The sequence below is a fragment of the Miniopterus natalensis genome, chromosome 12, assembly GCF_054644295.1.
Source record: "Miniopterus natalensis isolate mMinNat1 chromosome 12, mMinNat1.hap1, whole genome shotgun sequence".
Classification (NCBI taxonomy): Eukaryota; Metazoa; Chordata; class Mammalia; order Chiroptera; family Miniopteridae; genus Miniopterus; species Miniopterus natalensis.
In genome coordinates this window covers 3,404,282-3,468,225 of record NC_142092.1, presented here as the reverse complement: position 1 = coordinate 3,468,225, position 63,944 = coordinate 3,404,282, and the positions used below count along the sequence as shown (strand labels likewise).

The window sequence follows — 63,944 nt, the reverse complement described above, 5'->3', positions numbered from 1 at the left end:
CCTCAGCAAGCATAACAGGCTTCGGTCAGCCTGAACATGCAGCCACCTCCATTCATCCTGCCACGTCCTCAGGTCTCAGCACTGCTCCGGGCACTGTCACCAGAGGGAGCGGACCATGCAAGGAGGCCCAGCCAGGTGTGGGCTGCTCCTGAAGGGTCAGAGCTTCTCACTATGACACCCCGTGGCCCCAGGACTGACTGGTCCTGGGTCACTCTGGGAGGGAGAGAGGCTAAACCTGGTCCTGCCCACCTGGGACTGGCCAGCTGTGAATCTCTCGGCCCAGGATGGGGGGAGCCAGGCACTGGCCCCTATGGCAATGTGGAACAGCTGTTTACTTCAGGCCTGTCAGGATCAGACACCATGAAGCGTTTGTCTCGTTACTCCTGGGGAGGCTGGGGCCACCCCCGGGAAAGGTTTTCCATACTGGTTTTGGCCCATAGTTACCTTCCATGCCTAACATAGGCCCGTCCTCTATTCTCCTGGTTACCATCCTTTAGAAAATTCTAGGTGGAACCAAGAGATTGAGGAGTGTGTGTGTTAGTACATGGGTGGGCCTGCATGTGCGCATTCAATGTGTGCATGAGCATGTGCATGTGTATGCATTCATGCATGTGTGTGCGCACGTGCCCTCACAATGCAGGCCGGGCTGGCCCAGAGCCCGCAAAGTGCCAATGACGAGTTTGGTGGCACCAGGAACCCAGTAAGGAAAGCCTGGAGTCACCATAAAAATAAATCAAAATAAGGTATTCATTATATATTTGGTATGTAAATATTTAGTAAACAGTTCTTATTTAATTTATATTTAATACAGGGTGGGCAAAAGTAGGTTTACAGTCGTTCATATGGAAAATAATACAATAACTAATAAAAAATAATACGAGAATAAACTCTGTTTCTTGTACTCACAGCTGTACCCCCCAGCCCCACCCTATATATATATAGTAACCCTTACTATATATAGTAAGGGTTAATTCTAAGTGTCTGTACACCAGGCAGGTTGAGCCAGCCTCTCTGGAGGAGGCCACGCTTCCAGGCTGCAGGCGTCAGCAGGTCTGAAGCACCTCATGCTGAGCAGTGAGTTGTTCTGGTTCCTCCCACCGGCACAGGAACCTGGACCGTGTCCTCGCAGCCACCGGTTATTTTTTCTCCAGAGTCAGATCCACATGCAGGGCCAGCAGGAGTGGCTGCAGAACTGAGACTGCTGGGTGGCTAAAGCCCCGATTCGTGTTTCTATGAAGCATCAAACACTTATTGCAAAAAAATTAGTTGTGTCTAGCTTGGGGGGGACGAGGCACTTTTGCCCTTTACACTCCTGGGTGGCACTGGAAAAATTTCCCATCGATGCGACAGCCACCTGCATATTTTTTAACTCAGCAAATAAATGCTTGGAATTAAAGTATTTCTGCCATCTTTCTACATGCCACAAGAAAAGTCACACTGCTCAAATCTCAGCTAAAGACACCTTTCCTTTGCTGATGTTTTGAGCAACAAAAAATCTCAACCAAGGGTGAAGACCCCTGGGACTGGGTTACCCAGTGACACCTGCACAGTCGTGGCCACCTCTCTGGATAGAGAGTACCTTCCAGGGCAGGACTTGGAGCTGAATCTGGAAATGTTGCCTTTCTCTGAGAGACAGTTGGGTGTTAGTTTAAGTAAAAAGGCCAAGATTTGGGTGATGAAATAAAGCCACCTACAAAAAGTACGTGAAACCTAACAAGTGCTTAGAAAACAGAGGATTCCCTTTTTTCCTAATTTCTGTTGTCTATGCATTTTCCACCACAATAGCATGAGAAAAAGGACTTGTTGCCAGTAGCCCACCACTGTCTCCTTTTCGGCAGAAGTCATTTTCCCAGTGATGACTGCTGCCTCTCCTGCCCAGCCACTCTGCTCCAATCAGTGCCCCCAAGTGGCTGTACTGCTTTCCTCATTATTTTAAAGGCTGCATGTATTTTTGTGCATTAGCCCTTCAGGAACAAGTGTGAATTCCGAGACACAGCGGCATTTCCCCAGACCACAGGCCTCTGCTTTTATTTGCAGATTTTCTAAGCATTGTAAAGGCCGTGTGGGGATGTTTGGAGCCTTGAGCCTGAAGCGTCAGGACACAGGCATCATGGAATTGGGGTGTAGGCCATCTGCCACACCACCTGTCCCTCCCTGAGAAAACATCAGAAATGTGGGGTGAGACAAGATGGTGGCGCAGGTAACTGCCATACCCGTGACCTTCCACAACCACATCAAAACTACAAATAAAGCACAGAACCACCATCCCTCAGAACCTCCTGAAATCTAGCTGAACAGAAGCCCCACAACCAGGGAGCTGAGGAAGCACCGAGAGTGGTAGGAGGGGCGGAGACACCCCCGGTGCCGCATTTTAAACCCAGGATGGACACCTCAGCCGAGGAAGTTTCCCAGAGGAGCAAGGGATCCCAGCACCACATCAGGCCCCCAGACCAGGACTCTAGGGCTGGGAAGAGAAGTCCCCACAACTTCTGGCTGTGAAAGACAGCAGGGATTGTGGCTGAGTGACGTGGAGGCTGCAGGAGCCCCAGGCAGCTCCTCCTAAAAGGCCTGCACATGGACTCACTCAGACGCGCTCCCTCTGAGCTCCAGTGCTGGGCAGCAGTTTGAAAAGAACCTGGAACATTTGGGGAGGAACTAACTTGCTTGGAATCAGAGAAAAAGCTGGAGGGGCAGCTTTCTCCCATGCAGAAGAGCTGGCGGAGGCCATTGCTCCTTTGACAAGCTCTCCCCCCACAGAGCTGGCAGGCAGGAGCTTCTCTGAATCTCCATCAACATGACTTACACCTTTCGCCTCTGGCGAATCCTGGAGACACCCCCCCCCCCCCATTTGCAAGCTTAACCAAGCCATTTCCAGTGGCTTTTCTATGCAAGTGACCTCTCTAGCCTCAGGCTTAGGACTTTCCTAAAGTCTCTCAAACAAGCAGCAGCTGGTCTCAGCATGCCCCATACTTCTTGATAAGTGGCCCCAGGCCTGGCACTAATGGCAGCCTACATTGGTTCATAGCTTGGCCCCTCCTGGACACCTCCAAGTCCAACACAAGTAGCAGCCAACTATGGTTTGCTGTGTAGCTCATGCTGGGTGGCCCTGGGCAAGGCACAGACAGAGACTGACTTTTCACCTCCTAGAGACAGAGCACATGGTGGTCAGACTTGACCACACTGGATTGCAACCCTACCACATCCACAAGTGACACACTCAAGGGGTGTACTTGGTGAACACCAAAGATCGACTGAAGTAAATCCTGCTCCATAGCTGTGTCTCCAGCACAGCAGCTCTTTGGCTGTAGTTGCAGCTGGTCCTCACAGTCAATTGGCCTGGGGATCAATTCCTCTCAGTGAATGCCAACAGCATGCAAGGCTCAACTACAACAGGACAGTGCACACAGCCCACATAGGGGAGCACCTAGAAGGCCCAGCTCAGGTGACTGGGGAGGCTGAGCCACTGGACCCTACAGGACACCTACTACACAAAGCTACTCTACCAATTCCAGGAGACATAGCAGCTCTACCTAATACAGAGAAACAAACACCTGGAAGCAGCCAAAATGTGGAGGCCAAGGAACATGTCACAAAGGAAAGAACAGAAGAGATCTCCAGAAAAGGAACTAAATGAAATAGAGCCAAGCAAGCTACTAGATACAGAGTTCAGAATAATGGTTATAAGGATGCTCAAGGATCTTAGTAAGACTATTAAGGAAACTAGTGAGATCATCAATGACATAATACAGAACCAATCAGAAATGAAGGCTACATGAACTGAAATGAAGAATAATTTACAGGGAATCAACAGTAGAGTAGAGGACGCTGAGAATCAAATCAGCAATTTGGAACATGAGGAAGCAAAAAACACCAACCAGAAGAGCAAAAAGAAAAAAAAAAATCCAGAAATATGAAGATAGTGTAAGGAGTCTCTGGGACAACTTCAAGTGGCCCAACATTTGCATTAGAGGGATACCAGAAGGAGAAGAAAGGGAGAAAGAAATTGAAAACCTATCTGAAAAAATTATGACAGAAAACTTCCCCTACCTGGTGAAAGAAATAGGCTTACAAGTCCAGGAAGCACAGAGAGTCCCAAACAAGAAGAACCCAGAGAGGCCCACAGAAGGACACATCATAATTAAAATGCCAAAGGTTAAAGACAAAGAGAATCTTAAAAGGAGCAAGAGAAAAGCAGTTAATTACCTACAAGGGAGCACTCATATGACTGTCAGCTGATTTCTCAACAGAAACTGCAGGCCAGAGGGAGTGGCAAGAAACATTCAAAGTGATGAAAAGCCAGAACCTACAACCAAGATTGCTCTACCCAGCAAAGCTAACATTTAGAACTGAAGGTCAGATAAAGAGCTTCACATATAAGAAAATGCTAAAGGAGTTCACCACCACCAGACCAGTATTACATGAAATGTTGAAGGTCTTCTTTAAGAAGAAGCTAATGAACAAAAGAATCTGATGAACTAAATAGATCCAGAGACATTGATGCATGCAACAGACAGTCCTGTCTCAGAGAGAAGAGGGAAGGGGGGTGGAGCATGGGAAGAGATTAACCAGAGAAGTTATATGCATATATGCATAACCCATGGACACAGTCAATAATGGGGTGAAGGGCTGGGGAAGGGGTGGGAGCAAGGTGGAGGGGGTCAATGGGGGGGAAAATGAGACACCTGTAATACTTTCAACAATAAAGATAAATTTAGAAAAGAAAAAAAAGAAATGTGGGCCTGCAGGGAAGCCCAACCCCACAGGCCCAGACTGTGGACTTGAGAAGAACCACGCAATCGGGAGGGCTGAGGTCCACATCATCGGGCAGCAAGTGGCATCCTGGATTCCTGTCTGTGTGAGCCTGTAAAATGGGCCCTGGTTCACAGTGTTATGACTGCAGTCGTGGCTGGTAGGGTCTGTGGTTCAGTGCTGGGGAAGAGAGAGGTGCCCACTGGAACAGGCGAACTCGCTCTATTGCTGGATTCCACCAGTTTCCAGCCATGTTGGACTGAGGAGGTGGAGGGAGAGGCACCAGGAAAGAGGCCTCCACTCAGCCTTTTTCCTTTAAAATGTTTTCCCCTTGTTGCATTTATTTTTAATATTAGTGCACCCTCTTTGCAAGGCGTTTCAATGCTACCAGAAATGTATATACACACATACAGTGAGAAGTTAGGACTCCAGAGTTTCAGGCTGCCCTGATAAATTACAAAGCCTTGGGCTAAGATGAACGGCATTAGGATGACATGCTCAGAGCCTGCAGTCAGAGAACTGTGGCAAGATGAGGCACTGTGCTTGTATTTGCAGAGTGCCAGGCTGGCCTGGGCTGGTGCCAGAGTGGCCAGTGCCAGGCTGAGGTCTCCGCACTGCAGTGTGTAGCGTGGCTGTGGAGTCCAGGCCCTCAGTTATAGAGGCCCTGGGGTGGGGAGAGCGGATTCCCTCCTCTGTGCCTCCACTCCCTTGGCTGAGAACAGTGATAACAGTGCTCACCTCGCAGGTGTGCAGCAGAGGTCACCCAACACCTGTGCCAAGTTCTTAGCATGGGGCCTAGGGTAGCAGGTATGTCCAGGATCACCAATGTCAGTCAGCATCCCCAACATTGAGGGTGCGGGTGAGAGTTAGTGTAGGAGTGAGCTTGAGCGAGAGGAAGGTTGTGGAACCTCACACACAAACCTCTGTCATACTCACATACAAACGCTCTCTCTCTCTCTCTCTCTCTCTCTCTCTCTACAGAGACCTCTTTAAGCAGATGCATATTCCCATACGCCTCCCTAGCAGTGCTGTAAGCATCCCCACACCACAAAGGGGAGCTCAGTGTGGTGATGGGGTATTTTAAATGCTCCTCTGCCTCAGGACCTCCTAAAAAGTCTGCAAGAGGGAGGATGGGTGGCACACGTGTTTAGAACAATGAGTGACACCCTCCCATCCTTCCTGCGCCCCCTCTACAGCCCAGGGCTATGGGATCTCTGGCTCCTGGCCTCCACCAGGCTAGGGAACTACCCACCCCTGCATGGCCATTGCAACAGTGGGCATCCTGGGGCTGTACTCCCCACTGCCTCTGGGTGAGTAGGTGGGCTTTGTCAGGGCTCTTGTCTCCCTGCAGCCACCAGACAGAGAAAAAAAAGGGGTTTGTCTGTGGACATTGCAGGGACCCTCAAGGACCCCAAAATGGGAGGCAGGGACACCCCGGACTAGCCCTGGGCTCGTGGGGCTCCCATTGACCTCACCCGAGACCTACCTCCCACAGCAAATCCCAGCACCTGAGTCTGGGGCTGAGTCCTGCTCCTTGGTGACTCCCTTTAGTCCCCTCCAGCAAGTGGTCAGGCAGGAGTGACGATGGGGACCTCCTGGCTCTGTTTGTTGACCTATTTCATGGTTTTCCTCCTCAAAGGACAGAGATGAGTAGGTATCTGTGAAGGAGAGACTCTCCCCTGGTTTCAGTGGAGTTGGAGTACTGGGTGGGGGCGGTACCGTTGTTCCCCTCGCGTGGCAGGGCTGAGTCTTGTCTGCTGTGTGACTTGAGGAGGGGATTCCACCCGTCACCACTCTTCAGTGCCAGCACCTGGGCTGCTGACCTGGCCTGGCTTCCCTGAGGGCATCCGAGTTCCCTGGTTCTTCAACAGAATTGCCCAGGACATGTATAGAACAAATGTCCACTGCTCTACTGTGACAGGAACTGGTTTATTACTGGACTTCTCTACCCTCATCCTTCTTCCCAAGTCTTTTTAAATGTGACAATGGGGGGCATCTGTAAGAGTGTCAACAACAAATAAAAATAATAAATAAAAATAATAGTAGTATCTTCAAAAAAATTAAAAATAAATAAATGGAGGAAGGGAGTATGCCTTAGAAGTACCATTGCCCAAGGCTATCCTGATAACAGGGTCCCATTTCAGATGTCAGGAGTGTTTGTTTTTTTTAATTTATTTTTTTAAATTAAATTTATTGGGGTGACAGTGGTTAATATGAACATAGAGGTTTCAGGTGTGAGTTTCTATGTTACAAGATCTGTGTATTGCACTGTGTACACACCATGTCTTTTTTTTTTTAATAGACTATTTTTTAGAGCAGTTTTAGGTTTGTTACCAGTGAGACAATGAGACCTCGGCTCTTGTCCTCTTGAAGGAAAGATTTCAATCAAGACACAAAGTGCAGCAAAGCAAACAAGAATTTATTGGCTGCAGCAAAAGCACACTCAGGACAGTGAAACAAGGAAGGGCCTAGAAGCAGCAACAGGAGAGCCCAGGCTCGAATGCTTTGGCTCACTAAGAAGTCAGAGAAAACGGGCCTTGGAGGCAGGTTCAGGGATTAGCCTGGGATGAGCTGCCGCTGCCCACTGCTCCCCTGGTTGCAAGTCTCATGGGGTCCCTTAGACGGACTGGCTTGGGCACGCTCCCCTGTGGAGAGCTTGTGCTGGGTCCTTTGTCCTGAGTGTATTTATGTCTATTTTGCAGGCAGGAATCTTAGGCAAGGTCTCAGGGGAGGGTCTCAATAGAATATTCATCAGCTTTCTAGGTGAGCTCTTTCAGGGTTGTGGTCTCCACTGATTGGTTGGTGACAGGGCAGAGGGTCATTAGTCAATGTAGCTGGTCCTGAGGCAACCATGGGCCACTTGTCTGGTTTCACTGCTTTTCTGGGCTTGGGGCTGAAATACAACTGAGGCCTGGATGTTATCTTTAGGGAGGAAACGCTCAGGGGTGTAAACTGAATGACAAGCAATATGCCAGGGAAGAGTGGTTACCCTGGGGGAGAGGTTCTTGTTTTCCCAGTTTTGCCTCTGCTAGGCACCCAGGTATTATCAGAAAAATTGGGGTGTCCTCTTCCCCACTGGGTGCTGGGGGTGGAGTTCTCACAATATCCCGAGAAAAATAATTTGCTGATACTCGCACAGGAGACCAAGTGATTTTTATTTGTGTGGAATTACATCCTTGGGTTTCCAAAGTCCCATTTCCCTTGGTCCAGTCACAGAAAAAGTGTAGCTGGGGCTCCAGCAAAGCTGAAAGCAAAGCCAGTGCCCACAGTTTTCTTTCCATGTTGGAGCCGGGTCCAGTTCAGCATGAGGCTAGCTGCAGTCCATTATTAGTCCATTGTGTGTGGGGTCCGCATGGCTGTGGGCCCTGTGGGCGAATGCAGGAGAGCACGCCCCAAGCAATAAGAGTTCCAAGAGCATAAGAGGAACAGAGAGATCAAACTCCTTTGTTTAGATTAAATAGCCCAAATTCCTCACCCTTGCAGTGGCCACATCCATTCTGACCAATGACCTCTGTTCCCAGGTGTGATTGACAGCAAGCACCTTCGCTAGTGCCCCACCTGTTCCGGGCATGCGCCTGTCTTCCCTTGCTCCTTTCCTGTTGTTAATAACTCGGGTAATTACAGGTATCACAGGTACCTTCTGCACCTGGCCCGCCGTCGCTCCGCTCCTGCCTGTCGAACTGCCTACAACAGGTTCGCAGCGGAACTGAGGGAAGGGCAGGGATCCCCACGCTCACCCCTCAGTCTCAGCACATCGCGGTGAACCTGCGCTGATGCGTCAGCATCACCCACCCCCACGGGCTGCATCAGGGTTCGCTCTTGGTCTTGCACGCTCTGTGGGTTTGGACACATGTGTAAGGACACGTATCCACCATTACGGCTCACACATTTGAGCTTGCAGCCATCCATTCCTCCCAAGCCAGCACCTACCCAGCGTGCAGCCCGCAGGCGTGGTCACCCTCTCCCCTGCCACCGCCCCGGAGGGGGTCTCAGCCCTCCAGACCAGCCAGAGGCAGAAGCCCCGGTGAGGACTGACTGACTGACCCGCCAGCCGCAGCTGACCCCCAACCAGTAGACTGACTGACCCACTCCCCTCTCCCTCCTTCCTTCCCTCCTTCCTTCCTCCAGAAAGGAGCTGGTTGGCTCCTCTGCAGGGTGAGAGGCAGGTGAGTGCTGCATAAGAGCCGCTATGTTTGTAGGCAGAGCTTGTGGGGAGCCAACGAAGCTCTGGAGCTCGGTGACGGTTCCATGGGAATCGGACTTGAGACAGGCCCATGGGGAGAAGGCAACGGAGGGAGCTTCCGAACAGGAGCCTCTACATGCCCTCAGGCTGCTCCAGGACGGTGCGGCCCCTCCTCGCCCTGGGACCGGTGCTGGCAAGAGAGCTGAGGAATGTGGCTCTCACCCCAGGCCCACTCACCCCTCCTGGAGCACCTCAGCCCCTGAGGGTCATCCTCCCGGCGTCAGTTCCTGGCCCCTGCAGGAACAAGGGAGAGGGGACAGCATGGGGTGGGCAGTTGGCTCCTCTGCCTGGATGGGAGGTGAGGGCTGTGCCCAAGCCTGAGACCCTTACACCATGTCACTCAAGTACAGGGGGAATTGCAAATGGCGTTCTCGAGATCCACTGGGGACTTTTAAAACAAAAAGCTTCTAGTGCCATCTTCTTAAACAGATAAGTGAGAAAAGCCTTGTTGTTTTTCAGGAATTAATTTCTAGTGATTTCCAGCCTGTCTTCTCCAGGTACATAATTTCCTATCTCAGAACGTTCCTCCTGGACAGAGCTAGACAAGGCTAGAATTTTTTGTTGAATGCATCTTTTGCTTAACTTGTAACATGCTGAAACAAATTGCTGTCTCATACAGATGTGGGGTTACTTCTGTCCACTCCTGTGTTCTTAGTTCCTGACACATCTGTGCCCCAAGGATCTCACTTTGCTGTGGCTGTGGCTGCAAACTGGATGACACTGCTGACATCGGAGACTCGGGCTCAGGGTGCCCCAGTCAGCAGGCTATGACTTCTCAGCAGCCTGTGCTGCTTCTCCCAAGACAGTCCAAAGGATAGTGGCTGTTGCCTTCTTGTCCTGGGTGGCTGGTCATGGCCTTTGGTGTGAGTGGGGGCCTGGCCTGTGTCTGTGTGTGTGTGATGTCCAGGGGTGTCTGTAGGAAACTTAGCTCCTTGCTAATGCCAGGAGCTGCTGCAGAGAGGGTCCTGCCTTCCCCTGCCCTCCATATGTGGGATCTGGGGCCAGTGCAATCTCAGAGTCAGATCTTCAGTGGCAAAGGGGCCATCTGGTCCTTCAGTCTTCCCCATGATCCTTTGTCTTAAACCAAGTTTCAAAAAATTTTGTCTACAAAACAAACTATGTTGCTTAAGAAATAATTGGGGGGACCCAGCCAGGCTTGGCTCAGTGTTTGAGCATTGACCTAGGATCCAGGAGACCGAGGTTCGATTCCTGGTCAGGGCACATGCCTGCGTTGAGGGCTTAATCCCCAGTTGGGGGCGTGCAGGAGCAATGATGAGAGAGTGATGACTCTCTCATCATTGATGTTTCTCTCTCTCTCTCTCCCTCTCCCCTCCTCTCTCTGAAATCAATAAAGATATATCTTAAAAAATTAAAAGAACATTAAAAAAAGAAGAAAGAAATAACTCGGGGGGAGAGGGGCATCTCTCTTAGCAATATGTTTGCCAATACAGCTCCTAGGGCAAGGGAAACAAAGGAGAAAATAAAGAAGTGGGACTATCTCAAAATAAAAAGCTTCTGCACAGCAAAAGAAAATGCAAAGGGAGCCTGCTGCATGGGAGAATGTGGCCACTGCCTTACACTTCACTTGTCTTCCCCACTGGCCAGGCAGCTGGGAAGGTGAGCAGGCCAGGAGCCTGGAGCCCGTGAGGCCACATCCTGCCAGGTGACCGTGGGGAGCGCTCACCTCAACACCAGGCAATGGGGGGGCTCCTTGGGAAAACGTTCATCATCCCTCACTTTACTCCCTTATGAAAAAATTGTGTTAGAAATAGTCACTAGTTTGCTCACCTTTGGCTTTGCACTGGAAAAGCCATCACCCACAAACCCTCAGAAATGGCATTTGAGAGTTTTCCAGACAGGGCAGGATAATTATATGGCCATGTTTAGGAATGTTTTCTGTCTTTGAACAAAATGCAGGTTTAGTTTAAAGCGATCTAGGGAACTTTGTGCAAAAGAGTGTTTTCAGAAAGCAAAATTACTCCATGTCCCTTCTTTTTTGGTTTCTTGACCACATTTTTCTGCAGAGAGATTTAGGACAGCTAAATAGAAATGAAACTTTTCGTCCACACACAGAGTGGAGACCGCCCGCTCTGACAGTGAATGCTGGAGGAGTGGGGTCTCCAACGAGCAGCATGGAAGCTTTATTCTCATACTTTCAAATAGGTTGGCTTTTCTGCTGATCACACATATAATGAATGTTCTTTATAGAGTTACCAAGATGCATGGAGAGGAAAGTGGAAATTCCCAAATGTCCAGAGTGGCCTGCCGTGGTGTCCCTGCACATCTGGAGAGGTTTTCCGCGTGAGTATTGTTAGATGAGGTGTTCAGTAGGATTTGTCTTGGGGCCAGAAAGTCCACAAAGCTGTACCACATCCAAAGCCCTTTGATCTCCACCCCACCTTCCCACCCAGGCTGGTTTGGCACTTCTGTGGCTCTCGCCTGCCTCACGGAGAGGGGAATGACAGATTTGGACGCTTGTCCCATCCTTTCAGTCTGAAGGGTGCTCCCCAGTGCCCAGTGCCTGTGTGGCTCCTGTGACCAGCTGTGACCCTAGCAAGTGAGTAGAAGGGGTGTGGGTACAGGGGTGACTTGTCCCAGAGGAGCTGGTACAAGTGCTCCTTCCCTCCTCAGGAGCTGCTTTCAGAGCCTGCCTCTGTTCTCTGTACGGCTGCTCAGCACACAGCTGTTGACCAAATGAAGGCATCTGGGGTCTCTGATCCTCACTTTCAGGGTTGGTAATGTGGCTCTTGCTTCCAGGGCTATCGCTCGCCCTTGAGCTGCCTCAACTCCCTGCACCTCAGCTGTCCCTCGTGGCCAGCTGTCCTGGCTGCACCCTCCTCCAGGCCAGGCAGTTACCTCACCTTCCAAACCACAGCTTCCTGTTCTGGAAATGGGGACATGGAAGGTGGCTTTGAGGTTGTGCCTCATGCACTCTGTTTCTGTAGGAACACAGTCTGGTCAGAGAATGACTGACACCAGGCCTAAGTACCTGGAGGGGAGGGCCGTGGAGCTGGCTGCCTGAAGGGCAGGAATTACCAGCTCCACATCCCTGAGCTGAGTGTGGGCGGGTGAGAGACCCTGGCCAGTGCCCTTGGGTAGAAGATGCAGACTTGAGGGCCAGGCCCATGGGAGGCAGGTAATGTGGAGGTTCAGGAGTGTGGGAGAAGCTGGGCAGGGGCCAGAACTCAGAAGGGTCTTGGGTTTGGGCACCTCAGTCTCTGGTAGTGCTGAAGATTCCAGGAATTGCTGTCTTTCACTTGATTGTTTCTCCTAAGAGCCAAGGACTCCATCAGTCCTTTAACGTTATTGTAAAATATCTGTAGGTTCACACGCAGCTGTAGGAAATGATACAGAGATCCCGAGTCCCATTACCCAGCACCGCGATGGTGCCGTCTTGTAGACTGTGGAGTGCCGGGTCACAGCCAGTAGCACGGCATGAACACAGCCAAGATCCAGAACCCTCTGTCCCCCAAGGCTCCCTCCTGGTGCCCTTTGATAGCTACCCCTGGTTCCCGCCTCTCCTGACACCCATTAATCTGCTCTCTATTTCTAAAATTTGTCATTTCAAGAATGCTCTAAGAGTGGAGTCATAGAGTGTGGGACCTTTTCCCTCAGCATTCCCTTGCAGATGCGTGGGGCGTCACGGCTGAGCAGCCCTGCGGTGTGGATGTGCAGGGCTCAGTCGTGCAGCCCTCGAGGGCACCTGGGCTGTTTGTGGTGGAGCTATGAGGATGAAAGCTGCCCTGAACACTCAAGCACAGGTTTCTGTGTGAACACAGGTCTTCATTTCTCAGGACAGATGCCCTGGGGTGCAGTTGTTGTGTTGTAGGGTAACTCAGATATACCAGAGAGGAGCCAGAAAGTGCTTCCTTTAGGTGAAAAAGTGAAAGTTCTTGATTTAAGAGAAAAACACCCTATGCTGAGGTTGCTAAGGTCAATGTAAGAATGAATCTTCTATCTGTGAAACTGTGAAGAAGGAAATGAAATCCGTGCTGGTTTTGCTGCTGTGCCTCAAACTGCAAAAGTTACGGCCACAGTGAGTAAGCGTTTAGTTAAGACAGAAAAGACACCAAATTTTGGGGTGGGAGGCTTAAACAGAGAACCTGTTCTGATCGATGGCCAAGTGCTGCACCAGAAAGCACTGAGCCTCCGGGGATGTCCGCAGGGGCCGAGACCAGCGACCTTACCCAGGCAGCTTTTATATGGAAACAGCCGTTTCCTTTTATTATTAGTTATTGTTAATCTTTTACTGTGCCTAATTTGTAAATTAATCTTTGTCGTGCATATGCATTTATAGGAAAAACATGGTATGTATAGGGTTCAGTCTGCCTGCAGTTTCAGGCGTCCACTGGAGGTCTTGGAATGTGTCCCCCATGGATGCGGGGACGACTGTAAATGTCTGCTGCCTTTCTCCTAAAACCTCCCATTCAAAGGCTCCAAAATCACCATGGCCAGCACGATTTTGCTGAGAAGATGCACTCCAGGTCTTCCCTGTGGACGCCAGGAGCCCTCTCCCCCGCGGAGGGTAAACTGGCAACCGCCCTGGGAAAGAAGGCGGGTGCAGCGGCCAGGTCGGCTGGCTGCTGTGAGAAGCGGTCTGGACACGGTCCCGCCCAGGCTGGCAGCGGGAGAGTGCGGGAGCATGTTAAATAAGGGGTTTGTTGCAGGAACAAGACTGTGCACCGTGTAAAAGGCTAGGAAGGGAAGGTCCAGCATGCCTGCCAGCAGGTGGCTTGTGAAGGGGAGCTGGTAGGTCGCTCACAGAAGGCTGTGGCTCTGCACCTGGCGCTGGGCCTGGGTTGTCAGTAGTGGCTTTGGATGACACAGAATTGGGCACAGAGCAGAGCGAAATGGGGACAAGGTGGAACCTGTGAGGGGCTCTCTCATCTAATCACAATGATCTTCAGAAGGAAAAGCAGCGTACCTCTTCACGTCTGCCTCCCAGGTCTGATACAAACTTTCCGTGTGACCAGCCCTAACTTAGGTCTTTAGGGAGAAAGCGTTCCGGGCGATGTGGGTCCAGCTCAGCCTGCCCCTGGTCTGGGGCTCAGTCCCTTCCATTGAGTGGCTCCTGACCTGTCTTCTGTGCATTTGCTGTGCAGGCCAGGAGCAGGGACCTGGAAGATGGCCTGGGAGTTTTTGAGGGGCCAGGCCTAGAGGGGCACGTTGTCCAGGGGATCCATTGTCCAGGGCTGGGTAACGTGGCTCCCTCCCCCTCAGGGGAGGCTGGGAGGGACAGGACTGGATGCATCACCCCACTCTTCAGAAGAAAGTGCTCCTCACACTCAAACAAGTGCAGATAAAAAACAAGCAAGAGAGCTATTTTATGCTGTTTAATATTTTATATTATAAAATACCCATTTTTGACAAAGGGTGTTGAAACTGTCACTGCGGGTTATAGCCTCCACTGTTCTGACACTTTGTGAGGTGGCTTGTCAATGCTCACCCGCCCTCTTCCCCGCCTGTCTGTGAGCTGGGGTGTGAGGGACCCAGGGAGCCCCCGGGAGAGAGCTCCGCAGCCTCCCCCGGACGGTATCAGCATGGTGATGCCATTCGAGGTTAAAGCCTCTCTCAAATGGCATTGCACAGACTTGGGAGATGTTTTTAGAACCTGAATGCAGCTGAAGTATCCCCTGTGTCCATCTCTCTGAGTTTAGCCTATGATGCTAAAGTTACAATTTATACCTAGAGAGGAGCCCAAAGTTAACTGAGTAGCTTACAGTGGCCAAAAACTGGTCAGGGTGTGGGGTAGGATGGGGCTGGGAAGGGCACTGGTGTCAAAGGGATAGGTCACCTAAAATGGGGCAGGGGGTCACAAATGCATCTGACTGGGTGTGGCTGCCACAGACTGGTTATTGGGCTCATATAGGTTGGCTAATCCTGGGTTACTGGCATGAAATTAGGGATGCTCAATAAAGTACAGGATGCCCAGTTAAATTAGAATTTCACATAAACATTCAGTAATTTTTTTTAACATAAGAATGTCCCAAATATTGCCTTGGTCAGTGTGGCTCAGTTGGTTGAGCATGGCCCATGCACCGAAAGGTCACCCGTTCAATTCCTGGACAGGGCACATGCCCGGGCTGTGGGCTCAGTTCCTGGTAGGGGGCATGTAGGAGGCAGCCAATGGATGTTTCTCACATCATGTTTCTCTCTCTCTGCCTCTCCTTTCCTTTCTCTCCCTAAAATCAATACAAAAAAAATTTTTTAAAAGACGGTCCCAAGTAGTGCATGGAATATACTTTTACTAAAAAAATTGTCATTTATCAAAAATTTGAATTTAACAGGGAATACTGTGTTTTTATTTGCTAAATCTGGCCACCCCAGCCAAATGGTGTTTCAGTGGGAAAGTTTTGTTTTTAGGCAGGTCCCTGACTGAAAGCTCAGATATGTGCCTGGCAGGGATGGCAGAGGCTGGCCAGGGCAGGCAGCTACTTGGGTTTTCTTATTGCCACTGTATAAATCTTCCAGCTGGCCTGATAGGAGGGGTGACTCCCAGGAGGGTACAAGAAAGGCTGGCATACCATGCACTGCTTTGAACCTTTGGCATTTTTGTGTCTTGTGCAACATTTCCTACTTAAAAGCCAAAGTCACCTAGACACACGCACACTGGGTAACACGTGCCTGGGAGTCCTTGGGGCCTGCCCCTGGCCCTTTCAGGATCACTTGTCTTTTCCCCCTCATACCCTGCCCAGGATCAGCCCGCTGAGCTACTTACTTATATGTTTAATCCTTACCCGAGAATATGGGTTTTCATCGAGTTTAGAGAGAAAGAGAGAAACATCCATGTGAGAGAGAAACATTGAACTGAAAACCTAGCTATGTGCCCTGACCAGGGATGGAACCTGCACGGGACAATGCTCCAACCCACTGAGCCACCTGGCCAGGGACGCACAGGGCTCTTTAAATGCTGGGCTGCTCCATGATCCTGCGAATCTGTAAACCTGGTACCATCTCTGTGCTCCAGGTGTGACTGGGGCCACTGCAGGAGTTCCCCCAGGCCACTGCTGGCCTCTCCACTTAGTTTAAAATTTTTTTTCTGTATAGACATTCTAAATTTTCATGTCAAATGCATCACATCCTTTTACTTTATGGTTTAAGTTTTTAAAATTCCATTACCTTGGCGGACACACGATACAGTGTGCAGATGATGTGTTGTAGAATCACGCACCTGAAACCTGTATAATTTTCTTAACTAGAGTCACCCCAATAAATTCAATAAAAATTCCATTACCTGAAGTCATAAGGACACTTCCATATATTTTGTTCTAAAAGTTTTCCACTTTTCTTGCTTCTTGTGTTTGGTCTTTAATTCTCGTGTTTAGAGATATTTTCATGAATGTGAGGGGCAGTGGGCTTGTTTGTGCCCGCTCTGTATTTACTCAGTGGTCCATCCTTTCCTTACCAGTTTGTGATGGCACCGATACTGTGCCTGCAGCCTCTCGCCTGGTGGCCTGTGCACAGGTCTGTCTTCTCCAGCTTCTGGGCAGCCGAAGCCTTAAGAGCTCGGCCTAGACTCAGACCTGCCCTAACTTGCTCACTGACTAGTTGTGCAGTTTGGAACAGGTTGACCTCATCTGTCTGAGCCCCCAGCCTTCATCTGTAAAGGGGATAATATGCCACATGAATGGATATCGTACTAGGATTAAGCCAGATAATGCCAGGAGGGCTGACGGGATGCAGGAATGCAGTGGGCCATGGACTCTGTGCCTGCTGTCAAGAAGACCTATGTGTCTCCCGAGCAGGCACAGGGCAGCTACTGCACCTGCTCTTAGAGAGCACGGTGGGCCAGGAAGTTGAGGGATGGGTGGGGAACAAACGTATGGCCCAGAGAGACTCTACACACCCCAACCTTCAGCACCCATGCAGCCTCTTCTGTCACTCTTCCCACCACCTCTCGTGCAGACCTTCCTGGTTCCTCGCTGGCCTGTCCCTTAACCCTGGGGTGGCCCATGTCCTCCCCTGTGAGGTGGAGCTGGGCAGGAGCCTCTCTGTAGGCTGTGGGCTCCGCCTGGTTCAGCTTTCCCCTGACCAGTTTTTCTTGCCTGGTCTGGGCCCTCTCCCTTTGGGTCATTCCTAAGCGAAATGAGTGGACATTCCCTCAGGTGGCAAGGTCTTTGCTCACCTACTCTTCCAGCCTTTGGTCCCACACGGATCCCTCTAGGTGCCTGGCTTTGAGGTTTCTCTGCCTTCTGCAGATGGGCTTCCACCAGGTCATTGCCAGCTATCCTTAGGGAAATCCCTCCCCATCAGAGCTGCCTCCAGCGCAGCAAGCTGCCTGGGGGAGGAGAAAGCAGCCTCACCCCTTCCCTGACCCTGAGCAGGCAGGGGGGTGATAGGATGGAGTCAGGGGGCCTTTCCTTGAAGAGCCTCTGACTCTGTAGCTATTTGGGGCTATTGAGCGTGAACAGCACGAATGGACCTTCACCATTGTCACCAGGAGTCCTTCAGGCTTGAGGACATAGTTTGGACCAGTGAGCCATTAATGAAATAATTGGACAGAGAAGTAAGAATGTATACCACTAACTCCCTGTGGACACCTCTCCACTGTGGGCTGAGGCTCCCCCAACCTTAGCTCACCCCTTGCTCTTTTTCTCTGAAAACCATATTATACCACCTGTCACTGCACACCAAATTACCCAAAACTTAGTAAACACTTATCAACTCTGTTAGTTGGGTAGGTCAGGAATTTGGGTGCAGAGTGACTCTAACTCAGGATCTCTCTTGAGGCTGGGGTCAGGTGTTGGCTGGGGCTGTGGTCTCATCTGAAGGCTTGACTGGGGCTGGGGATGCACTTCCATGTGATTCACTCCCTCACGACCAGCTGGTGCTGGCCACTGGCTGAGGCCTCCTCCCCACACGGGGCTTTCCTTACAATGAGGTGGCTGGCTCCCAGAGCGAGTGACTCAGGAGAGAAAGGCAGAAGCTGCAATGTGGTGTGTGATCTGGTCTCAGAAGTCACCGCTCATTTGTGCGGTGTCCTACGCCACAGGGTCTGCCCTGTTCAAGGGGGGCAAGGCTGCACAGGTTCAGGATCACCAGGAAGTGACCATCATTAGGCCATCTTGGGAGTGGCTGCCACAAGAATGTTTCTTCTTGGAGAGTGTCATCTCCCTGGTGGAGGCACCCCTTTCAGGATGAGAGGACTCTTGACCCCAGTTCTACTTTCCAGCCATGCCCCTCATTCTAGTCTACCTTCTATTAGTCACCTGCCAAGACCCTTACCTTTTGGGCCATTACACTTGGCCTGTTTCCAAGCTGCCAGTATTTACCTCTGTCTTCTTAAGCCATTTCTTGAAGTATGTTATTACTTTAATTTTTATTGATTTGAGAGAGAGAGAGAGATTTGTGATTCCACTTATTTATGCATTCATTGATTGATTCTTGTACGTACCCTGACTAGAGATCGAACCCGCAACCCTGGTGTATCAGGATGACACTCTAATCGACTGAGCTACCTGACCAGGGTTTCTTAGGCCCAAATGGGGTCCTGTTGCCAGTCTCCTGTCTCAGAGATGTCAGTGGAGGAAGGGCTGTACTGGGGGATGGTGGCAGGTGCCGTTCTTCCCACCTGAGCTGGAGGCATCTGGATGGTCCACTTGCCACAGGCCAGGCCATCATTCCTCACAAACTCCAACCACGCATCCTGCATTCTCTCCATTTTATGGAGTCAAAACTGGGGCTCCAAGAGGCTCAGTGGTGTCCAAAGTTGAAAGCTCATGAGCTGGAATCTGAACTCAGGTGCCTCTGAGACACTGGCCACCCATCCTCTGTCACTTGCTGGGTGGGATGGTTCTGAATCCTCTGCGATGGGCGGCAGCCAGGCAGACCAGACAGACTTGTCCTCACTTTTTTCTGCAGATTGCTGGAGGGAGTCACGCCTGTGTGAAACTGGGCCTGGGTGGGGCTGCAGAAGGGGGCTCTCAGTGCAATTTGTTAAGGAGGTGGGTGTGTGCTCATCAGTGACCTGTTTGTAAAATTCTTCAAATCTTAGATAGAAAAAAAGCATATCTGCAGGTGAAAGTGGGTGCATCTTTCAGCCTACAGCCCCTCAAACCATTGTTAAGTATTTGGAGGAACTGAGGGAGGGAGCGAGTCCCCTGTCTAGCTTCTGTGAGCCTCATTTGGGAATCTGTGGAGAGACAGGGTGCACACCAGGGGAGGTCAGCGAGGGACAAAGAAATCAGCTGTGGCCCTTTTGTGGATTTCATTTGTCATCTCACAGATTCCCCATGTGCGAGGTGCTGTCCCCGAGGGACCTCTACACGACCCCATGTGACAATGAGGAAACCAATGCCCAGGGAAATGGCTTTATTTTCTAAGAAGCCTGTAAGGTTGGATGAAGAAACCACCATTTAAATTATGTCAGAATTTGTGCCCTAAGCCGTGTAGGGCTGCCGTGTCTTTATGTTTGTATCACTTTTCTCCCTGAAAGTCACGGAGCCCTCCCAGTGGGTGCTAGGAGGGTGGGTATGGCTAGAGGGCCCTCATAGGGTGGCCTCCCAAGGGAGGAGGGCTAGCTTCACCCCTGGGAACACCTTGAAATAACCCATTTTCAGGGGGTCCTCTCAATTTTCCAACCGTCTGTGGCCATTTTCACTGTTCCTGCCCAAGAAGGCTGGGAGGTGGAAGCCTCTGATGGTCGTGAGCCCTTTACCTCAGCCTGGGGGCTGCTGCTTATGTGATCTGGGGCTGCTGGCTCCAATCAGGTCCTCTAGACGCCCCTCTTTGAGGTGAGTGCCGGCAGGTTTGCTAAGAATGTTCACCAAGGGGGAGGTTTGGCCTCTTGCCTGAACCACTGAGAGGCACCGAGCAGCAAGCAGCCACTGCAGGGGGCAGGGGGCAGGGGGCAGGGGGCAGGGGGCAGGGAGCTGCGGCCTGGGCCTCGGATGGACGCATTCAGGCCAGGACAGTCAGCTGAGCTTTCCCAGCTGGGCGTGACAATGCGGAAATGCACACACTTGTCATTGGTGACCCAGACTGCGAAAACCAGCAAAAGGAAGTGTGTTCTGCGGCTGCCTGAGGCTGAGGCTGGGGGGAGAGGCCGAGGCCGGGGGAGAGGCCAGGAGCCCCAGAGGCAGGTGAGTGGTCTCGGCGGCCTGGAGCCCACTGGTCCTGTGGGGGCACTTGGGTGGAAACATCCAGAGCAGGAGCTGTTGGGGCATGTCTTCAAGGCAGGAAGCTGTCAGGGTGGCACTGCATAGGGTCTTGTGTTTGTCCCTGTGTCTTCCTGTTGTGCCTCTGGCATTGCTGTTGAAAGTCAGGCTATTGTGCAACAGCAAGTGTGCAAATTCTTTGTGACCACAGGGTGCTGGGACAGTGCTGGGGATCATCGGGCGACTCAGTCACTAGAAAAGATGAACCTGAGCCCAGGAGCGGCCAGGGTCCTGGGCTGAGCGGCAGAGGGAAATCCCTGCTTCAGCCTGGCTGGCACACCTGCCAATGGCCTGTCCCACTCTTGTTGCCCAGGCCCAGGGCTATTTGGTTCTTCCTTGCCTAAGCGAAGTTGGGGAGGATGGTACCAGACACAGTCCCTAGGGCGCTAGGCCTTTCCACACAGTGTGGCTCTGGATGGTTGTTCTGCAGTTTTGACGCCAACAGTCAGGGCTTGTCTATGGCGATGCTACTAGGAAAGAGGACTGAGCTCACCAGGACCCCGCGATGTGCCAGGCAGTGTGAGCCGGTGGCCAGGCTTATAGCCCCAGCTCCATGACTTTGGGCAGCTGCTCCAGCAGCTCTGCTCTCCAGTCTGGGAAGTAGGCCCACGTGGGGCCAGACTCCTGTTGTGAGCACAGTGCTGCTAGGCTGGTGCTTTGTCCCACAGCACCCAGGGCCACCAGCTACGCCATTCTTGCAGGAGAGGAAACAGACACACAGCTCCGACGGCTTGCCCCAGACCGCCCAAACTCAAACCTCCTGAGCCTGACAGCTTGCTGGGGCTGGGTGGGGCCCTGCGCAGAGGAAGTGGTTTATCCTCAGTTGGGTGGCAGGAGGCCCAAGGCCCCAGTTCCGCCCTTCGGTCCTTAGGGCTGACATTTGTCTCTGCACAGACCAACACTTCCTTATGCAAGGTAGCTTCTGGAGTGGGACAGGACTGTGAGCCCTGCACATGCAGAGGCCCAGGTTGCAGTTGGTCTTTCAAGTTCAGAGCTGAGGCAAAGTGCTCAGTGAGTCTGCGGAGGACGGGAACCCCTCGTGAGCCCAGGTTATGTGTCCCTATACTCAAAGTAGTGACCACAGTGGCAGGAGCACCTGCCTCGCTGCACCCCCTCCACCTGCCCCATGGGCTCTGGCGACCAACATATGAGTTGAAGAAATTGAGGTTCCAACATAAAGAGGACGAGCTTGGGAGTCAAATGCAGCCCCGGGGCAGCGCTGACCAAGGGCAGCTGTGAGATCCAGACCGAATGAAATGTCATTCACCTTCATGGCCCTGCCTGTCCACCGCAGGGAGACCCATCCTGGCTCCAATGTCTGGCCCCACCACCTTCCCTCTGGGCTCACCCATCTCACACACAAGGCCTGTTCTTCACAGGCCTGTCTCCACCTTACTTACCTTTGTGCCTTTTCCTCTGTTAAAAACACTGTTCCCTCTGCCTGGGGTGCTGTTCCCTCTGCCTGGGACTCTGTTCCCTCTGTTGAGATACTCTTTCCTTTGTCTGAGTCTCCATGTGTGGTGGCAATGACCGGTCCCACAGGTCTACAGTGACTTAGAGACCCACGGGGGCTCGTCATTGCCCAGGACACAGAGCTCTTGCTGGTGTGGAGTGGCTTTGGGAAGGTGGGTCACCACCTGGGCACCCCTTGCTGTAATAACCTGATGGACTGAGAGTGCAGTTAAAGGAGACATGCTGGGTCAGGCCTAGAGATGGAGACAGGAAGTGGGTTTGACCTTCCGTGATCTCGATTTGGAGTTTTTATTTTCAAGATTTGGACTCAGCCAGAGCACATTTTTGTATATTTATGTGAAAGTACATATTAGAAGCGAAATGAAGTCTATTTGAGATGCTGAATTAACTCACCACTCATTCCTTCACCAAAATGTTTACAGGTCCTGTGGGCCAGGTAGGGCCCATTCAGAGAAGGCGATGCTTCCACCTTTCCTCCTGGGGCCACGTCCTGGCGGGGCGTGGAGTGGGAGATGTGGAGCCCTGGGAGTGTGGTAGCAGGGAGTGTGTGGGCCGCTGGCCGGCTGGGCCTGAGGCGGGTCCTGAGCAGCCTGAGCTCAGAGGGTACAGAGGGAGCCACGGAGCCACACCTGCACTGAGGATTTCAGTGTCGATTGAAACTGTTGGGAGGTTCTTGTTTGTTTTGTTTCATTACATTTTTAAAATAAAAAATTTACAATATAAAGTGGAGAGAATTATGTGGTGAGCCCATTGTGGCCAACAGGAGAGGTCAGCCTGAACGCAGGAAGGAACGGAGTGAGGAGCCCTTCCCCACCCCACCCCCAAGCGTGGATCTGGGGTGTGGGGTGCTGCAGGGGTCAACTGTTTTCTCCCAAAAGTTTATTATAAAAACTTCAAATATACAGCAAAACTCCAGGAGTTTTACAGTGCCCACCCCTCAATTTCAACTTGCTTTGTCACACCTCTAGCTACCTGGACAGGGAAAGATTTGCTTTTTATTTTAAAGGTCGTGATTTTACTTTTATAGTAGCCTTTTATGTATATAACAATGGACAGTGACTGTAGTGTTTTACTCTTTTTAATGAAAGTAAAATAAAAAAAGAAACAAATAGAAAATAGAAATACAATAAGTATAGACAATTTAAGACTAGAAACAAAAAATAGAAAGTAAAAGAAAAATATTACGTAAATATATAAGTGAAAAAATTAAGTGGAGCCCTGGCCAGTGTGGCTCAGTTGGTTGAGCTTCCTCTCATGTGCAGAGGCCGCTGGTCCAATTCCTGGTCAGAGCACAGGCCCCGGCTGCAGGCTCGGTCCCCAGCAGGGGCGTGCAGGGGGCGGCCACCAGTGTTACTCTCTGTCATCCATGTTTCACTCTCTCTCTCAAATCAATAAAAACATATTTAAAAAAAATTAAGTACTATAATCATAATATGCTCACTGCTTGCTATTGTTTTTGTTTTAATATTCAATTATAGTAGTGTTTTCAAAGTTAAATGAAGAATAGCCTCAAATATAAAAGCTCTGCCTTTGCCCTGTATGTATGATGACTTAAGTGTGCAAGATAAGCTTGGTACCTGTAAAAACTACTTTAAAAAATGTCCCCTAGCACTTGTTAGGCCATAGTTTGTAATTAATTTCAACGCTGCACGTGGCATAGCTTACATGGAAATGCTAGCTATGTGTACTGACTTCGGGGTAGGACCCTAACTGTTAAGCTATGAAGTTAATATTCTGTATTTAGCGGGCAGTCAGACAAAGAACTTAATTTGCAGAGAACTGTAGTTTGTATAGTTGTATCAAGTGGGATTCATTATGACTCCTCTGCATTCATTCTATCGCTTGAACTATTACTTGAAGGGGCAATGATGCGTTCCTGAAGAAGGGGTTTATCAAAATACCCTGCTTCTTGAGGGCTTGTACTTGCAGAATTGCATTCCCCTCCGCTGTGCCATCTTTTAAAATATATATATATGTATATATATCAGTCTTTGGTTACATTTTTTCCCCTTCTCTTTGGACCTTAAGCCTTAGAGTAGTGATGTCAGGCTAACTTAGAAGTTCAGTGATGAGACCTTTACATGAGAAGTAATTTGCATTATAAGATAGGAAGGTGTTTTTAAGTATGTTACAGGCTTGCTTTAATCATTTCACTTATGCTCCAAAGTAAGTAATTTAATGTTGGTAGTAGAGCAAATTATGGATAGCTTTACTGTATGTTTAAAAGTCCTTTGTTCACAAGCTTAAATCTGGATTTCAGAATGGAAGCAATTCTTGAAATGTATGGATGTCTCCTTAATATACTGATTACAAAGTAAAAAAAAAAAAAGAAAGAAAGAAAAATGAAGCAGAGAGAGTGCAGTGCTCAGCGTCCAGGCACAGCCAACCCCGCACGCGGTGCGTGGCCCCCGGTCACAGCGCCTGAGCTGCACCAGCGCCTCCCTGCCTTACTGCCCATGAGCTTCTGTCCATCAGCTTTGGTCGTGCTGGAGCTGCGCACTCCCTGTGACGGGGACCTGGGAGCTTCGGGCAATGCGAATGGCCCTGTTTGTTTGCACACAGGATGCAACCCATGGGGGTGCTGTGCTGTGTGCTCCTTGAGCTTTAGGGACCTTCTCAGGACCTTCTCAGGTTGTGTCCACTGTACAGATAAGGAAACAGACCTGGAGAGGTTGAGGGGTAGAAACGGATCATGCTGGACACACAGCTTCAGACCACTGCACTGCTGCACCCCAGGCCCATGGAGGAGGGCCCGCGGGGCGACTTGCAGTGTGCGGTCCATGGGGGCTGTCATGCCCCGAGGGACCAAGAGCAGGGAGGAGTCAAAGTAGAGCCTCCACCTGGCTGGAGCGGGCTGACCCTCTGGGGTGGGAGGGATCCCCATGCCTCCCTTCTTCTGCTCTGAGTGCCAGCTGGTGCATCCACGGTCTCAGGAATGCAATCACCCAGGAAACCACCTTTATCTTCCTCACAATCACTTATGGAGCCTCTAATAATGATACCCAGGCTCCGTGCTGGCCCTGAACCTCACTCCACCAGGTGGGGGACCCTGAGGCAAGAGCCACATGGAGCGTGGGCCGCAGTAGTCCCACCCCTGGATCTGCGCGTGGCCCCACTCAGGGCGAGGCAGGCGGTGCAGGTAGTGAGCACTAGCAGTGCTCTGAAGGGTTTACAGGCAGCGCTGGACCCTGGCCGGGGTCATGGGGCTCCCGGGTGGGTTTGTGGAGAAGAGGCCCGGGAGTAGAGGCCCAGGATGGCAGAGGTGCAAGAAATGCAGGGTGGCAGATGCAGGGTGGGGGGTGAGTTCTAGGTGCTTTCAAGCCACTGTCAGCTTAGTACTAATTCACAGAACTTCCGAGGAGAGCCTTTCTGAAATGCATTCTTCTTTTTATTTATTTATTTATTTATTTATTTATTTTTAAAAAATACATCTTTATTGATTTCAAAGAGAAGAAGGGAGAGGGAGAGAGAGAGAAACATCAATGATGAGAGAGTCGTCACTGATCGGCTGCCTCCTGCACGCCCCCGACTGGGGATGGAGCCCACAATCTGGGCATGTGCCCTGACCGGGAATCAACCCCCAATTGCCTGGGTCCTAGGTGGATGCTCAATTGCTGAGCCACGCCTGACTGGGCTGCATTTTTCTTTTTAAAGCTCTTAAAAATTGTGCTAAAATACACATGACATAAAATTTACCATCTAAACCACTTTGAAGTGTTCATTTCAGTGGCATTAAATTCATTCACAGTATTAGGCACCATCCCCCACCCACCTCCAGAGCTCTTCCTCATCAACTGAAACTGTCCACCACCCTACTCGGTCTCTGTGACTTGACTGCTCTAGGATCCTCATATAAGTAGGATCATGCAATATTTGTCCTTCTGTGGCTAGATCATTTCACTGAGCATAATGTCTTCAAGTTGTAGCAGGTGTCAGGATTCCCTTCCTTTTTTCAGTCCTCACTGGAGGATATTTTTCCATTGCTTTTCAGAGAGCGTGGAAGAGAGAGAGGGGCATCGACGTGAGAGAGACCACCTCCCACGTGTGCCCTGACTGGAGTGGGGGTGTTGGGAAAGGGAGGGAACCGGCAAACCAGGTACATGCCCTTGACTGGGCATCAAACCCGAGGCCCTTCGTGTGCGGGGACACTCCCACCACTGAACCACGCCAGCCAGGGCTGAAAGTAACAGTAACTTCTATACGTGATTGTGTGAACTGTCTGGGAGTGTCTGATCGGGTGTCCCCGCAAGCAGGATGGCATCGTGCTGACCCACCTCCTCGCCCCGCTCAGCTCGCCCTGAGGTCTCGCCGACTTACACCCCATCCCAAAGCACAGACACCTCACGGCATCCTCAGAGCTCAGGATGGACACCTCAGGGCATGCCGGCGGCAGCCGGGGCACTTTCCAGGCTGAGACCCCAAGGTGAGTATTGAACTTCCAGACCCCGATCCTGGATGGAAGTCCCTGTGCTGGATAGCAGGGCGGTTTTCCTGGCTGGCCATGGGTTGTTCTATCTTACTGCTGATACGGCCCAGTCTGTGATCTGTGCGTAGGTGTGCGGCACAGGGGTTCCTGGTGTTGCCCCCTGGCACCTGCTCTGGGCCTCTGGGGTAGCCAGGTGGCAGGCAACAAAGGAGATAGGTGTTGTGCTGGTTTTAGCAGGGGCTCCTTTGCTGCTGCTGAGGAGACGTCTGGCAGCAGGTGGAGCTGGGTTGTGGGCAGTTTCATGGCCCATCTTTGGGACCATCTGGGCCCGATTCCAGCAGGAACCACGCAGTGTGGGAACTCCAGGGCAGAGAACACTGCATTCATGTTCCCCCTCTACTGCTGCTGTGTGTGGTGCCACTGAAATGGTCCACGATGCCCTGGAGAGTGTGAGCAATTTCTCCATCCTTCTGCAGTACTCACACCTCCCCTGTCCCAGTGTTGGGGCCTCTGACGCTGAATGATGGCAGCCCTGGTTGAGTCCTGCAGCACGCATAGCTCACCTGGGGTTGGCTCACCTGGGCTGGGCTCACCTGGGGTAGGCAGTTGCCAGTCTCACTCAGCTCAGGCAGCTCCGGGCTTCTACAGGGAGAGCTGAGTGGCCAGGTAGAAAGTTCTTTGACACCTGCGTGGTGACACGTCCCTTGCCCTGGGAGTGTCTGAGCCCAGTCTGGGGGTTCAGAGCAGCATGTCTCATGGGCCCAGGGCCTGGGGCTATTTCCCTCTATGCCAGTGAGTGTCGGGGACCAGTTTCGGTGTCCTGCCTGTCTGAAGCATGGCTGTCAGTCACCCACTTCAGTGGCTGATTGAGAGTGCATACATGGCTTAGCATGGCTCCTGGCCCATGGTGTCTGTTTATATGTATATGTGTATGGGTATACATTTATACATGTGTGTTGTGCAGGCATCTATGTATGTGTGAGCATGTGTGTGCCCTTCCCAGAGTCCCCTGCTCCCCTGAGCAGTGTGGAGGGGAGGCTGGAGCTGGCCTGGCCTGCTCGGTGCTTACTTTGGCCTGGGAGAGGCAGCTGGGAGCTCAGTCCTTAGCTGAAGGAGGCCATGGCCTGCATCCCTGAGCTTCTGCACTCAGATCAGGGGTGGTCTCTTTGTTCCTTCCCCAACAGGACCTCTCCCTGCCCCTACTCCGCTCCCTGAACCCTGGGCTCTCCTGTCTGGCCAAGCATCGTTTGGCTGCCCTTGGGCAAAAGTCCTTGGAAATGAGATGATGGCGGAGGGTGCACGCACCTCCTTTGGACAGGACCGTGCACGTGCCTTGCCACCATCCTCCGTGCAACTTGTCCTCCCGTCTGTAATAAGAAAAATAACCCTAGGGGATGTGGGCAACCCCCAAGCTCGCACAACTCAGAGGTACCCCCATGAGGTATAATCGGACGATCAGCTGCATGTTAAAGGGTACGCTGCGATGGTTCGACATACGTACAAACCCAAGAAGCAACGAGCACAGTCAGACACCCCACACCCCAGCACCCCTCCTCCCCGGCAGCCTTGTCTGTGTGAATGCAGAGGCACCTGTCTGTCTCCTTCCACTCGGCACCACCGTGTGTGGGCTGGTCCATGTTGTGGGGAAGCAGCCTTTCTCCCTGGATGTTCTGGAAAAGGTCACGTAGAATTGGCATCATTTCCTCCTCAAATGTTTGATAGACTTCGCCAGTGAAGCCATCTAATCCTGGAGCTTCCTCTGTGGAAAAATGTTTAACAATAAATATTTCTTGTGCTTGGTGTTCACTGAGCTGCTTAGATATATGGATTTCTAGTTCCATCAAATAAGGAAAAACTTTGGTTATTATTTCCTCAAATATGTTTCCTGCTCACTCCTTTTTTGGGAGTTCAATTACATATGGAGACTCTGGTCACACGCACATAGTATGTCGCTTGACTTTTTTTACATCTCGCTAATACCCCCCCCTTTGGGTAGCTCCTGTGGGTTTCCCCTCCAGGAGTCAAATGTGTATCTTTTATTTCCTCCATGTCCTGCTGACCTTTCGCACATTCTTGAGCATGGTTCGGGGACGCGGTTAAGTTGCTTGTAAACAGACGCTTCTGTTAAGACTCGTCATTATTTGTTGGGTAGGACCCGAGCAGAGCTCACCGAGGCAAGACCCTCCCAATTCTCTGATGCCCTGAGGATCTTGGGGTTTCAGTCCAGCTGGGAGACAGGCACGTGCCCCACCCTGTGAGGGCGCCAGGCTGTTGCCTCCACCTTCCCCGGAGATGCTTTCTGCAGCCTCGCGGTTCCCGCGCACCTGGGCTGAGTCTCCCTTGGGGGCCTCCCCAGCTCTCCTCCCCAGTGCTCTGTGCTGTGACCTCCAGCCGCCTTGGTCTTCCTGAGCTCTGCTCCATCTCTGCACTCAGGGGTCTTCCTGGGGGCAGGAAGCTGGGGTGGCAGAGGGAACACTGCCCAGTTACCACCTCTCAGGAGCATGGTGCTTCACTGCCTGGTGTAGGGTATCTGTCAGGTTGTTTTTTCATGTTTTATCCAGGTTTTGCTTGTTTCATACAAAAGGCTTAGCCCCATTTCTGTTACTGTACCTTGACTGGAAGCAGGAGACCCTGAAGTGGGCCTGGGGCGGCTCCACCTGGTGCCAGCAGACTGCAGGGGCACACATCGTGGCGAGGGCCAGGGCGAGGGCAAGGCGTGCATTCCGTCTGGCATGTTTTCACTGCATGCCACATCTAATTTCTGGAAACTTGAGTTTATCTCCTGTGCTATGAGAAGAATGCAGCAAAACATGTGTTTTCTGTTTAGAAATCTTAATGTTTCTCCTGAATAAGTTTGTTAAGAATGTGGCAGTGGCCAGCGGTGAATGCACCGGCCCTGGTTTTGGTGTCTCCAGGTGTCTCCATGCTGGGGAGGTGCATGGCCACAGGAAGGCGAGGCAGCAGGGGAACTGCACCTGGCTGCTGGGCTCCTGCTTTCCTTCCCACTGAGCTCTGCCCGGAGGCCTGAGTGCCATCTGAGGGACAAGGGCAGGCTCTGGGGCGCCTTTGTGGTTGCATGTGCCATACCTGTGTCCACTGATGGCTTAGCGAGTGAGGAGGGGAGTGTGTGAAGACCCTGCTGGCAGCATGGCTGGTGAGAGCGCAGGGAGTGTGTCTGAGGAGGTTCAGGGAGGGTTCAGGGGTGTGGCAGTGCCCACCGGCTCTCCTCACACTGGGTGGGCTCTGTATTCTTGAGGGAACCCTGCTTCCCTGGCTTGGGCCTCATGTGGCCAGGGACAAATTCAGTTCTGGCCTGAGAGTGTCCAGCTGGACCCTAGGAGCTGTCCCACACCATGGGGCACTGGCTGGCGCACTCGGGCCGGGAAAGCAGCTCCACCCGCCTGCAGGCCTGAGAGCTGCCCGGGCCGCAGCGCTGAGCGAGGCGTGGAGCTTCCCCTCGCCCCGTCCATTTAGCACGGGCCTGGCACGCTGGCCACTCCAAGCACCAGTGAGGGTTTATTCCTCTTTCACATGTTTTAGAACCTCCTGAACTGCTCTGCTTCAACACTGCTGGGCAAGAAGGAGATTTTCAGCGAATCCCCCAGCCCTGCACGTGGCCTTGGACGGTCAATTCACAGCCCTGGAACCTGGCCAGCAGGGAGCCAGTCACCCCCCCGACCACCTCAGCGCCCCACTGGGGGTCTGTGGGCATCAGGTAAGTGGCCTGTCCCTCAGGGATAAGTGGCCGCTGCTCCAGGCCCCTGTCCTCGGCAGCCCCACTGCAGGTTTAAAGGGAGGTTTTGAGGAATGTCTGTGTCACTCTTGGCCATTGCCACCCTGGCCTTCCTCAGCTGAGCTCCCGAGCATTCTCTGTGCACCTAGAATGACAATCGAGCTCGCCTCTCCTGAGGGAGGTCTTCCAGGAGAGGCGCGTGGTGAGGGCTCAGTGAGGGCTCAGTGAGGGTTCAGGGGCACAGCCGCGGGTGGGGGGCTGCGTGGTCCAGAAGGCGCCTGGCCACCTGTCTGATAGAAGAGTTGCAATGACAGTGAGGAGGGGCCCTGGCAGGGATCCTGCCTGACCTCAGAGCCCCATCGCAGCACGACCCTGTGGCGGCACATTGCAGACCTGATCCACTGTGCCTATGACAGTTATTGCTATAATTTTGCACATCTACTTGGAATTCATTGAGCAGCAGGTAGCTCGTGTTACAGGGCTTCTCCCTCCCCCTCCCCCTCCCCTCGCTCTCTCTGCTTTTCCCTCCTTCCCTCTCTTCCTTTCTCCTTTTCTTACGTAGAAAAAATTTATTCTTAAAATATAAGGCTTTCCATTTGCCGATGCCTGAAAGCCCGTCTAACGGGACCAGCTGCAGCCAGCCAGCAGTTTGTTCACATGGGGCCCAGCTCATCTCCATTACGTGGCCTTTCTCTGGGGGCCCGCGGCTCACTGACCATGCTCCTTTCTCCCTGACAGAGGCCAGAGAGGTCCGCTTTGAGGATGGAGTCTGGAGGAGGGGCCCCAACAGCCCCAGCCCTCATTGCCACCCTGGGGGAGCCAGATGATGGGCCCGGCTGCTCCTCCCCGGGGCTGCCCAGCACAGACCCAGGGAAGTTCCAAGCGCTGCCCATTGGGCCCGGAGCCCACTGTGAGGACCCTGCTCCTGGGATCCCTGGGGGCCAGGCTTCTGTTGGGGACAGCTCCCCAGACATGAGCCCCGATGGGGAGCAGAGTGGCAATGCTAAGATCCCCAACCGGGACAGCGGGATCGACAGCCCAGCCTGCAGTGTGACCGGGGAGGCCTTCTGCGAGGAGGGCAGTGAGACAGGCCCAGGCCCCACGGTCCCGGGACTGCACTCAGAGACGGCCCCGGGCAGCAAGACCACATGGAAGGAGGCCCACAGTGACGTGGGCAGGGGCCGCAGCGGGGAGCCTGAGCCCGGGAACAGCCCCCCGATGGGCAACGCGGACCTGGCCAAGGTAGGCTGCCCTCCGCCGCAGGACGGCGGGCTCTCCAGGGGGTTTGAGGCTGACAGGGCGTCACCACGCTTGGTGCCAATAGCTGGGTGCCTGCTCGGCACCGCATTCCGAGGCCCCGTGACAGGCTGGTGAGTGGGTCTGGGTTGGTGCACACAGGGTGGTCCCCTGGACACCTAGGGCGGCAACCTCACTCTTGAGCCTGGTTCCACGGCTGCACAGGCAAAGGGGCTCCACCTCAGGGCGGCCTGACCACAGCTTCGCGGGAACAGTCCACCAGCAGCGCCCTTGTGCTGCTGCCCACCTTGCAGAGCTGCGTGAGGAAGGCGACCCGTGTCACCTGCTTTATGAAGAAGAAACCCCCAGGGTTGCGCACGGGGTGGGGCGGAGGTGGGAGGGAGCCGCGCACGCGTGTGGAGCCCCGAGCTTGCTGTGTCCGTGGCAGTGGGTTGGCCTTGACGGAAAGCTCTTCTGCATCCCCTTAGCGTCTCGGGCTCTGTACCCTGTGCTGGGACCCGTGAGGACACAGAGATAAAGCAGATAGCCCTGCCTCAGGGGGACCACCTGTGAGTGGGAGGGGGGCCTGAACAAGCTGCAGGTGACTGGGTCCCAGCAGAGCCAGGTGGTGTCTGACGGGTTAGGCTGCCTGGCTCCTGGTGGCAACAGTGCTGGCTAATGTGGCAGCAGGAGGAGACAGGCCTGGAGGGCACAGGTCTGGAGGGCACAGCTATGCCGTTGAGAGCCAACTTCTTGGGGGCTGACCTGGGCTGGGCTGTTTTAATCTAGGTTTATTATTATTTGAGTATGATGAGGCCAACATATCAGGAGATGACAGCCACCGAAAAATAGTTTGTTACTCACAGTTCCCAAGAGGAGGGGCCACATCACACTATAGAGGAGAAATTACGGGGGCCGTTGGTCATGAGAGAGGTCAGGGGGATTGAGGGCAACAGGCTTTATTGTAGTTTCTGAGGAAAGGAACAGGTGAGGCAGCTGGGCAAATTTAGGATTGGCCAGTTTGAATAATTCCAGGGGGCTCTGGGCACAGCAGCTGTCTGGTACCTGGCCCTTGGTGATTAGGGCAAGGGGAGAGGAATGGCAGATACAAAGGACTGGGATATAGGCTAGGGATGGGTTGGTTTGCATATAAAAGTCGTGCCTATAGGTGGGTCTTTTATATCCCTAGGAATCAGCCATCTCTAGGGGATAGTCCCTCTGGGGTAAGCAAGGACCCAAGATGTCAAAATATCATAAAATAAAAATAAATTAATGATGTGTTTACTATGGGCCCCACCACCTGTGACTCTCGGGGTATCTTCCAGGGAAGCTAACTGCCTCAGTCTCCCAGGTCCTGGGGGCAAGTGCAGACCTCAGGCCTGGCCCTATCTTGCATATGCAGGCTCTGGGGTGCTCCCAGGGCCAGGGGCTTGCTGGAGATGTTCCAAGTCTTTGTATCTGTACCATGAAAACGTCATTCCATTGCCACTAGTAGGAGCGGGTCTATGTTCTCCGTCACGGGATCCTGGTTAGAATGCCATTTATCGCACCCTGGCCCAATCCTCAGGGCAAAGCTCTGGACCAGGAGCCCGGGGGCCCTGTGCCTAAAGTTCCCCAGCCAGGTAGAATGAAGGGCTGCGACACAGGAGGTGATGCGGGTGTACACACGTCAAATCAGCCTTTACCAGGTGGAGTTATTTCCCTTCTCCTAGCCAGTTTGTTGACTGTTCTTATCACAAAAGGATGTTGAATCTTGTCAAATGCTTTTCCTGCCTCAGTTTTCCTTTATTCTGCATTACATTGATTGATTTTCACTGACTGATCTATTCTCGTATTCCAGAAATAAATTCCACTTGGTTATGGTATATCATGACCCTTTTAATATGCTACTGAATTAAATTTGCTAATATTTTGTTGAGGATTTTGCATCAATCAATATTCATCAGGGATATTGGCCTATAGTTTTATTTTCTTTGTCTGGCTTTGGTACCAGGGTGATGCTAGCCTCATAGAATAAGCTTGGAAGTATTAGCTTCAATTTTTTGGACGTACCTGAGAAAAAATTATCTGGTATTATTAATTCTCCAGTGAAGTCACCTGGGTTTTCCCTGCTGGAAAGTGTTTAATAGCTTATTCAGTCTCTTTGCTCATTAGTGATCGGTTCAGATTTTCTGTTTCTTTATGATTCAGTCCTGGTAGGCTGTGTTTCTAAGAATTTGCCCATTTCTTCTATGGTGTCTCATTGCTCATAGTATTCTCTTATAATCTTTTTTATTTCTATGGCATCAATTGTCATGTTTCCCCTTTCATTTCTGATGTTAGTTATCTGAGTCTTCTCTTTTTTCTTAGTTAATTTAACTAAGGGTTTGTCAGTTTCATTGATCTTTTCAAAAACCAGCTCTTCATGTTGATGTTTTCATTATTTTCTATTCTGTTTTGTTGATCTCGGCTCTAATCTCTTTCCTTTCTTTTTTTTGTTGTTTTGTTCATTCTCATGGGAGGATATTTTTTCCATTGCTTTTTGGAGAGAGTGGAAGAGAGAGAGGGAGGGAGGAGGGGAGAGGGGGAGAGAGAGAGAGAGGGAGAGGGAGAAACACTGATTGTTTGCCTCCCGCAGGACACCCGATCTGCAACCAGGAGGGTGCCCTTGACCAGGGCCTGAACCTGAGGCCTCCGGCGTGCGGGCCAGGGCCCTGACCACGGAGCCACAGCAGCCAGGGCCACGATGCCATTTTATTCTATTGTGATTAACAAGGACACTTTATATATATATAAACTATATATATACTATGTAGTATATATATTTATATATATAAAATATATAGAGTTATATATTTTACTTTGAACAGATAACTTCAGTTGCATATAAAAATTCTACTCCTTCATAGCTCCTCCCCCTCCCCACTGTTATTGATGTCAGAAATGGCATATTCATACATTGTATGCATGTTAACAAATGGGTGTCATTTTTAAACATTCTTATGATTTAAATTTTATGTACCAAAATTACAACAGTGCATGTTACTATATTTGTTCATGCATTTACCTTTACCAGAGAACCATATATTTCTGTACAGCTTAGGTTGCTGTCTACCGCCTTCACAACTTCAAGGACTCCCTTAAATATTTCTTGTAGAGCAGCTCTAGTGGTGCTGAGCTCTTCATCTTTAATATTTGGGAAGGTCATAATTTCTTCATTTTAGGGCGGCTTTCCTGGATACAGTGTTCTTGGTTGACAGTTTTTTCTCTTAGCATATTAAATGTATCACCTCATTCCTTTTTTATTATAATGGGTCTCAGTGTGGTTCTTTTTGATTTTTTTAATCCTTACCCAAGGATATGTTTGAGAGAGAGGAAGAGAGAGAGAGACATCGATGTGAGAGAGACATATCCACTGGTTGCCCCCTGCATGTGCCCCGACCAGGGCAGGGGATTGATCTTACAGCCCAGGTACGTGCCCTTGACTGGGAATTGAGCCCACGACCCTTCAGTGCACGGGCTGATGCTCTAACCACTGAGCAACACCAGCCAGGGTACTCCACAATGTATTTGATGTGGCTGCTGCAGCTACTCTGTCTTCAATGCCCCGGACGGCAGAGTTGTCTCTGGACGGCAGACACTTTTAGGGGTTGGTGGGAACTGTGGTGCCCTCCCCAGAAACATTCCCCGGAAATTCCATCTATGAAAACCGAGCCCCACATTCCAGTCCCCGCAGCCTCCTCTGGCCCCACAGCTCCCCTGGCTGTCCTGGGCGCAGCAGCTGGCCCTTGTCAGGTCTGCCTCTCCAAGGCTCATCTTCCCCAGGTGAGCTGTGGCTCTTCTCTCCCTAGAGCTCTAAGCCCCGGGAGCTGCTCCACATCGCCCAGGAGCTCCTGCACACGGAGGAGACCTACGTGAGGCGGCTGTACCTGCTGGACCAGGTAGCGCTTCTGGCTGGGGCATGCCTTTGTCTACTTTCAGAGTTCCAGAGGGCAGTTTCACAGGCAAGCTCCCTATCCTAACATTGGCGAGGCCTTACATTCGCAATACAAATGACTATGCTAAAACTCAGACAAATTTAAGTATCCTCCAGACACTTGTACTTTTTGCTTTTAGAGCTTGTGGCTCTGGGGCAAAGGTCCTGTCAGGTCCCCTTGGGGATCTTTATTCCTGGCAGTCACATTATATGAGCATTTTTCTGCATAGATAGTTGGGACCGTGGGTGGCAAGATGGGCTTCTGAGCACAGGAAGTAACACCAAAGGAAACACAGGGCGTTACAGGTGTTGCTTCTGTTTGTAGCTCCCAAGTGGAGAAAGGAAATTGGGGACCTTCCAATTCCAATGAAAGGCAGACAGAGGGAGAAAGATGGCCTATCCCCATCTGGAGGGGACTGTCCTTGCCTCTCCCCAATCCTTAGCCATAAGTAAGCGTGCTTTAGGACCAAAAGGTTGTTTGAGCCACTGATGAAATGAGAGGTTTATCAAGGAAAGAGGAGGTGGCCACAGCCTCTCCTGGGCACCCGCACCCACAGAAGCACAACTCCGCCCACGATGGCCCACACTCAGTGACCACTGTGTGCCCAGGTCTTCTGCACCCGGCTGACAGAAGCAGGGATTCCTCTGGAAGTCACCACAGGCATCTTCTCTAACATCTCCTCCATCTATCGCTTCCATGGGCAGTTCCTCCTGCCCGAGCTGCAGACTCGCATCACAGAGGAGTGGTGAGTGTGGCTCAGGCGCCTGGGCACTGGGGGGCCGGCATCTCCAGGGAGTTTGGCTTCAACACGGTTGACAGTTGACGGTCCTGGTTATTTTGTCACGGCGTTGTTTTGTAATTTTCTTTGCCAAGTGGCCTCTAAATCTGGAGTTTTTATGCCTTAAAGCCAGGTGGACACTTGGGCCTGTCTCACAGCGCTCTGGGTTCCTTCTCCACAAGGTCCTGGGCCAACCCTGACCTCACCAACCCCATTGCTACTTAGTGTCTCCCAGCCTGGGCTTCTTCATCTGAAAATCAAAGGGACTTTAATACCTGCTTAGGGCTTCATGGGATTTCAAGGGAGTTAGGTATCGGCAAGCACCAAGCAGCTGGCCAAGAGCGCTAGGCCACGCGTTACCCTCTCAGCGTATACTCCACCTTTGCTTTAAAAATGTTAGATCTCCCCTCTCAGTAGTACACCTTGGATCCTCCATCTGTCCCTGGGGGCTGTCCTTCTGTCCCTCTGCCACTTCTGTTCGTTCTCAGCTCAGCTGCAAGTCACAGTAATAAAACGCCGCAGAGTGGCCCCCGCCTGGCCGTTCCCCACCCTGCGCATTCTGCTCCGTGCTGGGTGCTGCTGCAGCTTTTTGTGGTCTCCGCTGTTGCTCCCGCCGCTGGCCTGGCTGGGCCGGCCTGTCATTCTCCTGCATCGGGAGCACCAGGAGCCTGGCCCCTGCAAGGCTCAGCTGGACCCTGGGTCCACCTGTAAATCCTTAGAGGGACAGGCTGCAGCTATAGAGCAGGTGTCCCCCAGGCCGCCGGGCTAGAGCTCAGGGCTGGGCTGGCCTTCTGGCGGACAACAGTCCTTCTGGCTAGAAACAGGTTTTCTCCTCCAGGCCCTGGAGAGAGTGCGCAGGCGCCTGGCTGGGCTGTGGTAACAGTGCAGGGCTTCGCGCTTGCCTGAGCCTGCCCAGGCGGTGGCCTTTGCCTGAGACCCTCGAGGACCTCTTTCTGGGGATGCTGCAGTGAATGCCCTTTTTCCCGTCTTTTCGATGATTAATTTAGGATAAATCCCCCCACAGTTCTAAGGTCAAAGACTATTAATATAGTTTTATGGTTTTTAGACCTATTTCTAACCCCCTAACCGAATCCCTGTCAGGAGTGCACAGTGCCAGCTGTCATTCATCCCACTGCTCCTGACCTTTGCTCATTTGAAGGAGTAAGATGGAGTTTCCTCGCTTCTCTGATGACTGGGGCGTCACTAGAGCGGCCCCGTCACCAGCGCCTGGGTTTGCGCAATGGTCCATGCCCTGGGAAGCGCTTTCCGTGAGCTGCCTGTTTGCCACCAGCGATCCCTTACCTTCTACTCCGCATGAGGCGGGGCAGGGAACAGGCTCCCAGAGGGTGACCAGTGTGCCCGCCGCCGCAGAGCTGGGAGTCGCCCTCACCCGGACCCCTCACCTGGGTTGTTTCTCTGATGATCTCACTCCTCCACAAAGGAACAGGAACCCCCGGCTTGGGGACATCCTGCAGAAGCTGGCCCCGTTCCTCAAGATGTATGGAGAGTACGTCAAAAACTTCGACCGGGCGGTGGAGCTGGTGAACGCCTGGACCCAGCGCTCGTCCCTGTTCAGAGACGTGGTCCACGGCATCCAGGTAGGGCCCTGCATGGCCTCGGGGGCACAGCCCTAGGCTGGTCTTGTCACACGGGGAAAATGGTACCACTGTGGATGTGTCCAGACGCGCTGTTGACGCTTTGATTCTTAAAGTGACTCCCAGAGACAGATCTTCACTCCTGTTTCACCGGCGGGGAGACCGCGGCTCCCAGAGGCTGCACGATTGTGTTGCCACAAGCTGTTGTCGATAGAACCCGGGCCCAAAGGCCAGTTCCTCCCCCAGCGCTCCTCGGCAGCTCGAGCAGGCCTCGGGGTAGGAAGATGCTACCCTGGTGGTTGGCTTTCCTCTTTCTGTGGACAGTCTGTCCACACCTGGCCACTGTGGTCTCCTGCTGTGTTGCCCTTTTCTTCATTGACTCATGTGGTTTTTATATGTTAAGAACGTTAACTGTTATCTGTCATGTGTTACAAGTAATTTTTCCTCATTGATTTTTTAATTTTTTAACTTTATGATGTTTTCTATACAAAATTTTTGGTTTTTACTTAGCCAGTTCACTAATTTTTTTTTAAATCATCACCCTTGGATATTTTTTCTATTGCTTTTCAGAGAAAGCGGAGGGGGTGCGGGGGGAGAGAGACACTTCAATTGGTTGCCTCCTGCTGGCCCACGGACCAGGGCTGGGGGTCAAGCCTGAAACTGAGGTACCTGCCCTTGGCCAGAATTGAACCCGGACCCTTTAGTCCGCCAGTCGACGCTCTGACCACTGAGCCAAACCAGCTAGGGCAACATTCGCCAATTTTTAAATAAAGTAATGCTTTAAAAAATCTTTCAAGTAATGCTTATAAATGCATTTCTCACTTCCCAAGGTAATAGAAATTATGTTTTCTTTTAATGCATGGCTTCATTTTAAAAATTAAAAATGCTATCCCAGAATAATTTCCCCATGGATTATGGTATGAGGTAAGAATCTAGTTTTATTTTTGTGAATTGTTAGCTACTTGTCCTAACATCACGAGTACACACATACACGCACACACACACACATTCCTCAGTATATCCTAGAGGGTTAATGACCGAGGATTTGGAGACCAGATTTGGGTCTGGGTTGGCCCTTCCATGACTTTCTGCACTTTCCCAGGTCCTCTGTCATCAGGTCAGCATGACTTCCTAGTGTGAAGTCCTAGGCCCTCCCGTGCCCCTTGGCACCCCTGGCCCTCTCCAGAGGACAGCTCTGACACCAAATCCTTCCTTCTCTCTCCTGCCCACACTCCCTGAACCCTCACCCCCTTGCTTATGTCTGGGCGCTCCCAGCTCTCCCCATGAAAGTTTTCTCAGCCTCCCCAAGCTGTGCCAGCCCCAAGGGGCACTGACCAGGGGCTCGCACTGCCCAGGTCTGCAGGGTGTGGTCACCCGGTGGCAGGGCTGACTGGGGTTGGCGCAGGCAGGGCATCCCACAGGTGCAGGTTAGGCTGGTGTGAGTGCCGAGGCTGACAGACAGGCCAGAGCCCCGTGCCTGGGACAGACTACAGCACGACCTCCTTCCCCGGGCAGCGTGTGCCCTGGGCTTTGTTAGAGGTCACCGTCAGGCTGGCCGCTGCCCTTGGCGCGACATCGTGACCGTCAGGGAACTGTGGGCCCACCCCAGGGCCTCACAGACCTAAACTCCCTGCGGCCCTACCACCTTCCCGGTGCAGATGCCCGTGTTTATTTCCGTTTCTCTCCCCACATCTCTTCTTAGTAATAATAAAGCTACAATGGAGGAAGTTCAGTCTGTAACTTGCATTGGGCAATTGGTATCTGGTTGGGTTATTTTGAGGAAGAAGAGAAGACAGAGTCAGGGTTCACTTGGTGTCCTTCCTTCCCCATGGCCAGCCAGGGACAACCCTGTAGACGCGGAACGCAGGAGGGCGCAGTCTGAGGGCCTGCCCCTCGCTGGTGCGCTGGCTGTGAGCCTGACTCACACAGTGTCCAGCCTGAGGAGGTGTCACTGGGCTCCCTCCTGACTCTCATGGGCAGCCTGTCTTCTCTGCCACACCTGGCAGACCAGATCCTTGGGTCTGCAGGCTCTTGGTTACCACACACCTGGGGATGGAGATGACCGATGTGCTGTCCCGGGCAGACATGGCCTGGGTCTCAGCCAGCCGCCGGACAATGCATCCCACACCCTGGACAGGCCTGGGGCTCTGGGATGGGTATGCTGTGGGAAGGGCTCCATGCCCAGGTTCGGCACAGCCCATGGTTGTCAGCAGGCCACCCTGTCCCCTGGTCCCCCTGCACCATAGCACCATAGTGGGTGCAAGCTGAGGATGTTGCTGAATGTCCCACGGGCACAGGACAGCCTCCACCATGCTGAGAACACCCAGTGTGGACAAACAAAGTTGTGTAGTCTTTAGAGGTTTCCTTGGTTCAATCCAAGGTGTATTCTAAATTTTTGGAGCTTTTATTTTGAAATAATTTCAAACATTTACAAGAAGGTTACAAAAATGGGGAACTGTTAACATTTTGTCTTGTTTACTTTATCACTCTTTCCAAACACACACATAGATTGTTGTTTTTGAAGCTTCTGAGACTAAGTAGCAGATGTGGGCCCGTGTCCCTGAGTGTGGACAGTGTTCTCCTGACAGCCACAGCACAGGACCCAGACAGGGAGTCTCACAGGGTGCAACAGTGCTTCCGAATTCAGCCCTCGTGCAGGTATCACCAGCTGTCCAGCGAGTTTTCTTTTCTGGCCCACCCGCCCACCCAGGACCACTCCTCGCATTCGCTGCCATGTGTGTCTCCTCTTTGTCTTCCGTGTTCCTGTCACTGTGGAGGGAGAGGGACCAGCCACTTTTGCATACATTCTCGATTTGGGTTTGTCCACGGTCTCTCCACAACGCAGCGCAGATTGTGGAGTGAGGCTGCGTCCTCACCTGCCCTGCCTGGGGTACGTCGTTTCCAATGGTCCTGCTTCTGGGGATGTCGTGTGGTTCGGGGAGTGCCTGCCAGACCTCTCCACGGTGAAGTCGCTTTTCCCCTGTTAATAAGCTTCTTGTAAGGACACGCTTTGAGGAGCTGTCAGTGCCCTGGTCCTCACTCTCCTGGGTACTTCTCACCTGAGAGGACTTCCATGGTGGCTGCTGAGCAGGCTCCTCCGGCCCCGCCGAGTGCCAGGCTTTCTGAGCTCACTTCAGCTCAAAGCCATTTTGTTCTGGGCCCTGAGCTGGGCAAGGGTGGCAGGTGGGTGGGGGAGGCAGGTGGCCCGTGTGACACCTGGATGACTGCAGCAACTCCCCAGGCAGACACAGGGTGGGATGGATTCTATAAGAGGCAGGCAGCCAATCAGCCATGACACAGGTGCTGGGGCACCGGTCAGGGGAGGAAGCCAGGGTGCAGGGCAGGGCCCGGGGGTGGGCACAGAGGTGGCAGATGACCACGTTCAGCACATGAGGTCTGCACGAGACGCTGAAGGTCCAGAGGGAGAACTGTGTTTAAGAAAGAGGGTGGGAGCCCTGGCCTGGTACCAGGAAGGCCTCAGCCCACACTCACTGTCACTTAGAGGAGGGGAGCAGAGGGCACTTAGAGCAGCATCTAAGCCGGATCCCCTAGGGCTTCCCTGAGGGGGACTGGGGGAGCTCCCAACCTCCCATGCGGGAAAGAGGCCCTTAGGCGCTAGGGAAGTCGGTCATGAGGAAGGAGGTGGCCTTTGCCCAGCATTTATTTCCTCCGCCAAGGGCATGTGTAAAAGAGCCGCCCGGGGCCAGGGCCTTGCTCCATCGCTCAGCCTCCCCACGCCTCGGCCCCCGTCACGCATGGTCGCAGGCAGCAGGTGTGGTGCTGGGGCAGCCCGGCCCAGGGCCTGAGGTGAGGGCGGGCCCGGTCCCCCGTGTCCACGGTGCCGTCTGTCTCCACAGAAGCAGGAGGTGTGCGGGAGCCTGACGCTGCAGCACCACATGCTGGAGCCGGTGCAGAGGGTGCCCCGCTATGAGCTGCTGCTCAGGGACTATCTGAAGCGGCTCCCGGCAGACGCGGCCGACCGGAGGGACGCAGAGAGTGAGCAGAGCCACTCGGGGCTGGCGGGTTCCTGGGAAGGGGAAGCGGACACCTGCCGAAAACCCACGTGGAGAGGGAGACAGAGGGACAGAGACAGAGGCCTGGAGATAGAGACATAGAGTGACGAGACAGAGAGACAGGAAGAGAGAGGCAGCGACAGAGAGACACAGAGAGACCGAGACGGGACAGAGACACACAGACAGAGGGGGAGAGAGCTCCAAGTGTCCCCTAAACATATCTTGGGAAGCGACCGATGGTCTTTGAGACAGAGGAAGATGCCCCTGCTCCCACTGGGGTAGACACTGGGTGGCAGGGGTCACTCCTGGCCCAAGAACAATGGGCAGCCTGCAACACAGGGCAGGGGCTGGTTACCCATGGAATGAGGTCCTAGTCCCCCAGGCCCCAGCAAACAAGGTATGACCCCAAATCTTCTTCTTGCAGAGTCCTTGGAGCTCATCTCCACTGCTGCCAACCATTCTAATGCCGCTATTCGGAAAATGGTAAGTGAGAGACGACTCTCGGAGGATGTCTGAGGGACCCGCAGTGCGATGCAGGGAGAGTGTGGGGTGAGCCAGGTGCCATTGGTATGCACACGCACACACCTGTCCCTAGGTGAGCTCCATCAGTACACACACACACACCTGTTGCTAGGTGAGCTCCATTACTGTGCACACGCACACACCTGTTCCAGGTGGGTTTCATTGACATGCATATGCTCCCACATGTCCCCCAGGGCAGACAGGGATTCTGCTGAGAACTAGACAGGCATGCCCCATACTAGCTCAGTGGTTGTTGGTATGTTATTTAGCACTCTGTGCCTCAGTTTCCCCATCTGTAAGACACAGTCTGTGACAGACATGTCTCATGGGGCTGTTGTGGCGACTAAATCACTCTGTGAAGTAGAACAGGGCCGGAGAAGTGTTAGCTCTCAGGGTTCCCATTGGTTTCCCACTCACTCACTCGTTCATTCAAGCTCCGTCTCCGTCAGTTTGGTGGCTACAGCAAAATACCACAGACAGGGCAGCTTAAACAACGTGCGTGCATTCTTGCATTCTGGAGGCTGACAGTCCCAGATCAAGGTACGTGGCAGAGAGAGCAGCAAAGCTTTCTGGGGCCTCTTCTCAGGCTCCAGTCCCATCATGGGGACCTGCCTTCAGGAATGTGACCTCGTCTAAACTTACCTGCAAATACAGCCAAAGGTGGAGACTCATCTCCTTGTTGATCCAACACCACCGTATAATGGGATTTGTGGGTGAGGGAGACCCCGTTGGGCCTACACTGACACCCTGTGACTCAGGTGACTCTGTTCCCTGTTTGGCCTGCACACTGCCCTGCTGTCCAGGCCACTACATCCCCCACCCAGCTCTGGCGTCTGTCCTAATCCTGACACCCATTTACTTTCACACATGCACTGTTGCTGTTGTTTTGTTTGTTTTTTCAATTACAGTTTACATTCATGATTATTCTGTAGGGCACTGTTGTTTTTTGAAAGGAAAAAAAGGAAGTGAAATATATATTTTTGAAATCCCACATTTCTCAAAAGCAAGAATGGAGGGATGGGCAGATTGTTTTGGGCCTGCTCTTGTTACGTGTGGTCTACTTCCAGTGTCCTGGTCGCCCATCTGTCACCCAGGGTCAGGTCCACTGTAGGGCACCCATGACAACCATAAACAGGCCATATTTTACTCTGGGTCTTTTTTTAAACATGTCTTTATTGATTCCAAAGAGAGAAAGGGAGCAGGAGAGAAAGACAAAAACAGCAATGATGAGAATCAGTGATGGGCTGCCTCCTGCAGGCCCCCGACTGGGGACCGAGCCGAAGCCGGGCCTGTGCCGTGACCGGGAATCGAACCTGGTTCATAAGTCAGTGCTCAACAACTGAGCCACATCGGCTGGGCTACTCCCAGTCTTTTAAAATCTAATTCCCCCCCTTTCTCACCCAAGACTAAATCCAATGAAGGAGGGAAAGCCACTTTGCAGAATTGCATGGTCATGAGCTCACACGGAGCCTGTGGACATCCGAAGGAGCTTCCATGGGCCTACATTTCTGAGGGGCATGGACAAGGCCGGAGGCCTCCCATTTGAGTGGACTCCTGTCCCACCTCTAGCATGCCTGCTGCATGGCCTTTATCTCCCCAAGTCCAGTGAGGCCTCTGCCCACTACGTGTGACAGGTGGGAGGCTCTGGTGGAAGGCCCCAGTGAGAACTCAGGGGTTGGCCTTAGGGAATTACCAGTGTGTGCTCTGGAGCCTCTTCATGCTTTCACCCATCCCCACCTACCCTCAATCTTAGCCTCAACAGACCTCCCCAAGCTCCCCAAAGCCACCAGTCCCCCTTTTCCTCCTCAGAGATTTCTAAGGGACATCTATGTTGTCATTCTTTGTTCAGAACCCTCCTGGCCTGGAACTGCCTCCCAAGTACAAACCAGCTCTCTTACACACCAGGTGCACACCCAGCCCCCCAGTATACACCTGGTGCACACCCAGGGCCCCAGTACACACCAGGTGCACATCCAACCCACCCAATACATACCAGGTACACACCCAGCCTACCCAGTACACACCAGGTACACATCCAACCCACCCAGTACACACCAGGTACATACCCAAACCACCCAATACACACCAGGTGACACCCAGCACCCCCAGTAAACATCAGATACACACTCAGCTCACCCAGTAAACACCAGTTGCACAAAGAATGCCCTCTTCAGTACATACCAGCTGAACTCCCAGCCCCCAAGTATATACCAGGTGCACACCCACCCTACCTAGTACATACCAGTACATGCCCAGGCCCCCAATAAACACCAGGTGCACACCCAGCCCCTCAAGTAAACACCAGGTGCACACCCAGCCCCTCAAGTAAACACCAGGTGCATGCTCAGCCCCCTAATACATACAAGGCCCTTCAGCCCTGCCATCCTGGTCCTCCTTGCTCTCGATGCCAGTTCCCCTCCTGCACCCCACATCCACATGTACTTTCTGTTTCTTACCAAAAACACAAGGGCCCCAGCCAAACCAGCCTGCTTCAGAAGTCTTCAGGCTGAGCTTGGACAGGTGCCAGGGCAGTGGCTGCTGCAACATGGTAGGTCCATGCTCTATGCCAGTGGGTCAGGGTTCCTGCAGGCACAGCTGGCCCCCACTGCGTTCACTCCTTCGCTCCTGGCTCAGGCCCCCAGTGGCAGCAGTGACAGGTCAAGGCCCATGGTCTCTTGACTCAGAGCTGGGGCCACAGTTGCTAACTCTCTCCCATTACACCTCTGGGGCGCTGGTTGGTCATGTTACCACCCAACCAGTCATGAGGCCAGAGGGAGAGAAGCTGCAGATTGACAGTGGTCTGGTCTCACCAAGGGCCTGATGGAGCAGGAAACAAGGCGAGGCTGCCAGAGCAGGGGAGCCATTCAGGGTGAAAGCTGCAGCTTCCCCACATTTCTCCCTGAAAGCTCCCATACAAGCAGCTGGCATGCAGGACAGAGGCTAAGAGGCCAGTCCCAGTTCTCCAGCTAGTCATTTGACTTCTCCGCGCCTGTTTCCTTGTCTGTAAACTGGAAATAATACTTGCACCTACTTGAGGGTGGAGCACTGCCTGGCACATAGCAACAACGTTAGCTGTTGTTGTTTATTGGTCTGTGTACCATGAACATTCATCTTCAATGCTCAACGCCCCTGCTTTCCCTCCTACCCTGCGGGTAGGCTCCTGGCCCATCTTGGCTGTGGGCCATGCTCGCAAGGGGGCCCCGCTCACCTCGGGCTGCCCAGCTGCCTGAGCCCTGTGTCCCCTGCAGGAGAAGATGCACAGGCTGTTGGAGGTGCACGAGCAGCTGGGCGGGGAGGAGGACATCGTCAACCCCGCCAACGAGCTCATCAAGGAGGGCCCCATCCAGAAGCTGTCGGCCAAGAGTGGGGTGGCCCAGGACCGCCACCTCTTCCTGGTGAGCCCCACCTCCCAACCCCCACCAGGCCACACCCAGCCTTGCTCAACTCCGCTCCTGCCCAGCCCCAGAGCCACTCCACACCTCCCTGGGATGCCTTTTCTATGGGGTCACCTTGGGCCTGCCTGCCCCTTACCCTGCCACCCTCTCAAAGTTCAACAGCATGATCCTTTACTGTGTGCCCAAACTGCGGCTCATGGGCCAGAAGTTCAGTGTCCGGGAGAAGATGGACATCTCAGACCTCCAGGTGGGTGAGCCCCTCCCTTTCTCCAACTCGACTGGGAGGGCACAGAGCAGGCCTGGGGACACAGGCTCTGGCCCCACACTCACTGGATGAAGGATTGCACCATGACCTTGACTGACCCCTGTCCCCTTTGAGGTCAGCACTCAGGGCCCCATGTACAGACCTAAAGGTGAAGCTGGGGTGAATGCCCGATCCCTGTCCATGCCCTCTCTGCTCCTACGCCACCTCTGAGCCTAAATGAGGTCCCACAGGAGTCTGTGCCTGAGGTCCAGACAGCCTGCTGTCCTTGCTGTCACAGTTCCCTGAGCCTGTCAGTGTCTCCTGGTGTGGGGACTGTAGGAGCTGGAATCAGTCCCTTCTCCTGTGAGGAAAGGCTGTGAATTAATGGGTGTTCAAAAATGATGGCAGAGGCAAAGCATTTAATCAGTTCTGAAAAGTTAAGTCTGCCTTAGTGACACAAAAAAATTCCTTCTTACTTTGAAATTCTCTGAATCCAGGTTTGAGGAATACCATTAAAGTACCTACTAACTAGAGAAAAAATACTTTGCCCCATAGTTAGAAAAAACTATTTTTCTAGAGTTCCTCTGAAAAAAAAAAAAGTAAGAGAAAATCAGTCCATGTAATGAACTGGATGTGTTATAGTCGAGGTTCTCAGCCCTGGGCTGTTGGGAGAGTCCTGCTGTGAGGCCCACTGAAGACTGAGCAGGCCGGGGCCCTAGGTCCCTAACGTGGAGGCCCTGGTTCTGAAGGCCACCAGCCTAAGGGCCACACACAGCCACGGAGCTCAGGTATTCCTGCAGAGCAGTGGACATGTCCTGGCTCTTCTCCCAAGAGTCCCGTCCCTCTGTCAGGTGCGCCTGTGGGTTCTTTGGTGGGGACATGCTCAGCTTGCCCAGGGGCTGCTGCCAACTGCCCAGGAATCCTGGCAGGTGGGAGGTCTTGGCTGCTCCTTGATAGGATGGCTCACCCCCCTCCACAGACTTGCTCATGAAGCAGCTGTCCCTCAGTCGTGACCTTGAGCCAGACACTCTCCCTGCAGATGCTGGAACACCTCTGCCCTCCTCAGAAGAGACTCTGTCTGAGCGCGTGACCCACAGCTCAGGGCCTGCTAAGTGACTGGCTGTTTTGTTTTGTCCTTGGTCATGTGCCGTTTTAGGTGCAGGAAACCAGCAAGCCACATGCAGCCCCCACGTTCATCATAACAGGAAGGAAAAGGTCTCTGGAGCTGCAAACCCGGTAGGCTCGGCTGTCGGCTCTGCTGCGTGTAAATGGAATGTCTTTGACCAGGAATTTTAGTAGACGGCGTCTTTTTTTAATCCTCCCTGAGGATATGATTTTCCCCCCATTGCTTTTCAGAGAGAGTGGAAGAGAGAGAGAGAGAGAAACATCAATGTGAGGGAGACACATCGAGTGTTGCCTCCCGCACAAGGCCCAGCCGAGACCAGGGATGGAGCCTGCAATGGGGGTGCATGTCCTTGGCCAGAATCGAACCTGAGACCCTTCGCCTTTCGGTCAGCGGGCTGATGCTCTAACAACTTGAGCCAAACCGGCCAGGGCTGGCTTCTTTTTCTAAACCGATGACCTTGCTGTGTGTTTTTATTTATTCATTGTATTCACTTATTTATAGTTTAAAACATAACAGATAAGGGGAGTCCGTGAACGTTAAGCCTCTGCCTGCCTGTTTCCCTGGCAGCTGACCCTCCTAACCAGCCGTAAATATCCTTCAGAATTTCTGTGCTCGTACATCTGTATCATTTTTAAAATCACAGGTGGCTGTTTACTGTATTGCTTTTTTTTACTGAATTTGCCAGAAATCATCTTAATCCGAGCACCACGTCCTAAAGTAGGGCAGTTCTTCAGTGTGGTCTCTGGCCGCCTCTCACTGGCGACCTGGGTTCGCCAGGGTCTTGCCGCAGCAAAGCCAGCAGGGCTGCGCGCAGTGTCTCTCAGATGGGTCCCTGGTGCAGGAGTGCTGCCCAGAGGGTGGCATGCCTGCTCTAAGTTTCGGTAGCGATCGTCACACTGCCGTCTGATGGGTGGCAGCGTGTGGGAGATCCCTCCTCCCGCTTCCACCAAGGACCTTTGCAATAACTCACCGTCGCCCAGGGAGGCGTTGACTTACACCCACTGAAGAGGGCTCCGCATACCACACCTGCCCACACCAAGCCACACCTGACCCCACCTGACCCCAGCTGGTCACACATGACTCCATCTGGGCACACCTGACCCCACCCGCCTGCACCTGAGCCCATCTGGCCACCGTGCTCTGGAGCCCTTCGGGGCCACTCTCCTAGGCCTTGGACGGCCCTTCGAGACAGGGAGCAGCTCAGGCATGTGCTGTGGGGCTGAGAGGAGTGTGGTTTACAGTGAGTGCCCAAGGCTGAGTTAACAAAATGCTGTTTCTGCTTTCATAGGACAGAAGAGGAGAAGGAAGAGTGGGTACAGGTGAAGCTCCTGAAGCTTTAAAGTAACCAAGGCACCTAGTTCCTGAGCAGTGTGGCCATTTCCTGCTGGAACGAAGGATTAGCAGCCCCGGGCATTGCCTGTCTGTCCGCCTTGAAATGACGGAGTGGCCAAGCTTATAAGCTCCTTTAGACAGCATGAGCCTTTCAATCCCTTTGCTTGTTTGACTCCCCAGTAAATAAAGAAACATAAAGGGCCCGGAGGTGGGCAGGCAAGGAGGTGCCCTCACCCTGGGGGTGCCCTCACCCTGGGGGTGAGTCTCTGCTATCTAGTGGCTCCACACTGCCCTCTCTCCCGCAGGCAGGTTGAGCTGGGCGAGCAGCCTGGTTTACAGGATGGAGCCTGCGCTTCCAGGGAGCCTGGGCGGGGAGGCGGGCAGAGTCCTGGGAAGCCAGAGCAAACCCCGCTCGGGACGGCCAGGTGGGGATGCGTGGCACAGACGAGCAAAGGTCAGGAGGGCTGCGACGGAGCCACGGGGAGCCCAGAGTGGTCAAGGTCAGGCCAAACGCTAACTGTTAGAGACCGTGGCTTCCAAAATGTGTGGAACAAATATCTGGGCGAGAAGAGAAAAAAGAAATTCGGGGATCAAGTGGAAGTGCTGAGGCAGGAAAGGGAGATGTGGCCTCAAGCTCACATAGAACATTCCCGGAGAGCATCGGCCACGGCCTGGTGCCATGAGGGGAATCCCTGCCACCGCGGCGTGGTGCCAGACCATGAGATGGGGGTGTGAAAACCGGGAAGGCTGTGGGCCATGTTCCCGGGCCTCATTCCCTCATCTCAGAGTGGGACTCTACCTAGTGCACAAGGTCGGGGGAAACGTGATAGTGATAGGACCCTGTTTGGAGGACCCTGCTCCTTCCCGTAAGCCCGCGCTGAGGCCTTCGCTCTCTGATTCAGGTCATCGAGGCTGTCATTGAGAAGCACAGGCAGAACAGCCAGACCTTCAAGGCCTTCAGCACCTCCTTCAGCCAGGATGAGGACCGCTCCCCTACTCCAGACCCAGCCGTGAGTGCCAGAGCCCCGGGATCGTGGCAGGGAGTCTCACCTGGATGGGCATGTGGCTGCAGGGAGCCAGTGCCCCTCACAGCTGCCCAGCCTGCTACACAAGGACTGGTGTCAGGGAGGGAGCTGCCCCCCATCCCGAGTTATCCTCATGCCCAGGACGAGGGGCTGGCAGACAGGTGACGCATACTCACTGCCCACTCTCCATGGAGTACCCGCATGGGGACCACTGTGCCTGGAAGCCAGGTGGCATTCAGGCTCAGGAAGGAAGGACAGGCTTGGGCGAAGCTGCAGCATGAGGCACTGTGATCTTAGCAGCAGGGCAGCCCACTTGACCCCATGCAGAGCCCCCTGGGGCCTGGGGGTGGGGGGAGTCAGGGCTGCAACCATCCCTTGTCCCTTGGGAGCTACCTAGGGCCTTGGCCACTTCCTTTGTCTGGGCTTCAGAGTGAGGCTACCTTACTCCATGCTTCCCATCCAGGGTGTCCCTGAAGCTAATGGGTGCCCAGCCCAGCCTGGCCCAGCAGCCTGAGACCCAGACAGATGCCAGGCCTGCTGGGCTTTCAGCCTACAGGCTACCTCGGTATCCACTTAATATTTGCATCAAATCTACTTGCTGTTTTTTACTTTCTAAACTATTTTGAAAGAAAATGGGCAGGCACAGAGCTCTCCACAAGGACACCGGAGGGAGGAGCCAGAACCAAGGCTGCCTCACTGTGGGTGCTGAGATGTCAGGTGGAAGTGTGAGGTGATCCCAACATTGCACTGGACTCTGGTGTGTGGAGGGAACCTCCACTCATGCCAGCTGTCTCTGTCCCTTTCAGATGGTGAGTGCCAGCTCTGCAGAGCCTACAGTGGCAGCCGACGGTAGAGGGGACGCTGTAGGGGTGAGTGACCACCCAGCAGAAGCAGGAAGCGGAGAGTTGGGTCAGACTAGGGTGATCTGGAGGGTGAGGTCAGACCACAGTGACCTGTGTGATCCAGGTCCCCACAGTGATGATCCTTGGGCCTGTTGGTGGAGGATTGGGTGGGAGTCCTACTGGGACCTGAATGTCTATATACTCAGGTGGGTGGAGGTCCCAACTGAGTTCTAGAAACCTGAGCTCTTCACCTCATGTGAAATGTGCTGAATAAATGTGAATCAAAGCAGCTTCCAGCCTTAAAAGGCTCAATCATCCAGAGAGGAAAGGTCAGCCTGTGGACTGGGGATTCAGACAGGCACGGGCCCATCAGGAGGGCCTCCAGAGGTGCTATCAGGAAAGACTTCTTGGAGGTGGCGTCTGACCAGTCTGTTGGGCCCAGGAGGGTGGAGGGAGGCTCTAAGTGCAGGCCCAAGAAGATGGGCCCAGGGAGGCGGTTGTGCCCAAGACCCCTGTCTGGAGCCTGCTCACCTTCTCTTAGCCTGGGCAGAGTGGGCAGGAGGGCACAGCCACGCTCCTTTCTGGAGCAGTGAGGAACGTCATGAAAAGCAGCTCGCACTCAAGCATCAAGCATGTAACTGCCCCAACAAACAGCAGATGGGGCCTCCACACCTCCTGTGTGCCACTCCCCTAGCTGCTCCTTTGTCTTTTGCCAGGGCCAGCATCTCCAACAACCTCCTTGACAACCCATGCCCAAAGCTCTGCCCTCCACCCCAGACAGCTTGGCTGGGGTGCTAAGCTGGACCCCACATAGGGCCCTCCACCACTCGGCTCTTGAGGGCCATGTGACCCTGTTCTTGTTGGGTGTACTCTTCCCAGGGCAAGTCCACAGGCAGCTGTAGATGGGCCTGAGTCCTAGACACAGGGAGGTGGAGTCTGTGGGCTGCATGGTCAGGGAGGCCAGGCTGGGGAGGACCCGACTCCAAGGCTGGGGAAAAGGAGCAGGAGGTGGGGCTGGTGGGCAGGGCATGTGGGGTCCCCTCAGAGAATGTTCTAGTTGGAAGAGACCTGAAGGCCATGATTTAAATATTTTAACCTGTAGAGTGGGGCCTCGGCCAGTCCTCCCCCTCTACAGCACCTTTTCTTGGGTAGGGACACGAGAGAGAAGCCATTCAGGTGCCTGTTGGTCACACTGGTGTCCCTCCAATGGGTTGCCCAGCTCCTTGGATGAGTGAGAAGGTTGGGGGTCCACCCAAGCCAGGCTTTGATCAGTAGAGCTGCTGGGTGGTGACGGCCACACTTGTCCAAGTGGATGTGCAGGCCTCCCTGCCTTCTCCTGCCCCAGTGCTCAGTCTTCCAAGGGCTCAAGGTCACAATTCAAGTTCAGGTCTCTGTCCCTGGCCCTTTACCAACCCCAAGTTGGGGCTGGGCCCCAATACAAACAAATAAACAAACAAACAAACAGCAACAGACAACCTGCTTGGGCCTAGGTGCATGTGGCCTGGCCACATTTTCTCACAGTGTCTCCTATGAGCAGAGGGTTTGGTGTGCCCAAGGCCAGTCAGCACATGTTGAGCTCTGGCCTTGCAGGGCAAGACTCAGTAGATGTTTGTAGAAGGCACTCAAAAGTCGGTTTTAATTCTGACACCTAAAAAAGAGTGATCTTTGCTACAGCATGCCAAACATAAGCTTTTTCTTAACATATTTGGAGAGGAAAAGTAAGCCCATTCATGGGGTGCTGGCCTAATCCTGGGGTTCTCAAATGCACAGTTCCCACAAGCCCCTCTCTCCTAAGAGAAGCTAAACCCTACCCAGGAAGTCCTGCAAGGTGGCCTTGCATGGCCCAGAGCCTTCTCACACTGCTAGTCCCATCACTCTTTGCAGGAGCATAGAAACATCACAATGCAACACCCCCTGCCCCCCTCCCCGGGCCCAGACCCACTATGGTGACACAGAGACTCCCTGGTGCTGAGTGAACTCCTACCATAACACGCCAAACAACCTGGGCTGGCACAACGTGGGCGAGCCCTCCACCCTTCACCCACCCACCAGGGTTCCTGGAAGGAGCTGCCCGCAGGGACAGAGGGCCAGGCATGAGTGGGGCCGTGTCCGCCCACGCCTGGAGGACTCGAGGTTAGCTGACTCCACCCTCAGCGCTGGTTGTTAAGGCTGCCCTTTGGGACCTGATTCTTACTGAACGTTCTTCCCACTTCCCTGCTGTGCAACTGAATTTGCAGAAGAGAAAACACTGAGTGAAACAGCCCCCAGCCCTCAGCAGAGACCCCCTGCTGACCCACATGCATCGTCCGGGCACCTTCTGGACTCACTAGGCTGTGCTGGAAGCTCGCCCTGCACGTCCCTGGACAATGGCCCAGGCCTTTCCCTCTCTTGACATCCAAACAGAAAACATGAGCGGCTCCCTTTGATCAACCTGACAGCCTCGTCCAAAACTAAAGTACAGCTGACCAGGAAGGTGGTCCTGAGACCCTGGTGGGCTCCCTGCCCCTTGGCGACATGGTCACCCAGCCATCTGCCAATCCTGCCTGACGCTGGTGTCAGGAACTGCCTCCAGGAACTGCCTCGAAGATCTGCAGCGGTGACCACAGTGCTCAGCACCAAGGAAGCTGGCACCTGGTGGGGACGCCGTCTGAGTGCCTGGCAAAGGACATCAATGGAACACTCCTCCAAACCCCACCCCCAAGCCACTCTGCTCCAGGAACTGCCCTCTGTCCTTCTGGCCAGGATGGGGTCCCTGCTGGCCATCAGAGACCACACTTCTGGCTGCACACCCCAGCCCCACCACTGCTTCTCCTCCATCCCGGGTGGGTTGGCCCTACACCCCACCCACCCCTTGGGGACACCCTGCTGGCCCCCATGGCCTCTCTGTGTTCTCAGCGTCCATGCAGTGCTGCCCACAGGGACCCGGGAGCTGTGGTCCTGCCTTTGGACTGAGGTGCATGTCTGGGCTCACAGGCAAGACAGCGGGTCCAGCTACCCTGCTGCCAACCACTCCCATCTCCCAGGCCCTCTGTGCTCTTACCTGGGAAACAGGGACAGTGGAGTCACTCTGAAGCTCAGTGGAGGGCAGGGGCTGCCTGGCCACGGCAGACCCCCGATGGTCTTGTCTCTCCTCTTCTCCCCTTCCCTGGGCCCCAAGCCCCTCCCCTCTCTCCTCATGTCTGGCCCCCAGCAGTCCTGAGAGATGGTCTCCAAGGAAGGAGCCCTGAGTGGGGTGAGGGCTTCAGTGTCGCTGGCGGCCAAGGCCAGAGGTGGCTTTGGAGAGGACAATGTCTGTGGGAAGCATAAGTTTTGCTTATAGTGTGTGTGACACCCACTGTCCCCTTGGCAGGCCCTCTGTGGGGTAAACTGAAAGGGGCCCAGGGCTGTCTTACACCCAAGGTCCGCAGAGGAGAATCTGGGGCCTTGGGCAGAGCAGGCCTCTCCCTCACCCTCAGAGCAGCCGGCCCTGCCCCTGGGCTCCTCAAGGCAGGCTGGTGCAGGGGGCACAGTGGTGGGGCCCACGGGGCTCAGGGGCACAGTGAGTGGAGGCCACACAGCTGGGAAATAGAGGTCAGAATTTGCACCAAGGTCTCAGTATTAGTCAGCTTGAGTTTCTGTAACAAAATGCCACAGACAGACGTTCATTCTCTCTCCGTTCTGGAGGCTGGGTGTTCTGGAGGCTGGGTGTTCGCTCCTTGCCTCCAGGAGGGCACTCTCACACGTGTGCCCCGTGGGGAGTGCGTCCCAAGCTCCAGGGCCCAGTGAAGGACAGAGTGTGGAGCGAGGGCCGCGTGGCCAGATGCTTGGTGCAGATGCCCAGTCCTTGACTAGGGGCCTCCTGCAGACCAGCTGCTGTCTCTCAGCAGGGAACCCAGGGGCTATGTTTTCAGACACAGTAGGTTAAGTCTCTGGCTTACGTGTAGGGCCAGTCACCCCAGGCACAGAGATCTGGACCCACCTAGAATCTCACTCTGTGTGACAGCCTTGTGGCCTCTGGGGAGAGGCCTAGGCAGGCCATGGCTGACGGGGCCCTGCTTCATTCCCTTCCCACATCGCGTCTTTGCTCTGCGTGTGTATTGCCCACGTATCAAGTGTGCTGAGAAGCTGACTGCACCATTTGATTCCTGTAGCTCGAGCCCAGGAGAGGGTCCTCTAAGACCAGGCGTGACAAGGAGAAACAGGGCTGCAGGAGCTGCGGTGAGACCTTCAACTCTATCACCAAGAGGAGGCACCACTGCAAGTTGTGTGGGGCGGTGAGTCCGAGCAGGTAGAGGCAGGCCCTGGGCAATCGCATCCTTGGTGCCTCCTCCCAGTCCTCTTTCTGTGATACAGACCTGGACCCTGGACCCTGGGCCCTCCAGCCATGGGGCCTCTACCCTTCCCCTTCGCCCTCTGTGTTCTGTTTCCCCTTCTTGCCTCTTCTAGGACTGTCTTTTGTCCCTGGGAGGCAGGTCACAGGTGCCCTCTGTCTGGCAGGTCATTTGTGGGAAGTGCTCTGAGTTCAAGGCAGAGAGCAGCAGGCAGAGCCGGGTCTGCCGAGAGTGCTTCCTGTCGCAGCCGGTGGTCCCTGCAAGCCCCAGCCCTGAGGCGCCTGTGGAGCCCAAGCAGTGCGTGGAGGTGGGTACCCTGGGAGCCTCTGAGACGGGAGCTCCCACCCAGCAGCCTTGGCAGTCTGCTCCTAGAGCTGCCAGCTTCCTCAGGACCAGGAGTGATCAGCTCCATGGGGTCCCCAAGTCGCTGGAGCTGCCCGCAGTGGAATGCCGAACACCACACCTATGTGTGTTGGGCTCCTCAGCACCTAGTCACAGCTAAGGGTCTGGGAACCGCTGCCACCCAGGAGTTAGATGGTATACTAGTCAGCTCAGGTTATGTGACAAATACTACAAGCAGAAATTTATTGTCTCACAGTCCTGGAGGCTGGAAGTCCAAGATCAAGGCATGGGCAGGGCTGGTTTTAACTGAGGCCTCTCCGTGGCTGGTCGGCCGACGTCTTCGCCCTGGTCCTTACACAGCTGTCTCTCTGTGTGTATCTTAATCTCCTTATAAGAACTCTAGTCATATTGGATTAGGACCCACCCCGGTGATCTCATTTTGACTTAATTACCTCCCTAAAGGGCCCATTTCCAAATATAGTCACACGGAGGGTTAGGGCTGCAACACGTGGATTTCAGGGCACACAATTCAGCTCATAGCAGATGGGAACAAGTGTCATCTTCACGCGTGACGATTGCGATCGGGGGCCTTGCGGGCAGATCCTGCCTGTGCCCGCCACTGAGGGCGGGGACAGGGCAGCGCCAGCCCCTCTTCACCTCCTGCCCTCCCGAGGATGTCTGCCAACTTTGCGACTGTCCTTTGAAGGCACAGTTCTTATTTTATGGAGTGGCAGGAAAGATGGAAAAGAGAAAATGTGGCTTTCCAAAAAACTGCAATTTTCTGTTCTCTGCGCATAACACAGCCTGTGGTTCTAAAGCCAGATTCATGCTGGGGCCTCTTGGGAAGCTGTTTATAATATTGGCCGCCCTCCCCAGATGTTGCAGGGGGAGGGCGAAGTGGGCCACAGCTGTGGCCGGAGGCCCCCCTGCGTGTCTATCATAGAGGTCAAATGGGTAAGCATGTCAGAACCAAATAGGAATGATGTCCACAGAGGAGCCCCTCTCAGGGCCCTGCACTTTCAACACCGCATGTCTGGAAGACCCGGGTCTGAGCAGCGACCAGCTCTGCCGAGTGTGTTTGAGGTGCTTCCAAATGGCACAGACTTGTGTCCACAATTGCCCTAAACACACCAGAGAGAGGAAGGGTGTGTGTTGTGTGTGTGCGGTGGATGTGCGTGTGTAGGTGTGTATGAGTGTGAGTGTGTATGTGTGTACATGAGTGTGTGTGCATGTGTGCATGTGTGTGTGAGTGCAAATGTGTAGTGCGTGTGTATGTGTGATAATGTGTATGAGTGTGTCTATGAGTGTGAGAGTGGGTATAGCCTGTGTATGTATGTATGTGCATGTGTGTCAGTGTGTGTATATGCATGTATATGAAGGTATATGTGGGTGCATGAGTGTGCACATATAAATGTGTATGTATGTGTATGTATGTGTATGTATGTGTGAATGTGCATGTGTATATGTAAGTGGGTATGTGTGTGTGTGCGAGCATGTACGTCAGGGGCGGGGAAACTTTTTTCTGCCAAGGGCCATTTGGATATTTATAGCATCATTTGCAGTCCATGCAAAATTATCAATTTAAAAACTAGCCTGCTATATTTGGGCAAACATTTAATTAACTCACCCCTAATGTGATGGCTGGAACTGCTTTTCTTTGGTGAGGACTTGGCAGGGCCAGACTAAATGATTTTGTGGGCCGTATACCGGTGGGCCAGATGTTCCCCACCCCTGACGTACGTGTTTGTAAATGTGTGTATGTACATATGTATATATGTGTGTGTCAGTGTGAGTATGTATTGTGTGAATGTGTATGTATATATGTGCCTGTGCATGTGCAGGCATGTATGTGTGAATGTGTGGGGTGTATGGGTGTGCATGTGTATGAGCATGTGTGTGAGTGTGTACATGAGTGTGTATGTGGTCAACCAATGGTTGTCACCAATTCAGTACCAACAGGAACCCCCAATTTAGGGTACACTGAAGAAGGAAACTTCATTCAGTGCAAACAGGTCAATTGTGACACAGCACAGCTATAAATACAGTATGCGGATGAAAACAGCAGGGCTATTCCTACTGAGGGGCGGCTCTGAGGCCCGGTGGCCCTGGGGCCAGGCCCCTCTCTGGCTAGACAGCGGGCCTCTTCTCTGTGCCAGTCCACCCTGGCCTGCAGTTTAGCTCAGCACTTCCAGCCTTCGGTGGAAAGGGAAGTGCACTCCTGGAACCTAGGGAAGCTGGCTTACATGGACAAAACTCCCAGGCCCTGGTCCCTGATTGGCCTGTCCTCATGCAAATGAGGACTGCAAATCCTTGCAGTTTGGTTGGTCCAAAAGGCACCATCCTGGCTGGTCAGAATAGACTCGCTCTGGTTGGACAGAGTTTCGCAGCTCTGATTGGATGGGGACAGCCTCAGTCCTGCTGGCTGACACTGAACTCCAGGAGCTGCTTTATGAGGGCTGCTCAGGAGCAGGAACACTCAGGCTGGCGGTTCAGTGCACACCTCTCCCTGTGCGGAAATGGCTGCTAGGCTCTGTTTTTTTTGTTGCTGTTATTGTTGCTGCTTTAAATTTGAGCCCAGTTGGCCACCAGGAGCCCTTCTTAGTAGTGTCTTCTTTCTCAAGGTCCACAGTGTGTGAGTGTGTGTGTGTGTGTGTACAGCTGAACCACTCCCACCCTTCCCCAGTGAGCCCCACTCTGGCTCTTGCTGTTTCATTTTTTCCTGTTTTATATCTATCCTGACCCCACTGGTGGCTTCATTCCCTAGGGGGTGCAGCCCAATCCAAGTGGCCTTGCAGTGACCCTAGAAAGGGTCAGCTGGCCCTTGTCCAGTTCGTCTTCCCCTCCCCCCTCAGTCCCTGGAGGCAGCCTTGGTGTCCTCCATGAGAGTGGCATCTGCAGGAAGACTGCACTTGACCCAACCTCTGTGTCTCCAGAAGCCAGTCTCTGGACCCCCGCCCAGCCTGCTCTGTGGCCCTCTTTGGGTATCAGATGGTGGCATGGCCTGGAATAAGGTACGGGCTGCCATCCCCACATCGGACCTTCTGAAACGTGCTGTGCTAGGAGTCTGCCAGCTTCTGCAGTTCAGAGCCGCAGGCCCATTTGCCCTGAGGAGCCCAGGCCATGCCGCCTGGGACCAAACCCTTTGGAGGTGGCTCACATGACCTTGGGGCCTCAGTTTCCTGGCTGCCCAGAGTCACTCCTCTGCTGCCCACTTGTGGGCGATGATATTTGGTGATGCCAGGACTCCAGAGGCCAGGTGCTGACTCTTCTCTCCTGTGCTGCAGGACAGTGGGCCCCGCGCCACCCCGCTCTCTGCCTGCCAGGTGAGTGTGCAGAACCTGGCCGAGAGGCTGGGTGCTGAGCACATGTGACAGCTGCAGCAGGCCCAGCAGGCCGAGCACCCCATCCACCGAGCTGCAGCAGTGGTGACTGAAAACCCTGAGCGTGGTCATCCATGGGGAGCTGGCCCAGGCCAGCCCAGGGGCCCTGAAACCCCAGGCCTTGGAGGACCCATGAGTTGAGTCTTTGCCATATCCCTGGCTCTGTAGCGCCACAGCAGGCAGGGCCTGTGCTCACCTGGGAGGTGGCCGCAGAGGTGAAATGTACCCTGACTACTGAGAGACGCACAGGCCACAGGCCACTTGGCCCTGGAGGGTCCTTCTGCTTCAAGAGGAGGAAACTGAAGCCCAGAGAGGTTGACCACCTGTCCAGGGTCACCTAGCACATCTCAGGGAAGAGGCCAGCCTCCACCCTCAGGCCCAGTAGCGTGGCTCAGAGGGGGAACCAAGGTGACTGTCAAGTAAACCCCATCTGTGGGGGCTCTGGAAGGCAGAAGGAATGTCATGGACAGTGCCCAGGGACACCTGGTGGACGTCTACAGTCATGCCATCCCTCCTGGCTGCATCCGCCTGTCATCTACACCACGTGAGCTGAACCATGACCAGTCCCCAGACTCGAGATCCTTCTGTGCACACCTGGCTACTGGGCACCCCATTGCCCCCACATTCCCTTGAAGCCCACCTCCTTGTGTGGAGCCACTCACAGGACAGGGTGGGTGGTGGGCCTAGGACAATCAGGAGGGACTCGCTGTTCCTGAATAACCTCATTGAGAAACTTGAAGGGAAACCCACCCCAATGTCAATGGGCACCTGAGAGTTGTTCCTGGAGGGTAGTGGGCAGAGCTTGTCTGCGTAAATAAATGCAGCCAGCAGGTGAGCGCAATCTCGGTTTAGGGTCTCCCCAAGTGGGAGGGGTTGGGGGGTCCAGGTTGACAGAGGACCCAGTGACTGAGGCCTGTGGGTGTAAGTAGCTGTACCTGGTCATGCTGGTGAGGTGGACATGGCCACGTGTTGTGTGCAGAGAGGTGCTGGGGTGCAGACATTCACAAAGAAGTTAGGAGGGTCACAGTTGGGGCACCCTATTTACACCAGCGCTCCAAGGGCCTCAGAAGAGAGAGAGGACAGATTTAGGGACTGATGATGAAAGGGACCCCCATCCCTCTAACATCCGCATGCACCCTGTGGGGATGCCTGTCATTGCCCAGCCATGGGCACACTCTCCGGGAGCCTATCTAAGGCGCTGAGAGAGCAACGTAGGAGCCAGGAATGGGCACCTGATCATGGGTGAGGTAGGGGCAAGGCACTGAGGTGGGATACATGTGATGTAGGGGCCCAGGTGAAGTGGAAGTGGGTCCAGGGGAGGTGGAGGTGGGACCCAGATGAAGGGGACAGGGCACAAGTGAGGTAACAGCCCTGGTGAGGTGGGTATGGGCTCAGGTAAGGTGGGACACAAGTGAGGTAGACAGGGCACAGATGAGCTTATGCATGTCTAGTGCTCTTATGTGGGCCCACCTGTTGTATGTCTGGGCCTGGTCCCGAGTCCATGAGCATTCACCACCTTGCAGGGATGTTTGGCCTTGCTTGGCATCAAGGACTTGCCCACTGGGACAGGGGCCAGCCACTTCTAGCCCTGCCCAGGCTCCTGTAAATGCAGAAGAAATGGCACAGCCTCTCATCCATGGGTGGGGGCAGGGACAATGGGGGACAGAGGCCCACACTAAGACAGTCTCACCACAACCCCAGGATGTTCCCACTCGACAGCTGAGGAAACTGAGTCACATAGAGGAGGCCATGAGAGTCCAACAGCTTCACACTGAGCGGGAAGCTGGAATTGACACACCTGGGCCTGGCAGCACTCGGCTGGGGTCTGCGAGGCAAGACTGGAGGCCCCCACAGCTGGTCTCCCAGGGAGCTCTTGCACCATGGAAGGCCCAACCCTCTCATCTCTGCCCATCAGCCTGCCCCCAACCCCCACCCTGCACACAGGTTTCCGCAGTGATCTCAGGGGGCCCTTTCCTCCGTACACGGGAGGACGGGCAGTGAGGCACAGCTGGGGTCCCCCAGGACGTTACATTCCGTCAGGGTCCATAGATTGTGTCCTGTCTGGCCCAGCCTCAAGGTGGGTACGAGAGGCCTCCCCACGGGCTGTGGCTGCAGCAGGGTGAAGAAGGACACCCTCCTGCTGATTCCGGACAGTCCTGGCCCCAAGCTGCTGCCCTTTTCACGTGAGACATTGCTGTGTTCTGGGTTTGGGAGGAACAAAAGCAGGGAAGGGGAAGGGGGCCTGGCAAGGGGCAGATCTCTGGAAGTCCCCCTCCCCAAGAGGCCCCAGGCCAGGGCAGGGCCACTAAGACCTGGGAGGGCCAGTGGGGAGAGCAGTGTGGACTGAGGGAAAGCCAGGCCTGGTCCTGGGGTCTCCACCAGGGATCTCCCCTTTAGCATTGCTGGGGGTGGGGGCGGGGGGGGACTGTAAGCACTGGGGTGGCCTTGGGGCTGCAATGAGTAGAGGTGGAGACAGGATCCCACACCCTCAGCAGGTGTTGACACAGACTCATGCAACAGGCACCCAGAGGCTGGCAACCAAGGCAAAGTGGGGACACCACCCACCAACTGTTCCTACACAAGAAGCTTTTCAAGATATGAAATAAACTCAGTTGTTCTTATGAAATATCCTGACAGATATTAGCAACTATTGCAAAATCTGAAGTCTTGGGGTGGGCAGCTGCTGGGCATCTGGAAAGCAGGGACAGGGTGGTCCCCCCAGGGTGGACACTGAGCCCAAGGGCCCATGCACATGGACAGCTAACATCTGACTCCTTTTGGATGCAGGCTGTTGTCCCCACTTTTTCCAGAAGTGGAAGCTGAGGCTCAGAGGGGCAGTGAAGGGCTTCAGCCACACAGGGTCCTGTGCTGCGCCCTTTGGAGGCTGACCTGCCTAAGGTCTGTCTCTAGGAACCTCTAGTTGGAGGCATCTGCCCAGTCCCATTCCCGCTGGACAGGAAGGGCTGCGAGGAGTAGGCTTCCCACTCCGGGGCTCAACACATTGCCCACTTCATGGGCTCTCACTCATCCTGAACCCACAGGAGTCAGGGGCTTGAGGCACAGGTCTTCTGTACCCCCAGGGGCTGCTGCCTGCCCAGCCTGCAGGCCAGGTAACCCCCCTGTTGGCAAGCCCAGGAGCTGTGGTGGGACCTAGTGTGCACCCGAGCAGAAGGATTTCTACAGGAGCGAGTAGAGATGAAAGCAAGGAGACGATGAGGTGTGAGCGACCTGTGCGGTGGCCGGAGCCCAGGCTCTGGTCATGGGTTCCAGGGGGCTGCTGACCTACCCACCTGGGGAAAACATATCCTCACTGGGCCCAGAGCAGGTGCTGGTCATGTCCTCCACAGTCCTGGGAAGAGGGCTGAAAAGAATTATGACCCAGAGAGCATCTTGCAGTAGTGACACTGAGGCCCCGAGATCAGACAGTGACTCAGGGGCCCAGCAGGAGTCTCTTGTCCGCTCTTCATCCATTTGTTAACTCTGCGGGCACTAGGGGGCCGGCCACTTGGTTTCCGGGAGTGGGGGGTTCAGGTGACCCCCTGGAGCCTCTGGCCTTGGTCACCCTCCCAGCCTTGTTTTCTCCTGCCCCCTCCGGACCCCAGGTGACCGGGTCTGGCCAGTGGGCCTTCGGAACACACTAGCTCCTTGCCACCTCAGGACCCTTGCACATGCTGTTGTTTCGCTCTTCCTGTAGGTCTTTGCAAGACTGCCTGGTGCCATCTCCACAGAGAGCCCTTGCTCTAGTCTCTCTGCTTTGCGTTTGGGTGTTTGCCCTCTGTTTCCCCTCTCCCATCTAGAACAGAAGCTCTGAGGGCAGGAGGCAGCACCTACAACAGTGTCTGGCATACAGAAGGTGCTCAGTTAATATCTGCCAGCAGCCTTGTGCGACCCCTGAGCACTTCGGGCCTAGCATCCTCACTTTACAGATGGGGAAATAAAGGCTCACAGAGAGGTGGTGGCTGCCTGGGGTTGTAAAGGCCCAGTGTTCCCTTGACTCCCTGAGGTCCCCAGGCCTCAGGGACCCATAGCCTGTTCGTCCTCAGACTTCTGGTCCCATTGCAGAGATCAGCACAATGAGAGCCAGAGGAGCTGCCACACCCCAGAACACTAGCAGGGGGGCATTTGGACCCATGTGGGTTTGACCTGAAGCTGTGCCCATCCACCACCCTCCCAGGGGACACCAAGTCACCACTGTGCACAGTGAGGTGTCAGGATCAGCCCCCTAAAGTCCCAACTTATCCTAGGTCCCAGAACCCAGGCCTTAGGGACTTGAGCACTTGCCCCTCCCCCAGCTGCTAGAGAAGGAGGCCCCTCTCAAGGAGAGTCTGACTGGGCCTGGGAATCCAAATTCCTCTGAGCAACCAGTCCTGGGAGGAGGGAGGGCTTGCCTTGCCCCAGAGTTGCTTGGAACATGTCTTCAGACATGTTTCTACTGGATGATCTCTTGGGGGGGGGGGGGGGGCGCCAACTGCCAACTGTGAATCCTAAGGAGCTTCAGGTGGACCTGAGGGGCTTCAGGTGGTCTCAAGAAGCTCCAGGTAGTCCAAAGGGGTCCCAGATGGTCCCAAGAGGCTCCAGGTGGTCTCAGGTGGACCTGAGGGGCTCCAGGTGGTCCTGCAGGGGCTCCTGGCAGTCTCAAGGGGCTCTAGGTGGTTCCAAGGGCTTCAGGTAGTCCCTGAAGGGCTCCAGGAGGTCCTGAGGGAGCCTGCTATTCCCTTTTCACACACTCTCTCCCACCAGCACCACTTTCCCATTTACAAGGGGGAACCTGAAGGCTGAGGGTGGACAGCCCCACTCACATCTGTCCATGCCCTCCTGGCCACCCACTCTCTCCCCTAACTGGATGAACTTCTGGCCTCAGTGCCTTGCTCCTAGGTGCAAAGCTCTGATGGAGCCCCTCAGCCACAGGAGGCGTGACCCCAGCACCCGTACCTCCTCCTGACTTGCCATTCCTTTTCCTCAGAACCCAGGTGTGCTCAGGCCCCTGTCTGCTGGGCCTTGGTGGCACCCCTGGTGGAAGCGTCCCGAGGGTCCCTGAGATGGTGGCACACCTATGCTTTTCCCTCAGCCTTGTCCCACACTCCTAATGCCCAAACCCCACTGCACCCTACCCCTGTCCAATGCTGGCTCCTTTGACCGGCAGGGCCGAAGACGAGAGGCCTTTTCTGGGAATTGCCTGCCTTGGCACTATCTCCCCACCTGAACCCGGGATGGCAGCACCTCGGATAGGACCTCCCCTCTGCTATCAGGGCCAGGCTTACCTGGGAGCCCAGTTTTCAGGGCTCCAGCTCTGCCCTGTAAATGCCACATACTTCCTGTACACCCATCCTGCACCAGAGCTCCGCTGCCCAGCCTCAGCAAACTTCAGAGAGCAAATGACACCCCCAAAACAACTTCTCCCCCAAAGGGGAATCAGAAAACTAGTGACAACTGAGCAGCCCATCCACTTCTAGGAAAAATAGAATTGGCATAATTTCCAAGGTCCCCACTTCCTGGAGGCAAGAGCAGCCCTTGGCTGTGTGTGGTCCTGAGCCCAGAGCCCCACAGTGCACTCTCTGCTCAGAGGGAGGGACCACCGTCCTCACCTGAAGCACAGAGGGGGATATTGCAGAACACAGGGGGCTCTGTATCAGGTGGTTACTAACACCTTAGAATGGGGGGCTCATGTCTTAGGTGGGAACCCAGTAGCTCAGAGCAGAGAGTTTTGACTGAGGTGAGTTCCCAGTAGCTAAGAGTGGGGGGCTTGTATCAGGTGGGTCCACCGTATTCAAGAAGGGGGCCTATGTCTTAGGTCCCCATTGTCTTAGTTAAGGCTCAAGTAACTCAGAGGATGAGTCATTTTTTATGTGGATTCCCAGCATCTCAGAGCAGGGGTGTTTGTCTTAGATGGGTCCCCAATAGCTCAGAATGGATGGCCCATGTTTAGGTGGGTTCCCAAAGCTCAGAATGGGGTAGTATCTTAGGTGGGACCCCAGATGCTCAGAGTAGGGGGTGTTTCGGGTGTTTCCCTGGTAGCCCAGAGCAGGGGGTTTATGTTTGAAGTGGGTCCCCAGTAGCTAAGAGTGGGG

General features: G+C 53.7%; 1 protein-coding gene across 1 annotated transcript; it reads left to right on the top strand.

The window, feature by feature from the left end:
• Positions 1–30,542: 30,542 nt before the first annotated feature.
• Positions 30,543–57,867, top strand: FGD3 (FYVE, RhoGEF and PH domain containing 3). The gene is made up of 15 exons (XM_087823112.1): positions 30,543–31,022; positions 34,847–34,936; positions 35,581–35,717; positions 37,192–37,348; positions 41,203–41,341; positions 41,783–41,841; positions 45,129–45,275; positions 45,430–45,522; positions 46,676–46,755; positions 47,934–47,964; positions 48,880–48,987; positions 49,809–49,871; positions 53,975–54,097; positions 54,321–54,461; positions 57,781–57,867. The coding sequence occupies exons 1-15, from the start codon at positions 30,543–30,545 to the stop codon at positions 57,865–57,867; spliced, it is 1,935 nt and encodes a 644-aa protein (XP_087679238.1).
• Positions 57,868–63,944: the final 6,077 nt, after the last annotated feature.

Bases quoted from the DNA above. Each gene is read 5' to 3' on its own strand.
- FGD3 (XM_087823112.1), top strand. From the start codon at position 30,543: ATGGAGTCTGGAGGAGGGGCCCCAACAGCCCCAGCCCTCATTGCCACC. The intron at 46,756-47,933 runs GTAGGCTCGGCT...CTGCTTTCATAG, and splicing joins TCTCTGGAGCTGCAAACCCG to GACAGAAGAGGAGAAGGAAG. The intron at 47,965-48,879 runs GTGAAGCTCCTG...TCTCTGATTCAG, and splicing joins AGAAGGAAGAGTGGGTACAG to GTCATCGAGGCTGTCATTGA.